The 72,089-nt window shown below is 36.9% G+C and overlaps 2 protein-coding genes and 2 non-coding genes across 4 annotated transcripts in view; 1 reads left to right on the top strand and 3 right to left on the bottom strand.

Moving 5' to 3' along the window:
* Positions 1-25,757: 25,757 nt before the first annotated feature.
* On the bottom strand, positions 25,758-33,096 carry LOC140814721 (GPI-anchored protein LLG1-like). The gene is made up of 3 exons (XM_073173802.1): positions 32,849-33,096; positions 32,508-32,564; positions 25,758-26,215 (listed from the first exon to the last, which is right to left on the bottom strand). The coding sequence occupies exons 1-3, from the start codon at positions 32,928-32,930 to the stop codon at positions 25,860-25,862; spliced, it is 495 nt and encodes a 164-aa protein (XP_073029903.1). The 5' UTR covers positions 32,931-33,096; the 3' UTR covers positions 25,758-25,859.
* Positions 33,097-53,630: 20,534 nt separating this feature from the next.
* Positions 53,631-53,736, bottom strand: LOC140815739 (small nucleolar RNA R71). Its single transcript, XR_012114388.1, has one exon. It is a non-coding gene; the product is annotated as a small nucleolar RNA R71 (small nucleolar RNA).
* Positions 53,737-63,373: 9,637 nt separating this feature from the next.
* Positions 63,374-63,484, bottom strand: LOC140815765 (small nucleolar RNA R71). The gene has a single exon (XR_012114412.1). It is a non-coding gene; the product is annotated as a small nucleolar RNA R71 (small nucleolar RNA).
* A 6,891-nt stretch (positions 63,485-70,375) lies between these two features.
* The window catches only part of LOC140815516 (uncharacterized), a 6,258-nt gene continuing 4,544 nt past the window's right edge, over positions 70,376-72,089 (top strand). Inside the window, exon 1 of the mRNA XM_073174603.1 lies at positions 70,376-70,898. Within this exon, the coding sequence (XP_073030704.1) occupies positions 70,376-70,898 (523 nt within the window). The remainder of the gene's footprint in view (positions 70,899-72,089) is intronic.

Genomic DNA, 72,089 nt, shown 5'->3' with positions numbered 1-72,089 from the left:
GGAGACAACTTTCCACGCTTGCCAAATCTGACAACGCCTCTGAAAGGAGAAATCTTTAAAAACACTCTGTCTCCTTGCTCGAATACCAACGGCCTACGTCTGATATTGGCGTATTTGGCTTGCCTATCCTGTGCCGTCTTCATTCTTTTCTGAATGATCTTCACCTTCTCAGTCATCTCCTGAATCATATCAGGCCCAAGTTCTGGTACCTCAGATATATCATCCCAGTCAATGGAGATTTGCACTTCTTGCCATAAAAAGCTTCAAACGGTGCCATCTCGATGCTCGTTTGATAGCTGTTTTTGTACGAGAATTCACACAAAGGTAGTGAATCTTGCCAACTAGTTCCAAAGTCTAGCACTACAGCTCTCAACATATCCTCTAAGGTCTGGATAGTCTGCTCTGACTGCCCGTCTGTTTGAGGATGATAAACAGTACTCAGGTGCAATGTCGTACCTAGAGCCTGCTGCAAACTGTGCCAGAAGTGTGAAGTGAATCGTGGATCTCGATCTGATACGATAGACTTCGGCACACCATGCAATCTGACTACCTCAAATCTCAGCCATCTGCTCGTGTCTGTACGTCATTTTGTATAGAATAAAACACGCTGATTTGGTTAATCTTTCATTTATGACCCAAATCGCGTCACAGCCCCAGGATGATCGAGGTAACTTCGTCACGAAATCCATAGAAATGTGATCCCATTTCCATTCTGGAATAGACAAACTCTGAAGTAAACCTCCGGGCTTCTTTCTCTCAGCTTTCACCTGTTGGCAATTTAAGCATTTTGACACAAATTCTGCCATGTCTGTCTTCATCTGTTTCCACCAGAATTGTGTCTTCAAATCGTTGTACATTTTTCGGCCTCTAGGATGAATGCTAAACCGACTACAATGCGCTGCTGACAAGATCTGTTATTTCAATTCTGAAACATCTGGCACTACAAGACGGTTATTCACGTATAGTACCTGATCACGTACCTGATATTCGGATATATGCCCTGATCTGACCATATCAATCGATTTCTGCACATTTGGATCAATTCTCTGTGCTTCTTTGATCCTCATAATCAAGTCTGGCTCAACTTGAATCGAAGCAAGTAGCAATGATCTACTACCTGTATCAAATGCTAATCCAGACAAACAGCAATCTTCAACTAAACTCGAAACACCTATCGTCGATAAGGATAAAGCACAAACCTTTCGACTCAAGGCGTCTGCTGCTGCATTTGACTTCCCTGGATAGTATTTGCTTTCGCAATCAAAGTCTTTCAACAAATCGAGCCATCTACGCTGTCTCATGTTCAACTCAGATTGAGAAAACAGGTATTTTAGGCTCTTGTGGTCGGAGTAGATCTCAAATTTCTTGCCATAAAGATAATGTCGCCAAATCTTCAATGCAAATACGATAGCCGCCAATTCAAGATCATGAATTGGGTATCGAGTCTCGTGTGGCTTCAGCTGTCTAGAGGCATATGCGATCACATGACCTCGTTGCATAAGAACACACCCCAACCCTCTGTGAGATGCATCACAATATATAACTAAATCTCCCGTACCTGAAGGAATCATCAAGACAGGTGCACTGGTCAGCCTCTTCTTCAATTCTAAGAATCTAGACTCACAATCTTCAGACCACACAAATGGCGTATTCTTCTGTGTCAACTGGGTAATCGGCTTCGCAATACTGGAGAAATCATTGATGAATCTTCTATAGTACCCTGCTAGACCCATGAAACTGCGTATCTCTGGCACAGAAGTTGGTCTAGGCCAACTGATCACAGCCTCAACTTTACTCGGATCAACAGAAATATCATCTCCAGATATAATGTGACCCAAGAAGACAACCTGTCTCGGCCAAAACTCACACTTGGACAGTTTAGCATATAATCTTTCATTTCTCAGTGTTTGCAACACAATTCTTAAATGATTGGCATGCTCATTCAAATTCTTTGAATATACCAAAATATCATCAATAAAAACAATCACAAACTCATCCAAGTACCTCTGAAAGATGCGGTTCATCAAACTCATAAACACCGCTGGAGCATTCGTTAAACCAAAAGGCATGATAACAAACTCGTATTGTCCATACCTGGTCCGGAATGCTGTCTTTGGTATATCAACATCTTGAACTCTGAGTTGGTGATATCCCGATCGCAAATCAATCTTGGAATAAATAGAAGATCCCTGCAACTGATCAAATAAGTCGTCGATTCTAGGCAAAGGATATTTGTTCTTTATCGTTGCCTTGTTCAGTTGCCTGTAATCTATACACAATCTCATCGATCCATCTTTCTTTCGCACAAATAGCACTGGAGAGTCCCAAGGAGATACACTGGGTCTGATATATCCCTTGGCTAGAAGATCTTCTAACTGTGCTTTCAGTTCTTTCAGCTCTATTGGTGCCATCCTATACGGAGCTCTCGAAATAGGAACGGTACCTGGAATAAGATCTATACTAAAATCTACCTCTCGGGCTGGAGGTAACCCTGGAATCTCGTCAGGAAATACATCTGCGAACTCCCGTACCACTGGAAAATCTGCCAATGTCGGGCTTGATTTCTGTAGATCTATAGAATAAACAAGGAACCCTTCTGCTCTTTTCTGCAACAATCTACTCATAGTCAGATCAGATACTAAGGGAATCCGATATCTGGAACCCTTACCATAGAATTTCCACTCTTCTGTCATTTCAGGTCTGAATCTGACAATCTTGTGAAAACAGTCTACGGTAGCTCTGTACTTAGTCAACATGTCAATCCCGACAATACAGTCAAAATCAGATAGACCAAGTACAACACAATCTAAATCAATCTCATGTCCCTCAAACTGTAGTATACAGTGTCCAACTGAAGTCACAGATATAAGACCACTTCCTAACGGAGAAGAAATAGATACTACAGTAGACATTGACTCGACAGGCAAGGCATGTGTCAATGCAAAATGTTCTGATATAAATGTATGTGATGCACCTGTATCTATCAACACATATGCAGGATAACCGCAAAGAAAACAGTTACCTGCAATCACGTCGTCTGGCGCATCCTGTGCCTGCTCTTCTGTCAATGCAAACACCTGAGCATGTTGTCTGGGAGGTTGGCTCACTGTCTGGCCACCTCTGGCTCTATGCTGGGACTGTGTGGGCGTGGGCTGGAAGGAATGGACAGACGAAGCTTGCCTCTCGGGCTGAGCTACTGAAGCTGATTACCTGCACTCTGAAATCTCTAGGCACCATTTTGGGGACAAACTCTGGCGAAGTGTCCCGGCTGTCTGTAATAGTTACTTCTGCCCATCACTCCCTGGCACTGCTCAGTGGCATGCCTACCACCACACGAACTGCAATAAACACCACTGTACTCTGAGCTCTGACTCTGACCTCTCTGTCGGGATCCACTGGAGCTCGACGAGCTGCTCCCTACTCTCTTGAACTGCTTACCCTTAGCCTTCAAAAACTCTTTCTTGCCACTACTGCTTCCACTATCATATCGAGGAGGAGGTAGTGGAAACTGTACGGCGGGCGGTGGCGGTCTCTGACCCTGAACACTATAGGAAGCTCATCGCTGCCTAATCAAGCCAGCCTCTGCTCCCTTCGCTCGATTCAGCGCCTCAGAAAAAGTGTTAGGTTGCCCCGTGTTCACCAAGGTGAAGATATCCGGATTCAAACCGTTTATGAATTGATCAGCAACTGCCTCATCATTCCCTGCTACATGTGGTGCAAATCGAAGCAAGGACGAGAATTTGGCAACATACTCCTCTATGTTCCACTGGCCCTGTCTCAAGTTGGCGAACTCTGCCCCTTTGTCTTTTCGGTATGATACTGGAAAGAAACTTTGATAAAATTCATCTTTAAAAATTTTCCAAGTAATATCAATACCTCGATGTTCTAGGGCTCGTTTCGCCGTTAGCCACCAGCTCTTGGCCACTTCTTGCAATTGATGTCCGATCAGTTTCACTCTACGTTCATCTGAATAGGCAAGTGATTCAAATAACATTTCTATATCATCCAGCCAGCTTTCGCAATCCGCTGCATTCTCAGTTCCTTTCAAAGTCGGGGGTCGAAACGACTGAAACCACTTCAACAGAGTCTCCTTGGGGTAGCGGTTACGTCCATCTGAGTACCTGACGTACTCCCCTGTCCTGGCACTTGTCCTGCAGCTGGTTGCGGTATCCTTCTAGGCGGCATATCTGGTTATCAAACAGGTTAGGACACAGTCTATACAAGCTGTCTCAGCCCTCCTCTGATCATATACCTCTGATCCAGAATCGGTTCTGATTCAGTCTTGGCAATTATATGATGTAAATAAACTCAGATATAATACAACACATAATAAGGAAAGCAATAAATCATGCTAGCACAGCAAAAGCAAGGAAGATGACTCGATCTACCCCGCTCATTCTATTCTATCTCAGTCTACAGAACCTACTGCTCTGATACCACCTGTTGTGGGGACCCGGGCTCTAACTCAATTCTATCTGGGATTAAATGGATCTGTGAGAAAATGTGGGTCAAAAATTTTCGCTTTTTAACATTAAATCAAATGTTAATACTAAGCATAATCTTTCTTTATTAAATTACAACACACATAATGTACAAACATAATAACCGTGTCTTGTTCCAATGCATCAATCCGAACTAGTGTTTAATACAAAATATCAAAATACAAGTAGTCCAAGTCTAATAAAAGCCACTAGTCATCTTCTGCGCCCGTAGTCACCACGCTATCTCGAACTCATCTCTGTCGTGACCCAGATCCTGCCCCACCTGTTGTTATGCACACATACAGACATAACAAAAGCCGGAAACTCCGGTGAGAACAAATCCCAGTATAAAACATGTATACATGCATTTGCATAATAAAATCATAAAGCACAATCTCATGCATGTAACATAAATGATAGGTTCCATAGTCTATGAAACCAATCTATAAAAACATGCAATGCAAATCAACTCATGTCTTGACTCAACTCGACTCTACTCTAGGGATCCCGGGGTGAATAAGATGTCACTGTCTGTTACCTACCCTCCCAATCGGGGTAACTGTACGTCTTACTCCTAGACTTCGGTCGTGTCTGTATCGATTGTCTACAATCGGAGGAAGTCTGCCCTATGCGTCGATACACTGAACGTCTAGTTTTTTACAAATCTGTCAACGACTCTCCTATCTCAATGCTTGAATATAAATCTATAGACAAAGCATGATCATATCAAGAGATTTGAATATAAATCTATAAACAAATCCAAATCATATCAAAGACATAAACAATAAATCTAGTATGTGATTTTGTTGGGAAACTCCAATCAAATCTGATTCGAGTCGTGTCTTCCCTATAATCACATGAATTATACCTTCTTGTCGTTCGTAGAACTCGAAATCTTGAAGACGAATATGTCAATATCAATCTGAAATGGCAATGTAGAGATGCACCATATCAAATACAATTCAATAATCCATCTTGGTGCAATTTCAACGTTATAACGGCATAGTTCTCGATACCGGTCAATCCAACTCTCACATAAAATCACATCAATTCTCAACAATGCATAGTCACCATCATAAACACATGATAGTACTCAAATGCTGCATATTTAACTCTAAACATGCTGGAAAAATCGTAAAAATTTCATTTGAGATCCAATAATCGATCCATTTACGGTTCTACAATCACTACAATCATATGAGTACATAATCTCTATCATATCAAGTTTCCCCCAACATCTACAATTCGGAACATGCTGAAATTGAATGAAACTTACATCCTCTTGTAGCTTATGATGCAAGGAACAAGAATCTCAACTTAGATTAAACTTTGGATGAGTAATTCTTACACAATCAAATGAAAAAGTTGAGAGGAAATCTTGGAAACCCTTTTGTTCTCTCGTTCTCAGCTGCTGGAAATGATCCAAATGAAGACTCAGCACAATTCTATATATATACCATGCCATGTGTCAACTTGAGAAGCAAAGGTGGATTTCTCGCATGTAGCACCGCGGGTGCGGTAGATTCAGGAGCGCGGGTGCGCTGTGCTCTTGGCACCAATTTCATTTCCTGAAATTCGACGACCGCGGGTGCGGTCTTGGTTGCACCGCGGGTGTGGTCTTGCTTCGAATAAAATTTCCTACCCTACTGGACATCTACCGCGGGTACGGTCTTTGTTGCACCGTGGGTGCGGTCACTACACTGTAAAAATGCCCAATTTTCTGTCCATGCACCGCGGGTGCGGTGGCTCTTGGACCTCACCTTCACAAATTCCTATTTAATGACCGCGGGTGCACTCCTTCTCTAGGCGCGGGTGCAGTCTATCTTGTACTCAAAACTCTGATTTCTCATGCCTTTTCTCCCCTCATTGCATGTCATGCATTCTCATATCTTCCGAGTCTCACGTCAATGAAGACTAATAATTTCGAGCATTACATTATGGTATGGAACTTTAGTTTGGTATGGATGTATTAGAACAAACCATGTATTTACGTTTGTTGTAATTAAATAAAGCGAGTTCTTATGCTTGGTTTATATACATTTGAATTAAAGTTCAAAGCAAAAATTTGACCCACGTTATCTAACAACGATCCGATTAATCCCGTAAGGAACTGAGTTAGAGCCCGGGTCCCCACATGTAAACTGATCAACTGAATTACGGGGAATCAGTTCTGGCTTGTATCAATTCAGTTATGGTGAGAATTGAACTGATATCAGGTGAACTGATCAAATCAGTTTAAAACAAAGTTAAGCAGTTAATACACAAGGTATGTTTATGGATGTTCGGAGACTTCAACTGCTCCTACGTCACCCTTTCTACCACCTCGGGTATAATCCACTAGAAATCTTACAACACCTTGTACAAATTTACTCAACTTAGGACTTACTCTACTGACTAACTAAACTCCTAGACTAGACTGAAAGGTAGAATCTTCCAGCCAACAATTGTTTAACGTATCAGTGTCAAAGACTACATACACAAGTTTATTGTCTTTGTGCAAGACTCACTCAGCTAATCTTTTAAGATTAACTCTCTGTATATGTAAGTGATTGTGTGTGCGTGTGTGTGAGAACTGATATGAATACAACACGAAAGTGTTCTCACACACTGAGGGAAAAAGTGCTTCTAATCTAAGCTGATAATACGTTGAAGTGTTCCCTAATTTTTGACACACTTATATATTCCTTAGTCTTCACTGATCTTCATCTTCTTTTTATAGACGCTAAGCTTGATCGTATAGTGAGACTCAATTATTGTACTTCATCTTCTATTTATAGACGCTAAGCTTTATCGTACAGTGACACTCAATTATTGTATTTGTTGCATTTTGAATTCGTTCCTTGAATTGTGATTGGTCTTTTATTGACTCTGGAACGTTTTGTCTTTAAGCTCTGATGCAACGTTCATTATTGTCCTTTGACTAGACAAATGCTTTTGTACTTTTGTGTATAGCTGGATTCCATTTATGTAAGTTTGTTGACAATTGCAAACTGATTGGTTCCTAACTGATACTCTGAACTGGTCTTGAACCGGTGCGGTGAAATCAGTTGGCTCGTCATCTGAACTGGTTTCACTGATTCAGTTGAGCTCTTCATCAGCTGTCCGGTCTTCTGAAGGTCTTATGCTGAATCACCTATCAACTGAACTGGTCTTTGATGTATTAGTTTAACTGGTTCAGTTTTTCAATCAGTTGGCACTTTCAGCTTACTTCTCGATAGCTTCAGTGTTGGCTCGATAACTGATCAGTTCGAATCCTGATCAGTTACAGTTTCTGCGCACTTATGTAAATTCATTAGAAACAAAATGACAAGTTTTGTTAACATAAAAATCAAGATTGCGAACATGAAATGTTCCAACAACTTGCTTTCAAAGATTTGGGTAACCAGATTCGTATCACTACCTTTTATTTTTATATGTTTATAAATTTATTGAATATCGTGATGATTCTGTTATGCGTGATTTTGTTTCAAATATGAAAATCCAAATTTTAAAATATTGAGAAAATATCACAATTATGCATGGTTTAGCAACATTATTTAATCCTAGTCAAAGTCAAAATGGGATAAATGTGTTTTTTTGAATATTATGCTAAATTTCTTTGGAAGAATATTGACGATCAAAAGATGTCAATCGTGCATTCTCTCCAAGAACTGTTTGATTTATATTCTTGTCAACAAAGTGAACTAAATGCGCAGTCGGAGGAGAGACCGACAGATAAAATTAAATGTGGAGCACTCAACTTGTTTCAAAGTTTCAAACGACAAAAGTTCACAGAAATATCAGTGACAATAACATATTACAATAAGAGCCAAATTTCTAAGCCAATATATTGATAATACAGAGAATTTCGATGTTCTTGATTGATGGAAAATAAATTCTCTTCTTTGTCCAGTGTTAGCGGTAATGCAAGAAATGTTCTACTCGTTCAAAGTTCAAGTGTTTCTTCCAAATCAACATTTTCAGTATGTGGAAGAATTATTGGTGAACAGAGATGTAATAGCCAAGCCTGGTGAACGATACGGTTTAAGATTTCGTATGATTATTGACTATTTGGTTAAGTTTAAGTATAGTGTGATCTTAAGAGTTGTGATTTATGGTTTATAGTATTGTTGTTATTAGATGATGTGTGGTTTTATTGTAGCGTTGTTGCGATTTAATTCATGGTAATTAGCATATTGAGCCAATTGATATGAGGTCAATTGGGGTGGTTAGATAAGATATAGAGGTGCAACTTTCTTGTTGGGAGTGTTTCCGGATTATGAGGAGAAGTGACGTTGCGATTCGATTTTAGTTGAAAAGGTTGGTTGTTGGCTACAGAGGTGACCGCACCCGCGGTCAGTTGGCCACCGCACCCGCGGTCAGAAAGGTACCGCACCCGCGGTCGCTTGTTAAAATATTTGTGGATGTTTTCCAGTAAGCTCAGCGCATCCGCGGTAAGATCTTAGCGCACCTGCGGTCATCACTTTCGGATTTTTGGATGTGGTTCAGTACACACAGCGCACCCGCGGTGTATGAACAGTGTAAGCATGTTTTCGAGATTTAAGTGATATAATACATGAGTTGGTTCACTTTTTCCCCATTTCTTTCCATTCTTCTCGGTTTGTAGCTCTTGGGAGACTAGGGTTTCTACATTTCTTTCATTTCCTTTCCTTGATTCAAGCTTGTTGTTGGACTGTTGTAGTGAAAACAAGGTCATTGTTGGTTCAAGGAGCTAAGGTAAGCTTGTGGTATAGTTTATTCTTGGTTTTTGGTGTTGGGAGAATTATGGGTTTGTTGATGATGTTGGTTTTATGGATTTATTGGTATGGTTGTTTGATTATTGGGTTATTGATGGTGCAATATATGATTTATTGTTGTAGGTTTTCTACCAAGAGATTAGAATCAAACTTCTTGTTGGTTGTAAGTGGAATTCATTTCTTTGTTCTCACATGATAATATATGTATTGTGTTTCAATGGTTTTAACATTATTCCCTTCCATTTGATTTATGCTATGTATTAATACACTTTGTTTTATATTAGAGACATTTTATGTCTCAATTATGTCAAAGGGAATACAAAAGAATAGAGTATTCAAAGTGTTTGATTTAATGCTAAAGATAGAGTTCAAATGATTTATTGGATTGATAGATACATAGTCAGATATTGCATGCAATTAGTTGATCAACGACCATAGGCTTATATCCCAACAGATTATCTATTCATATCGAGGGGATATAGGTACAGAGACAGAGATACTATCTAGATATCAATCCAACAGAGAAAAGAGAAATACCATCGTTATTACTATTCATGCTATGATATTTATGTCTCGGAGTTGATGGTATTTAATGTTTTCAAAGTTATGTTTTTCAGAGTATGATATGTATCCATTGCTATGTAAGATTTCCACTTGCTGAGTTTTATACTCATTTCAGTTATTTCATGTGATGCAGATAAGAGCGATGAGCCGGGACGTTGATTGAGGCAGGAGTCATATGCATAAGAGAAGGAAGGAAGAAGACTATTTTGATAGCATTTTGGACATTATCACAAAAATGATATTTTGTATTTTGTTGCTTCATTTTATCGATCATGTATATACTTTTGATTATATATTGAAATGTATTTAAATCCTTCTTCCCTTCAAGTAAAAATTTTAAATTCTGCTGCTATTTTATTAAAACCGTTCAGAGGGTGTTACATTTAGTCGTATCAGAGCACTGTTCTTCGGACTAATGCATATGACATCGTTTACTTTCATCAGTCTGGTTATGTCTTCTTCTAAGTCTATTTATTTTATTGGTTGATATGTATTATGTGAGCACATTGTATGAGTAATGCCTCCTCAGAGAAAGGCTTCAGAGGGTGAGGATAGTTCTTCATCGAGAGTAGTCGACGAGTTCGGCAAGTTACTGAAAGAGCAAGTTAAGGTCCATAGTGAGCAGATTCAACAGTTGCTCCGTTTGCAAGGTACAGTTCAAGGTAGAGGACAAGTGAGAGGCCAAGTGGCTCAAGCAGTGGGAACTGATGGGATCTTTACTGCTTTCAAGAGAATGGATCCGCCTGAATTTGCAGGAAGCACTGATCCATTGGTGGCTGTAGAGTGGATCAAAGCACTTGAGGCGATATTTGATCATCTCAACTATGAAGACAAGCGCAGAATTAGTTGTGCAGTGTTCATGTTAGTCAAAGCTGCACGCATTTGGTGGAATGCTACCAAGGTAGGTGTTGATGTACCGGCATTGAAATGGCAAGATTTCACTGATCTTTTCTATGACAAGTACTTCCCAGATGCACTTCGAGCTCGGAAGGTGACTGAGTTTTTAGAGCTTCCTCAAGGAGGTATGAATGTCGATGAGTACATTCTGAAGTTTGAGGAGGGCTATCTTTTTGCCCCATATATTGCCTCCAATGACAAAGACAAGGGTGCTCACTTCATTAGAGGTCTTCGAGCAGAGATCAGAAGGGACATTAATATGTCTAAGGCGGTGACGTTTAAAGAGATTGTGGCTAAAGTCTTGTTAGCCGAGCAAGATGAGAAAGACATTGCAAGAGAGAGACAGGCGAGGCAACAGGCTATTGCTCAAAGGGGTCAGGGTTCGAGCCAAAGAGGAAAGGGCAATTTTAAAGGGAAAGGCAAGTTAGAGCCGAGTTCTAAAGCACTGGCAGTTCCATTTGATCCCGAGAAGCCGTTGTGTCCCAAGTGCAACAGGCATCATAGGGGAGAGTGCAGATTTGGTACTCACACTTGTTATCGATGTGGCACTGCAGGCCATATTGCCAAGAACTCTCCGAGAGGCTCGAGTAAAGAGAAGGTGGAGGGTCGCATCTTCACCATGACGAAGTAAGGTATAAACCATGATTTCTTCTCTAATCTCTAGCACTATTTTAATTTCAGGCAGAGTAGCTACGACATTGATTGATACAGGTGCTACTCATTCTTTTATGTCTGAACTATTTTTGAGATCTTTTGGTCTAGTTCCTTCTATTCTTCCCCTCCAGTTTAATGTTGTATTGCCTTCCGGAGATGTGTTGTGCCCGACATCTATTGTGTATGCGTGCTCTGTTCAAATTGATGAGCGATTGGTTTATGCCGATTTGATTGTTATTCCGATGGTTGCGTTTGATATTATACTTGGCATGGATTGGCTATCAACCTATCGTGCAGTGATTGATTATGTTGATAAGACGGTAAAATTTGCAGATGATGGCAATAGGGAAGGTATGCTCGCCAGTGCAGGTACTTCGCTGGTCCTTCCTTTTATTTCGTGTTTTGAGGCTAAGAAGTTGTTTAGAGGTTGTGATGGGTTTTTGGCTTCGATTTTTTATATGGATAGAATGGTTAAGTTGAATATTGATGATATTGATGTGATAAGAGAGTTCCCTAATGTATTTGAGGATGATGTTCCGGGTTTACCGTCGGACAGAGATGTAGAGTTTGTGATTGATCTAGTTCCGGTTATGGTTCCTATTTCTAAGGCTCCGTATAGAATGGCCCCAACAGAGATGAAAGAGTTGAAGACGCAGTTGCAGTATCTTTTAGATAAAGTTTTATTCGGCCGAGTTCTTCACCTTGGGGAGCTCCGGTTCTCTTTGTCAAAAAGAAAGATGGGTCGTTGCGGCTTTGCATTGATTATAGAGAGATCAACAAAGTGACTATCAAGAATAAATATCTGTTGCCGTGAATAGACGATCTTTTTGACCAACTGCAGGGGGCTACAGTGTTTTCGAAGATTGATTTGCAATCTGGCTATTATCAGTTGAAAGTTAGGGAGTCTGATATCCCTAAGACGGCGTTCCGGACCAGGTACGGTCATTACGAATTTCTTGTTATGTCATTCGATCTGACTAATGCTCCTTCAGTATTCATGGGTCTTATGAAGCGGGTGTTCAAGCCGTATTTAGATAGCTTTGTCATTGTTTTCATCGATGACATATTGATCTATTCCAAGACCAGAGAGCTTCATACACAGCACCTCAGAGTTTTTCTTCAGTTGTTGAGAGAGAAGAGGTTGTATGCTAAGTTGAAGAAATGTGATTTCTGGTTGGAGCAGCTTTCTTTCTTAGGCCATGTTGTCTCGAAGGATGGTATAGCTGTTGATCCAATGAAAATCGAGGCGATACAGAAGTGGCCTATTACTACCACTGTATCAGAAGTACGTAGTTTTCTTGGTTTGGCGGGTTATTATCGTCGTTTTATTGCAGACTTTTCCAAGATTGCCCTGCCATTAACCAATCTGACGAGAAAGACTATGAAGTTTGAGTGGTCCAATGATTGCCAAAGTGGATTTCAAGAGTTGAAAGATAAGTTGACGACGGCTCTTGTACTTGCTTTGCCCAGTGGTTCAGAGGACTTTGTTGTTTTTACCGATGCGTCGAAGAAGGGCCTCGGTGCAGTGCTGATGCAACGTGAAAAATTTATAGCTTATGCTTTTCGCCAGTTCAAAGACTACGAGAAAAATTATCCTACGTACGATCTGGAGCTGGCAGCTATGGTTTTCACCCTGAAAATCTGGAGACATTATTTATATGGCGAAAAGTGTGAAATTTTCACGGACCACAAGAGTTTAAAGTATTTGTTTTCTCAGAAAGAACTCAATATGCGACAGGAAGGTGGTTAGAGCTTGTCAAAGACTATGATGTGACTATTAGTTTCCACCCAGGGAAAGCGAATGTTGTAGCAGATGCATTGAGCCGTAAGTCGAGTTATTCTTTGAGTTCGATGATTCAGCAGCCGTTGTTGTTGGACTTGCATCGAGAGGAGATAGCTTTGGTAGTTCCAGGAACCAGTGCTCGTTTTTCAGCGTTGGTCATTCGGGCTACATTGACAGACAAGATCCGTAGAGAGCAGACTAATGATATTCAGTTGATAGAGATGAGAGCCAGAGTAGAGGAGAGAGGTAATTCAGAGTTTGAGACGAATGGAGATGGTTTGGTGACATTCAGAGGCCGTATTTGTATTCCTGCTGGTGATGATATTCTGCGAGACGTTTTGACAGAGGCACATACCGCGCCATACTCGATACATCCAGGTAGCACCAAGATGTATCAGGATCTTCGTAGACTCTATTGGCTGCCAGATATGAAGAAAGATATTTCCATGTTTATTTCTCAGTGCCTAACTTGTCAGAAGGTGAAGATCGAGCACCAGAGACCTGCTGGGACATCGCTATCATTGCCAATTCCTCAATGGAAATGGGAGCATATTACGATGGACTTCGTGACTGGTCTTCCTAGAACGCAGAAAGGTTTTAACTCTATTTGGGTTATTGTTGACCGATTGACCAAGTCAGCGTATTTTCTCCCAGTCAAGACGACGTATTCTATGAGCCAGTATGCCGAAGAGTACATAGCAGAGATTGTTAGACTTCATGGTGTTCCTGTGTCGATTGTGTCTGATCGTGACCCTAGATTTACTTCAGAGTTTTGGAAGAGTTTGCACATAGCTATGGGTACACGGTTAGCATTCAGTACAGCATATCACCCCCAGAGTGACGGTCAATCAGAGAGAGTTATTCAGATTTTAGAGGATATGCTCAGAGCTTGTACTATTGATTATCCTGGTAGTTGGGATTCCAAATTGCTTCTTGTTGAGTTCACGTATAATAATAGCTACCAAGCGACGATTGGCATGGCACCGTATGAAGCAATTTATGACAGAAAGTGTAGATCGCCCTTGTATTGGGACGAGATTGGTGAGAGAAAGATGTTGGGTCCAGAGTTGGTCCAACAGACAGCTAATGTTGTTGATGTTATTCGAGAGAGAATGAAGACAGCGCAGTCGAGACAGAAGAGTTATGCTGATGTGCGTCGTAGGCCGTTGAAGTTTGAGTTTGGCGACCATGTGTTCTTGAAGATTGCACCTCTTAAGGGTGTGATGCGGTTTGGCAAGAAGGGAAAGTTGAGTCCGAGATTTATTGGCCCATTTGAAATCTTGGATAGAATTGGTGATCGAGCTTACAGGTTAGCCCTACCGCCAGATCTTGACAGAGTTCATAATGTTTTTCATGTCTCCATGCTCAGGAAGTATATTGCAAATCCTTCCCATATTCTTCGCCACGAGCCATTGGATTTGACGCCGAATTTGACGTACCAAGAGATTCCAGTTCAGATTCTGGATCGCAAAGTTAAAGTGTTGAGAAACAAAGAGATCGGCATTGTTAAAGTCTTTTGGAGGAATCATTTGATTGAATAAGCCACGTGGGAACCAGAGGATGAGATGAAAGAGAAGTTTCCTGAGTTGTTTGCGCATTGACGTCAATTTCGAGGACGAAATTCCTCCAAGGAGGGGAGATTGTAATAGCCAAGCCTAGTGAACGGTACGGTTTAAGATTTCGTATGATTATTGACTATTAGGTTAAGATTAAGTATAGTGTGATTTTAAGAGTTGTGAATTATGGTTTATAGTATTATTGTTATTAGATGATGTGTGGTTTTATTGTAGCTTTGTTGCGATTGAATTCATGGTAATTAGCATATTGAGCCAATTGATATGAGGCCAATTGGGGTGGTTAGATAAGATATAGAGGTGCAACTTTCATGTTGGGAGTTTTGCCGGATTATGAGGAGAAGTGACGTTGCGATTCGATTTTAGTTGAAAAAGTTGGTTGTTGGCTACAGAGGTGACCGCACCCGTGGTCTGTTGGCCACCGCACCCGCGGTGATTGGGCAGAGGCGGCACCGCACCCGCGGTCGCTTGTTTCGGATTTGTGAATGTTTTCCAGTAAGCTCAGCGCACCCGCGGTAAGATCTTAGCGCACCTGCAGTCGTCACTTTCGGATTTTCGGATGTGGTTCTGTGGGGACCCGGACGCTAATCATCTTCTTAATCGTCTTTGGGATTTAATTATCTGTTCTGATAAACAGGGTCTAAAAATTTTTCTTTTTAAAATATAAACGCGGAAGGTAATGGCATCTAATAATATACATATCTGTATAAAATACATTTCAGTATTAAAATACAATAATCTAGTCTAAGGTTCAACTACTAAATTCAAGTAATAAAACCAAGTCTACTGTAAGTCCGGAATCACCACGCTAACTCGTCTTCTCTCATCGTCATCTCGACCCTGATCCAGCCCCACCTGTTGTCATGCACACATACAAAACAAGACAACAGCCGGATAACTCCGGTGAGAATAAATCCCAGTATAACACATGGTAAACATGCATATATACAAAATAAATCATGCAGCATACTGTTATGAATAAAATCAAAATAATAGGTTTCATAATCTATGACGTCTAATCAAAATATGCATGCACTTCAAATCAAATAAACATGCATATAAACATTCTAAATCATAAAAACATGCTATCATAACTGAAAGCAATAACGATGGGTCCCATGATCTAGGAAGCCACATCCATATAATCATGCAGTCCTAATCAAATCATGTCTAGACTTGACTCGACTAAAACTCTAGGGATCCCGGGGTGAATAAGACGTCACTGGCTGTCACCTACCCTACCACTCGAGGTGCTGTACGTCTTATTCCTAGACTTCGGCCTGATCTGTATCCACATCTACAAAGGGGCGGTGATCTTCCCTAGAGCTGAGATATCGCCGAACGTCTAGAGTCTGCCTGATCTCCAGACTGTCCTATCTTAATGCATGAATAACAATCTATAATCATTGCATAATCATATAAACATAAACAAGAGTATAGTATGTGATTTATTGGGCAACTCAACGCGATCTCAATTGAGTTGTTCTTCCCGAATATCACATGAATTATACCTTTATCTTCCCCGTCTGAGGAAGACGAAGTCTCGAAGTCCAGTCTGTCCATCTTCAATCTGAAATGACAAGAATAAATACATTGTATCAATGTGTAGCTCAAAACACAATCTGTTCTGATCAATACCCAATTCAGTACAAAATCTGATCACATCAGCAATATCACGAGATAACAGAAACCAATACTGAATCTGATCAATCTGTACCAACTGATGTTTAGACGGCATAACACTACAGTCTTGTAACCCCGGCAGTCTTAACATCACAATTACACTACCAGAATTCCTAATAAATCTCAGTACAATCTATAACTTCAGTATCTGTACACTTTAAAATGAATAACAGCATAATTCTGATAGCAATCTCAATCAAATCAACTCTAAAATTCATAACAATTCCATAAACAATCTGTTTCTAAATCTGACTTCGATTCTACAATATCTACGGTAGTAGGAACACCTTATCTGAATCATATTCAATTCTAACACATCATAAATTCAAATCTTGTCTAAACGTAATAAAACTTACGTCCAGTTGTAGCCTGTGTTGATACAAACACAGTACCGAAGTCGGATTTCAATTTAGATAGACGGTTCGCTCGCAAATCAATTTCTAAAACTAAAAACCAAGTTTTCCCCGGAAGCTTTCCTCGTTCCCCCTTGAATATTCTGATGAGGATTCGAGTCCTTACATGCATATATATATACCTTTCATGCACGCAAGACAAGTGGCAAGGTGCATGTCTCGCACGTTTCGCGCATATGCGCACACAAAGTCGCGCATATGCGCCAGTTCCTTCGAACTAGCAATTTCCTTCTCGCACATATGCGCCAATCTTTCCGCGCATATGCACCAACCATTCTGTCCCTTCCGCGCATATGCGCCATCATCTTCGCGCATATGCGCCAATGCTTCTGGCCTTGCCGCGCATGTGCGCCATCTTCTTCGCGCATATGCGCTGCTGCTTCTGCCATCTCCGTGCATGTGCGCCCATACATGCTGCGCATGTGCGCGGGACCCTTCTTGCACACATAATTTTAATTCTTTTCGTGACTCTCCCGGTCCGATTCGTTCCGTCTATAATTATCGCGATTAATTCAATAAATCATTCCGGATTAATCTCAGATTACTGTAATCATATCCCAATCATTTCAGATTACAATAATTAAATTCTCGGGCATTACATTTCTCCCCCTCTTAGAACTGAGTTCGTCCTCGAACTCACCAATCATCAAACCAAATCTATCAGAAGAACTGTAGAACAGAGTTTAACATCCAAACTCATTTCACTAGCCGAATCAATCCCATATTACTGGCTATACAACACCCGTATACGCCAATTGCAATCCATAACAAAGCAATACCACCTGTAGTTGCTATTCCATCTGTTTATTCCACTTAAGGACATATTCCATCTTCGGCTCCAAAAACCAATCGTCATCATCCGACATTGGTTTCCTACATCTATTCCTTCTGCACTATCTTGATAACTAGTGCTAACATCCAGCACTAGAGTTCTATCAATATCTTTCAATATCTGACTACTACACGCTGACTACCTGTCAATCTGTAACAAGTCTGAGAGCAAAAGCTTATGATATGAGATAATTTATCACAAGTGCAAACTTTATCACCATCACATCAATCTAATTATTTCTTTGACATTGATCTCTGTCATATAGTTCTGTTTGTACATTATCTTATACAAACTACTAGATATAGATTGAACAATCTATCAATCACAATCATCTCATATCTCTATCTGAAGAAAATAGCGGAAATTTTATCCCAAAAGTAATAGAAATGTATTCCCATTTCTATTCAGGAATATACTAAGTCGGTAATAATCTTCTAATTCCTAGCTTTCTGACTTCTTTTATTAGCTATTCAGACATATCAGTACCATTTCTACCAACCTTACAACATAAATTGTTGTCCCAACTGATCTCATCTGTCTATACCAACATTATCTGTTCGAATATCATGCATTCTGACCCATCTGAATGAAACTGAATCCCTTACTGTGCATTTCTGACATACCTGAGATTTCAGATTCGAACTATGCTGTACAAAATCACTTAATAACATAAAATAAATAAGAAATACCTACCTGGTATTCGGCTCTGACTATCAATATCCAAATCTATAAACACGTCTGAAACATTCTGATATCACACAATAACCAAACCCATAGAAAACGCAGAATCATATAGATGTTATATTGATCTGATCAACAAAATACAGGTCTGAAAATTCTGATCACCGTTCGGGACTACTATATTTCCCACACACAACTCTGATACAATTGGAACTGCATAGTATCACACACTGAATAATAATTACAATAACATCAAATCAAACTCAGAGTAAAAATATCCTATGCTGATCTAGTGAGTTTAAGAAACTCATAACATAATAGATTCTGGCTGGCTGACCAATCTTCATACTGCGCAGATCAACTGCTATATTTCATCTGCAAATAGAATATACTCCCAAACAATATAAGATGTCTCAAATACTGATTTAGAATCATAACAATACTCAGCAGATGTAAAGCAATACAAGAAAAAGATAATCAGAATAAGATAATCTGTCCAAATCAGATAAGAAAGTTCTGACATATCTGACATTCTGCTAATTCTGACATTCCTGATACCACATAGTCTGAATATAAACCTGTATCAATAACTGCATTCGGATCCATACCTGACCCATTGCTGTATACAATAATCACAGTTCTCGGAATATTTAACCCAGTCTTCAAATATTCAATATAAACAATCAGATGCTGTGGATATATCCCGAAATCATAGATATAACAAGCATAATTCTTCAAAATACCTCTGAACACATAATCTGTCAATCTAGAAACAGAACTAAAATGTCTTCAAGAGAAATACACAATCAACTGGATTCTTTAGCCCATACTTTAATCTGTCAATTCTTTCAATTCTTTCTGATAAAGAACCCATCTGACATCTTATCTAAGAAAACACCAGTTAACTATTATATTACTATCAAATTTTAGGCTCGATTTCAGTGGATCTACTGACTACATAAGGATGACATCTGTTCCTTTCTGTAATAATCGAGTCCTAAACCCTAAAATTTTTAAGGACTTCTGGATCTAAAATCCTCATTTATCAACGAGATCTGATCTTAATCTTACTATTTCTGGAACACATGCTACGATATTTCAGTACTTGTTCAGCATATAAATATCAATCATGTTATCAAAATCAGATAAAACAAGTACATCATAATCGAATCCAGTCTCATCCTTATCTACCTGTAGTATATAATATGTCACAGAAATTTCTGATATCAACATATTCCTCAACAGTCAAGGCATCAATACTACCGTATACCCAGACCCAATAGATACAGCATATCTTCATACTACTCATTCACAGATACTCATAAAGAATGCATTAGTATATATCAATACGTATGCAATATAATCATAAAGAATGGTACCTGTTGTAACTACTGGGTCTGTTTTTCACGCATTGCCACCCGATGGTCCTGCTCCCTGGAATCTTTGGGAACCCTTCTGAGGACACACTCTAGCAAAATGCCCATGCTGTCTACAAATGTTGCATCTACCAAGCACTCCTTGGCATTGCTCTGTGGAGTGTCTCCCTCCACAATTCCTGCAATACACTCCCGTATAATGCAAACTGGATCCACTAGAGCTAGAGGAACCACTTCCAAATCTCTTGAACTGTTGCTTCCGAGCTTTCAGTAACGCTTCCTTTCCACTTGTACTGCCATGATCAAATCGGCGAGGGGATTGTTGTGTCTGAGATTGCTGCATACACAATCTTGCTAATTGTCTAGTCAGACTGGCCTCCGCTCTCTTCGCTTTACTTAAGACATCAGCAAAATAATAAGGTTGCTGTACATTCATCCATGCTACTATCTCTGAATTCAATCCTCTGACGAACTGATTCACTACAGCTTCTTCATTCCCAGCCAACTGAGGAGCAAAATGCATTAGCGTAGAGAATTTGGCAACATAGTCTTCAACATTCATTTGACCTTGTCTCAAATTCTCAAATTCCGCTCTTTTGTCCTCCCTATAAGACACTGAGAAAAATCGTTGATAGAATTCAGTTGTAAAGACTTCCCACGTAATCACCGTACCCCGTAGTTCTAATATACTTTTGATCGTAATCCACCAATTCCTGGCAGCCTCTCGTAACTGATAACTTACCAATTTAACCCTCTGCTGATCTGTACAATCAAGTAACCCTAACAGTATCTCCATATCATCAAACCAGTTCTGACATTCTTCAGATGTCTCAATACCACTCAGAATCGGCGGCTGTAATAACTGAAATTCTGCCAACTTGGTTTCCATCGGAGTCGCTGACATATCTATCTGCGGTTCTGGTATATATGGCTGATCATACGAAGTACTGCCTGTTTCCAAAATCCTTCTGGGAAGTACATCTGATTACCACAAACATTAGTAACCCAATAATACAAATCTGTGCCAATCTTTTCTGATCATGATCATCTTACTGCTGATCATGAATCCGATCTGATTTATATTTAAGAATACATAATATCAATTCAAATCATATAATCATGTAAGCATGTATCTTAAAGCAGTAACATATAGTCTCATGCTAGCATCACAATGTCAATCAACATGAAAATCAATCTCATGCTAGCACAGACATGCAAGGAAAGAAAATTCATCTACCCCCCTCATTCTCTTCTATCTTAATCTAAGTTAGTCTAAAAGATCTATCAGTTCTGACTATCTCAATCTAAAGGATCTATCGCTAAAGGAACTATCAGCTCTGATACCACCTGTTGTGGGGACCCGGACGCTAATCATCTTCTTAATCGTCTTTGGGATTTAATTATCTGTTCTGATAAACAGGGTCTAAAAATTTTTCTTTTTAAAATATAAACGCGGAAGGTAATGGCATCTAATAATATACATATCTGTATAAAATACATTTTAGTATTAAAATACAATAATCTAGTCTAAGGTTCAACTACTAAATTCAAGTAATAAAACCAAGTCTACTGTAAGTCCGGAATCACCACGCTAACTCGTCTTCTCTCATCGTCATCTCGACCCTGATCCAGCCCCACCTGTTGTCATTCACACATACAAAACAAGACAACAGCCGGATAACTCCGGTGAGAATAAATCCCAGTATAACACATGGTAAACATGCATATATACAAAATAAATCATGCAGCATACTGTTATGAATAAAATCAAAATAATAGGTTTCATAATCTATGACATCTAATCAAAATATGCATGCACTTCAAATCAAATAAACATGCATATAAACATTCTAAATCATAAAAACATGCTATCATAACTGAAAGCAATAACGATGGGTCCCATGATCTAGGAAGCCACATCCATATAATCATGCAGTCCTAATCAAATCATGTCTAGACTTGACTCGACTAAAACTCTAGGGATCCCGGGGTGAATAAGACGTCACTGGCTGTCACCTACCCTACCACTCGAGGTGCTGTACGTCTTATTCCTAGACTTCGGCCTGATCTGTATCCACATCTACAAAGGGGCGGTGATCTTCCCCAGAGCTGAGATATCGCCGAACGTCTAGAGTCTGCCTGATCTCCAGACTGTCCTATCTTAATGCATGAATAACAATCTATAATCATTGCATAATCATATAAACATAAACAAGAGTATAGTATGTGATTTATTGGGCAACTCAACGCGATCTAAATTGAGTTGTTCTTCTCGAATATCACATGAATTATACCTTTATCTTCCCCGTCTGAGGAAGACGAAGTCTCGAAGTCCAGTCTGTCCATCTTCAATCTGAAATGACAGGAATAAATACACTGTATCAATGTGTAGCTCAAAACACAATCTGTTCTGATCAATACCCAATTCAGTACAAAATCTGATCACATCAGCAATATCACGAGATAACAGAAACCAATATTGAATCTGATCAATCTGTACCAACTGATGTTTAGACGGCATAACACTACAGTCTTGTAACCCCGGCAGTCTTAACATCACAATTACACTACCAGAATTCCTAATAAATCTCAGTACAATCTATAACTTCAGTATCTGTACACTTTAAAATGAATAATAGCATAATTCTGATAGCAATCTCAATCAAATCAACTCTAAAATTCATAACAATTCCATAAACAATCTGTTTCTAAATCTGACTTCGATTCTACAATATCTACGGTAGTAGGAACACCATATCTGAATCATATTCAATTCTAACACATCATAAATTCAAATCTTGTCTAAACGTAATAAAACTTACGTCCAGTTGTAGCCTGTGTTGATACAAACACAGTACCGAATTCGGATTTCAATTTAGATAGACGGTTCGCTCGCAAATCAATTTCTAAAACTAAAAACCAAGTTTTCCCCGGAAGCTTTCCTCGTTCCCCCTTGAATATTCTGATGAGGATTCGAGTCCTTACATGCATATATATATACCTTTCATGCACGCAAGACAAGTGGCAAGGTGCATGTCTCGCACGTTTCGCGCATATGCGCGCACAAAGTCGCGCATATGCGCCAGTTCCTTCGAACTAGCAATTTCCTTCTCGCACATATGCGCCAATCTTTCCGCGCATATGCACCAACCATTCTGTCCCTTCCGCGCATATGCGCCATCATCTTCGCGCATATGCGCCAATGCTTCTGGCCTTGCCGCGCATGTGCGCCATCTTCTTCGCGCATATGCGCTGCTGCTTCTGCCATCTCCGCGCATGTGCGCCCATACATGCTGCGCATGTGCGCGGGACCCTTCTTGCACACATAATTTTAATTCTTTTCGTGACTCTCCCGGTCCGATTCGTTCCGTCTATAATTATCGCGATTAATTCAATAAATCATTCCGGATTAATCTCAGATTACTGTAATCATATCCCAATCATTTCAGATTACAATAATTAAATTCTCGGGCATTACAGGTTCAGTACACGCAGCGCACCCGCGGTCCAAGGCTTATCGCAACCGCGGTGTATGAACAGTGTAAGTGTGTTTTCGAGATTTAAGTGATATAATACATGAGTTGGTTCACTTTTTCCCCATTTCTTTCCATTCTTCTCGGTTTGCAGCTCTTGGGAGACTAGGGTTTCTACATTTCTTTCATTTCCTTTCCTTGATTCAAGCTTGTTGTTGGACTGTTGTAGTGAAAACAAGGTCATTGTTGGTTCAAGGAGCTAAGGTAAGCTTGTGGTATAGTTTATTCTTGGTTTTTGGTGTTGGGAGAATTATGAGTTTGTTGATGATGTTGGTTTTATGGATTTATTGGTATGGTTGTTTGATTATTGGGTTATTGATGGTGCAATATATGGTTTATTGTTGTAGGTTTTCTACCAAGAGATAAGAATCAAGCTTCTTGTTGGTTGTAAGTGGAATTCATTTCCTTGTGCTCACATGATAATATATGTATTTTGTTTCAATGGTTTTAACATGTTATTCCCTTCCATTTGATTTATGCTATGTATTAATACACTTTGTTGTATATTAAAGACATTTTATGTCTCAATTATGTCAAAAAGAATACAAAATAATAGAGTATTCAAAGTGTTTGATTTAATGCCAAAGAGAGAGTTCAAATGATTTATTGGATTGATAGATACATAGTCAGAGATTGCATACAATTAGTTGATCAACGACCATAGGCTTATATCTCAACAGAGTATCGATTCATATCGAGGGGATATAGGTACAGAGACCGAGATACTATCTAGATATCAATCCAACAGAGAAAAGAGAAATACCATCGTTATTACTATTCATGCTATGATATTTATGTCTCGGAGTTGATGGTATTTAATGTTTTCAAAGTTATGTTTTTCAGAGTATGATATGTATCCATTGCTATGTAAGAGTTCCACTTGCTGAGTTTTATACTCATTTCAGTTATTTCATGTGATGCAGATAAGAGCGACAAGTCGGGACGTTGATTGGGGCCGGAGTCATATGCATAAGAGAAGGAAGGAAGAAGACTATTTTGATAGCATTTTGGACATGATCATAAAAATGATATTTTGTATTTTTTTGCATCATTTTATTGATCATGTATATACTTTTGATTATATATCGAAATGTCTTTTAAATCCTTCTTCCCTTCAAGTAAAAATTTTAAATTCCGCTGCTATTTTATTAAAACCGTTCATAGGGTGTTATAAGAAAACTAATTTAAAGCCAAAAACACTTAGCTTGGTAACATGACTACAAGATTGTTTAACAGTTGAAAAAAGAATAGGACCGCTGGAGCGATCGACGAATTTCAAAGCTCAAGTTCGGACGAAGATCTGGAGTATTCAAAATATATCTTAATAAATCATGATGAATTTTAGATGTTCAATCAATCTTAAGTTATTTTATTTTTATGATTAGTGAGTATTGTTTCAGTTCAAAATACTAAATAAATAATGTCAATTAACTAAAGTAATTTTATATTAAAAAAAAATAATAGTCGGACCTGAAATCAGTTCGAACCGGACCAGAACCGGTGTATAAATCATAGAACCAGTCCAAGGTTCGGATTAGTTCAAAGGTTTTTACCTGGGAATCAGAACCGGTTTTGAACCCGTTCTCGCACCACTCGATCCGGAACAGGACTGGAACCGATAAGCATGCCTATGATAAATGTTTATTTTGGCATTTTTGTTTGAATTTGGATTCGAAGTATTTATTAATCCAAATTCCATCAAGCCCAAAATAATTCATATATTGAGTTTTTACCAATAAGAAAATATAAAAATTTTGATTTGTGTAATGAGTATTTATGTTATATTATCTAAAGCCAGAGTCTCAATTCCGGACAAATTTTCAGTGCCAAATTCTCAATCATGAATTAACAACTCCCAATAAATAATCCAAGAAATAAGTATCTATTACTATTCTTAAATTAGAGATATAAATAATAACCACTTTTGATTTGTCATGTCAGCAAATTCTCTCCCATTAATACCATTATTTTTTAAATAAAACAAATCATGATAGATTAGTGATTTAAAACATATATATAATCAATTAGGAATTTAAACATTAATTTTAAATAAAAATTACTCTGACCTCATTATATTTATACAAATTTAATGATATAGATATTATAAAACTTAATGTCAAATAAAAATTTAATTTACGTACGCATAATGTGTTCGAAGATTTATTAGCAAGAAATTATAGATACCACATGCCAGAATCGGATCCTTGTGTACATGGGACCTGAAGCGATTCTCGAAAAATGGGCCCAAGAAAAGCTGGAAATCGAAGTTAAATTATTCAAAAATTTGAGAAACATTTTAAAATAGTGCCAAAACGTAGCATAATTCAAGAGCTTTCTGAAAATATGGTTGCTTTTAATTTTTGATAATCGATGGCAACGAAAAGGCTAGGTGAAGAGGATAGATAATTTTTTAAAATTGACAAGTGACAACCAATAAGCAAAAAAAAAAAAAAGTTAGTTTTTTATGTTGTCTTTTCAATTTAGTAATGTACCGACTAATTTTTTTAATAAAGAACCATTAATTAATTAATTAATATATATATATATATATATAATTTAAGAAAAAAAAATTGGGCCCTTTGTTTGGCCGGGGTGCCACATACATATATTATGTCTCTAGGAAGAAAACGAAAATTATGAATTCATCGCCAGTTAGCTTAATATAACCATCACCAATCCTGCAATTATCATCATCAACAAAGCGGGCCGAACACCACCACGGAAACCCTCGCTTTTCGGTGGTGGCGGTTGCTCCACGGACTGGCAATCGAGGCCTTGCTCCCCTTCCTTGCACAAAGATGCAAAAAGCCCAGGAGGATATTTTCCATAAAGATTCACATAACTGAAAAAGGTATCGGCACAATTGCTCTTCAAGTCATTCACTTGATCCTTAACTGGGCACAACAACACCTTCAATGGCATGCAGCATCGTTCCGGCGTGTAATTCGGGCCTTTGCACTGACTTGTGATCACTGAGTAGTTCATCTTCTCAAAGTCTACTGAGCAAGCTGCACGTTTTATAAGTAACTTTGTAAAAGTATTTATATTATTTAGATTTTCTAATGTAAAAATATGTTAGATTAGTAATTTCATACCGTAATACATTTTTTTTAAAATTTTATGTTAAAATATGGTTTATTCAATTAAATAAAAGGTTGACTATTTTTAATAAATGTTGGAGAATCAAATTATTGCATGGGAGATGTATTAATTAAAGGAGAGTCCATATATGTTTTCGTAGTAAGAACTAGGAAGATTGTGATGCTCGACTTGAGTTTGTGGAGATAGAGAAGGTAGGATTGAAAATAAAATCGAACCTACCCTTGATTTCAATACCTGATAATTTGAAATACATAGAATCGTCATGATTCTTATGCACAAGATTTCATTCACACAAATTAATGTTGGAATATTGAATGAAATGAGAAGTGGAGTTGTCCCACATTGGAAACCAAACTAAGTCTCACCCTCTTCATTAGCTCTAAGTTTGAACAATGGGATTGGACTCTTAGGGCACGAATTTTTTTTTGAGAGGGGAAGACGTTGATAGACTAGGTCTTGGTAAAACACATTTGCACGCGGTCGGCCGTGAATTGAGATAAAGTGAGGTATTTTGACCGCATTAATCTTTTTGGACACAATTAATTTGGAAAATAATTTTTTATTTCTAAATAAAGTTCGCACACATTCGAAAACTTTGTGTCCCTTACCATATCACCTGCGTTCGGACCAAACAATGCGTTCTTTAGCCTTCGCGTTGGGACATGGAAAGTTGTGTTCGTATCCAAAAGGTTGTGTTCCTTCTCCGCAACTAATGAATATGCTAAAAATAATCCCTCCATCTGCATTGCTCATATTTTTCGCATCTTTGCTGCATTTCCCTTCTCGTTCATTGTATACTTGAAAGTTATGCATATTTCGATTCGCTCTTATCAAGAGTTTGTAGTGTTTAATACTCTCGATTCAAAGTTGTCGTATCACAGAGAAGATTGCCATCCACGTAGAACACTGTTATACGGGCAATTTCGTCTTGCGGATAAAGGATTCATCATTTCTTCGACTTACTGCTTTCTGTTGTTGCACATTATTCTAGTTGCAAAATCCAAACTAATCACAATAAGTCCCCACATGAATGAAATTAATGCATGTATGCAGATTATCTTGAATGTTCTTGTGAATTATCAATGTATCAGGATAGGTAGCTTGTGACTTTGAACCTTCCTTCGTAATATACCATTGGATTTACTGGTTGCTTAGCGACGTGATGTCTTGAACTAGTCAGCCTTTTATGTAAACCTAGTAAACAATATTTGCACAATAATAATTTTAAAATATTATGTTCTCATATTGTGTCTATTTCAGCCCTGGACCATATTCCAAGTTCTCAAACTAATATTTATAACTTAGTTTTTCCATTGAACAATGTCCTGGGATATCCAATTCACAAGGTTGGATTATGGCTATAAATATTTTATTTTGTGGGTTTTAAGCTCTTATTAATTTTTTTATTTGATCTCAATTTATTGTTTTAGTAAACGGATCCGCCAGGTTTTCCTTTGACTTCACATATTCAATAGAAATAACCCCATTTGAGATCAAATGTCTTATGCTATTATGTCTTCGACGAATATGTCAAGACTTACCATTGTATGTACTATTTTGTTCTCTTGCTATTGGTGATTGATTGTCGCAATGAATAATAATCGAAGGCACTGACATATTCCAACAAGGAATGTCTTCTAAGAAATTTCTTAGCCATTCGGGTTCTTCTCCAGATTTATCCAAAGCAATGAACTCGGATTCCATAGTGGATCGAACTATATATGCTTGTCTAGAATATTTCCACGACACGGCTCCTCCACCTATCATGAACACATTCCACTAGTGGACTTGGAGTCATTTGTGTCAGATATCCAATTTACATCACATTATCCTTCCAAACTACTGGATATTATGTATATGACAATCCATAATTCAGTGTGTATTTTAAATATCCAAGCACTCTCGTTAAGGCTTTCCAATGATCCTTACTTCGATTGTTGTTGAACCTACTTAAATTATTTACTGTATATGCAATGTCTGGATATGTACAGCTAGTTAAGTACATTAGGCTGCATATTATCCTTGCATATTCCAGTTGTGAGAAACGTTCTCCATGATTTTGGCCAAATGAACGCCTAAATCTATAGATGTTCTCGCCGGAGGATTGTTTATGGCATTAAACCTTTCAAGAACCTTTTCAATGTAATGAGTTTGTGATAATACAATTCCATCAGATGTTCTAGATATTTTAATCACTAATATAATATTACATAATCTCAAATCTTTCATGTGAAAATGTTTTTTCAACATTTTCTTAGTATTCACGATCAACTCATGATCACTCCCTATAATTAGCATGTCATCTACATAAAGGCATACAATTACATAGGCATTTGCAGTACCTTTAATGTAAACACACTTGTCACATTCATTGATCTTAAAACCATTTGACATCATTGTAGTGTAAACTTTTTCATGTCATTGCTTAGGTGCTTATTCGAGTCCGTATAGTGACTTAACTAGTTTACACACCTTTTTCTCTTGTCCGGGTACAACAAATCTCTCGGGTTGTTCCATATATATTTTATCTTCCAACTATCTATTCAAGAACGTTGTTTTTACATCCATTTGATGAATCTCAAGGTTATGCAAAGCAGCAATGGCCAGGAACACGAATGGATGTAATCCTAGTGACTGGAGAGTATGAGGCAAAGAAATCATATCCTTTTTTCTGTTTAAAACCTTTAGATACCAATCAAAATTTGTATTTATTATAGATCCATCTTTTTTGTATTTTTTTAAGGACCCACTTGCATCCTAAAGATTTGCAAACCGGAGAGAGATCAATAAACTCCCAAGTATTATTATGCATGATGGAATCTATTTCATTTTTTATTGCTTTTTTTCCAGAAAGAGGCTTCTGAATTGGATAAAGCTTCTTGAATAGTTCTTGGTTCATTATTTAACATATACGTTAGAAAATCAGGACCAAATGACTTGTCAACTCTTTCTCTCTTACTATGCCTTGTTTCCTCTTGGCTTTGAATGGAATCAATTTTAGTCTCATGAAGTCTTTTGTTTGAATTTGTTTCCTTCTTTTCCTTACAAGGAAAATTATTTTCAAAGAATACAATATTCCTTGATTCAATGATTGTTCCTTCATTTATATCTGGAATGCTGAATTGTGGACCGAAAATTGATATGAATTACTATTATATGTATATCCAATAAAAAGGCAGTCAACTGTTTTAGGTCCAATTTTAATTTGTTGTGGCTTAGGTACTTCTACTTTAGCCAAACACTCCCACACTTTGAGATATTTGTAAGATGGTATATGACCTTTCCATAGTTCATATGAAGTTTTATCTTTCCCTTTGTGTGGTATCTTATTAAGAATGTGATTTATAGATAAAATAACTTCCCCCCACAGGTTTTGAGGTAAGCCATATTTTATTAACAACATTTTCATCATATTCCTTAATAGTACAATTTTTGTGTTTTGCAACTCCACTGGGTTGAGGTGAGTATGTGACTCGAGTTTGATGAATTATGCCAGAATTTGAGTAGAATTCTTCAAATGGAGAGACATACTCTCCACCTCAATCACTTCAAATCATTTTAACCTTTGAAATGAGTTGATCATTCTTATACTTTTTGAAAGCTTCTAACGCTTCATCTTTGCTTTTCAAAAAATATACATAACAGAACCTAGTGCAGTCATCAATAAACGTTATGAAATATTTTTTTCCCACCTCGAGTTTGCACAAGTTTTAAATCACATACGTCAGTGTTGATTAATTCAAGTGGCGTAGTACTTCTTGTTACAGAATGAAATGAAGCTTTTTCCATTTTTGCTTCAACACAAATCTCACACTTATCTTGTGGATTCTTTTTAACATAGGTAGTATATTTAGATTTGCAAGTGTTTACAAGGTTTTGAAGTTAACATGTCCTAATCTTTCACGCCATAAATTAGAACTTTCAATCAAGTAAACGGAATTAATCACTTTATTCTTTGCCTCTTGGCGGATAACATTCATTACATTCAACTTAAAGAGACCATTGTCTTGGTACCATTTATCTATAAATACGCCACTTTTGGTAACACTAACTTGTCTGATTTAAATACAAGCCTAAAACATGCCTTACTTAATGGGGATCTAGAAACTAAATTCTTCCGAATGTCTGGCACGTGTAATACATTCTTGAGCTTTACTTCTTTGCAAGAAGTCATCTTTAGCACCACTTTCCCGAGTCCTACGACTTCAGAACTGTTAAAGTTTCCCATAAATGGTTTTCTTTCACTGACGGGAGTGTAAGATGAAAATATTTCTTTCTCACCACAGATGTGGCTTGTAGTGCCTGTATCTATCCTCCATTCTCTTTGATTATCCACCAAGTTGGTTTCAAATACAACAACAGATAGATCAAGTTCCGAAATTTCTATTAGTACATGCTTTTCCTCGACGACGTTGGCTTGCCTTTGATTGTGTTTTTCTCTCTCTCTCTTTGGAAGATGACAATCCTTGGCCATGTGGTTCGGTTTTTCACAGTTGTAGCAATTTTCTTTGAATTTCTTGGCGTTTCTTGTCATTGTAGGGGTGATTTCTCTTGTGACTAGTGATTAATTATGATAGATTGGCTTTGGATTCGTCTAATATGATTAATACGATCACCTAACCTCACCACACCGCACCGAGCCAACCAGCTGGCCGCTCGCGTGCTTGTGTTTCATCGAGACCCAACCTATCAGCGTCTTCTCTATTTTAAAAGCTTCTGATGCCCATAGTTCAAACTTAGAACTAATAAGGAGGATGAGACTTGGTTTGACTTCCAATGTGGAACAACTCCATGTCCCATTTCATTCAATATTCAAACAATTAAATTTTGAGCAAATTTAATTGGACATCACTTTAATTAATATATCATTTTCGTTGGGAAATAATAATTGTTCATACGAGAAGATTGTGAAAACGCAGTGCGCTTACCGTTTTACAAAAAATTATAGCTAATACAAGTAATCAGGGACGGAGCCACCCCAAAGGCTGGGGTGGGTTCTAGCCCTGGATAAAAAAAAATATTAGTAAATATAGTATATATATATATATATGTGTGTGTGTGTGTGTGTGTGTGTAATTTCAGCCTACAATAAAATTTTATCCAATCCATAAATAATTATATTTACTAACTTAGCCCACTATAATTATTTTCAATCCATTTAATCATAAGAGAAATTACTGTATCAACAACTGTACTTTTGTAAGTAAGGGCCTCGAGTGAAAAAAGTTGTGAGGGTGAGGATATGAAAGGAATTTTTGGAAAGAGATTGGAAAAATCTTGTGCGGGAGAGGGCCTCGATTGAGTTTGCACGAGGTGAAATGATTGTTTTTTGCTATTTAATTAGTTTATTCCATTTATTATGCAGAAAGATTCAAACTATGGCTTGGTTGATTTTGTATTTATTTTTCAGCTTATGTAGTGATGAAGTCATAGAAGATTAGATTTTTGGTATGTATAGAGCTTGAGATTAACTTTCGTATGATGTATATTTTTGGTGGATTTTTTGTTTTTCCGCCCCAACGCGAGTTTCGAGCAGAAAATTTCACCCGGGGCAATATGACGGGGAAAATCTTCCGCCTTAGTATGCCTGCCTCGCGGCTCCGATGCATTTTTCTTAAAGATTTGATTTGTCTTATTTTAACGCTTCATGTTTTTATGGCAACAATTGAACGATCATTCTCAGCTATGAAATTTCTTAAGACCTCACTCTGGAATAAGATGAAAGAAGAGTTATTGGCAGATTATATGATTATCTACATTGAAAGAAAGTTTAATGCAAGGATAGATACTGATTCAATAATCGATGAGTTTTATTCGATAAACAAGCGCAGAGAAGTAGCTCATATCTAGTTAATGTCACTATTGTTTATCGAGTCATTCAGCCCTATGTCAAAAAATTTTCTGGCTACGTCCCTACATGTAATGGTGACTACAATATTTTAAATTGTACAACAGCTCAAATACCACATTTGAATCACTCTCATATTGCTTCCCAACAACCCCATTTGCCAATAATTACACTCGTTTAATTTAACGAGGATCAAACATATGACTTTAACTCTGATAATAATTATAAGATTACAATTTTTTCAATAACCAAATAACGAGCGAAAATACGATAAAATCTACCATTTATATTTCAATTCGCATGTTTATAATCAAAGGTTGAAAGTTGTGGAGACTAAGAGAAGTCCTTACTCGTTTTCTGTTGAAGAAGGGAGCGACCCATTGAACCATGAGGCTCGACTACTTCATCTGCTCAAAAATACATACCAACAGAATAAGAAAAGAAAAAACGAAACCAAGTGAAATTCCTTTACTTGCAACCATTAAATGGGAACGAGCACAAATCGTTCTATGCGAAAAATAAGACAGATATGTCTCGTGTATATATGCTTAACCTATTACTGTATATACACACACGCACAGATAATTTATCCCAATGCCCTAAATCAAATTCTTGACGGGTTCTTGCATGGAATCGATACATTGAAAATCATAATATATGCATGCTTGCAAGCAAATAATATAAAAATTACTTGAAATGTAGGATGATGAAGCAAAGGCCAAGCCAGCCACAATGAAGAAGATACAGAAACGCAAGGATTCTTTAGAACCCATTCCCTTTTTTTGCTTTCTTTCTTTCTTGTGCAGTTCCACAAATAAATGTAGGAATCCTTATATCTTCCAAAAATAATTTTTTTTTTAAAATTATATTTTAAACAACCCTCGATCTTCAGAGGGTTGGTATTTGTGTTTGTTTTCCTTTTACTTTTTCTTTAGAAAATAATTTTTATGGATATATTTTTGTTTATTTTGTATGTTTGGCCATGGTTAATGAGAGAGACGAAAGAGTAATTTGATTGTGTTCAAAGATTCTGAGAAAATGACGGTGGATCAAAGAATGGTAAAAGTTCAAAAGGAAACAATCTTTGTAAAAAACTCTGCACACAATTGTGGGCTCCCTTTAAAGTAGGGCAGAACGCCATTTACTCTATATGCATTTTTATACATTATTACTTATAAAAGTGGGTGATAAAAATTTATACATTTGAAAGGCCCAAGATTAACTATCTGAATGTTTTGAATGGAGAAACATCCAAATGAATTCTAAATTAAATATACTGGCAAAAAGAAAAAAACAAAAAAAAATGTAAATTAACCATTATTATTTATAAATTAAATATAAATGAATTGAATTGAAAAGGAAATTATATTTAATCAAATTTTTTAAATTTATTTTTTCAAATTATTAATTTCTAAATACATGAAGAAAGATATTAATATTTTTTAACACAAAATTTAATTGTGAATTTAAATATTATTAATCAAAAAATTACTAAATTTGGATCAGAATTACCTAAAAAAGTGTGATGAAATAAGTTGTTCATCCATGGATTCTATTTTATTTAAGTCTCCTCCTAATTATATATTATCAAATATTGCTTATTTATAACAATAATGACATGACAATTTATTTGCATTTGTAGAGTTATTCTCATTCATATATAATGACAATTATATTGACAAAAACGTAATCAAACATTAACTAAAAAATTTTAATAAACAACTAATTTGAACGAACAATATACTATATTTTGAGCTCATTTACATCTATTATTTTTCATTAATAAAATTGGCTTAACCGTCGCTAATTAGCGCCGATTGACTTAACCGTCGCTAATTGGCGACGGTTTGGAATAAAACCGTCGCATAAATTATTAGGGACGGTTTTCAAAAACCGTCGCAAATTCTACCTACCACGACAGGTAAAAACCGCTGTCGTTGAACGGACTTTTAACAACACCCTCAGTTACAACAGTTTTAAATAACCTACGACAACGGATAAAATCCGTTGTCGTTTTGCGTTTTTGTAGTAGTGATGTGTGGTGAAATATAGTTATCTTATATAACATTGTTTTTTTTTTTATTCAAATGTAGATAAAAGTGGTCGATGTGAATTATTGTTGAATCAGATAAATATGTGCAAATTTGAGTTGAAAAAATTTAGATAAAATAATTCGGTGCAGATTTTTTTAACTAATATGATAATTAATTAGTTTATAATTAAATTATTACAAGTTAATGAAATTATGCATTTAGTTTTTTTATTAGGACAGTATACGCATTAAGTTTTTCATTTATGATTATCTACTATTTTTAACGTGAATGTGAGTTAAACGAATTGTTTTTTTTTATTATTTGGATAATATTAAATTTGCATTCACCTCTTCACTTATCATTCCATTTTATGTGTTTACTAATTAATTTACGTTATTTATCTATTTTATATTTGTTACTGTTAAATTTATATTTCAATTTCATTATAATATAATTATTGTTCCTGAAAGAATAATTATATTAATAATTATTCTAATTAACTTTAGTTGTTCAATTGTGAAAATATAAAATCATCTTCTGAAACTTCCCTTCCGTTTTAGCTTTAAAAAATTACTAGATTTTTTTAATAAATATTTTCCTCTAACTTCAAAACAACTCAACATAAAAAATAATATTTAACCTCAAATTTATAAAGATCCATAAATCAACAACCACAAAATCGTACGTCAATTTTGAAATGATCAAAAAACAAAACTTCAAAACTTTAAATAGTAAACTAATGCGGAAAATAAAAGTCCATCGTGAGTGTACTGTCGGACCATATCCACTCAACCGTCAGCGCCTCCCTCAAAATCTTCATCGCCTGCCACCATCCAAACCTAATGAGTCTAATGACTCAGCACGTTCTAACCATACATAACAAATAATACATATACATGCACATGCAGCTTTAAAATAATCTTTTAATAAAATAATCTGGTGTAAAAACTCGTAATCATATATCATATCACAAATCATTAAATCATAAAGCTTTCATCATCGTATATCATTTTTTGGTGAAGTTTGTTCCTTGAAAGTGATTATCATATATCATATAACATATCATCATGGTCGACTAATTAGTCTAGCCATACCAAGTACTGGGGACGAGGCGTCAGCAACTCTTGTCATTGGACCATAGCCAAATATGGAAATACGATTATCGGGATTCCTCTGGGGCCTATTCCCGTAAATGGACCCCCTCTAGGGCCTTTTCTCTAATGATATCCCCAATTATATCTTTTGTGTCACAGTCAATTCAAATCTTTCAAAATATTTTTCCTTTTCTTTTATTTATAAAATATCGTATCCTTCAAATCGTAAAATAGCATTTTTCGGGAAAAATCATACAGCCTTTGCATATATCATAAAAATATCATACTTTAATCATAAACATTTTAAAACATCATTTAGCATGTATTATGATTTTTCGGGACACTTCCAGACCACTCGAACTACCTGGGACATAAAAGGACCGTTTTACCCTTGGATATCGGACTTTTCAATTTTGACTTTTTCTTACTTTTCTTGACTCGAACATATCCTGAACCATCATATAAGCTTAAATTTGACTTCTAACATTTTTCTTAGGCGTAAACCCGAGCCTTTTCATTTAATGCCTTAATAGCTAAACTGTGAAGCGTTTTAAACCCGAATAAATCAAAACATAATATTTTCTTTTCAAATTTTAAACATACGCTTTTAATTATGAATTGCCTCGTTTGGAACTGTCGAGGGCCTAAAATACCCCCGTGAACCATGAACCAACCCCCGTGGACCACGGTTTGAGCCCATAATCTTCCTCTAGCCAAAACCGAACCCTAAAGCTTCCTAGAACCGATCGCCTCACCCAAACCTCGACCCACCACCGAGCCACCCTAGACCAGACCCTGACCATACCTACTGGACCCTACCTGGCCCAGCCTTGACCCAACACACTAGCCCTAGCCGTCCACAACCGAGCCACACACACCATAAGCGAGAAACCCTAGGGCGTGCGGCTGCCACCCTCTTCGAGCCATCGTTCCAGCCACAATCCTACATCCCTAGCCCTTGAACGCGGCCTGCACAGGGTCCTGAACAAGTCTGGTTGAGCCCTGGTGCAGCCATGACCGAACCCTCCCAAGGAAACCCTTGAAAACCCTAGCCTCCTTTGTTAGAGTAGGTGCCCGACAAGCCAACTTGTGGCTCCGGTTTTATTTACTCTGATGTAAAACAATCTTTATTTTAATAATATTTTACGATTTTATTCGATTATGACATTATACTGTATCTGAATACCCATGCAAGCTGTATAGATAAAGTCCTTGAATATACAATAGGTACCATGAGGTCTGTGTCACAACGTAAGATCATGAAACTCATTAGGAAGTGTACCGTATATTCTAAACAAGTTCCTAGTCGAATCAGCCGCCTAAAACAAGGATAAAAATCACTCGAGCTCGAGACTAGAGTCTATGACATTAACGCCATGTTTCATTGGTATGGGCATAGAGATGTCCATTCACACAGATGGGTGATCATGTGATGATGCACTGAACAACCCTCCCTTGGACTGTCCATGAAACGTCTACTACTTAAATACCACTAGGAATTTTTTTTTTGTAAGCTCATTTTTTAAATATATATCTTCATGCATGCAATAGTATCTGAAAAGTTCACATTTTAAAATAAAAGTAATCAACTAACAGATGAAAATACTGCAGTTTAAAAATAGTCAATTCTTCAACCCTCAACATACGTTTTAATAATAAAACAAATATGAAACGTGTGAAATTCCTGATAACCATCAACAAAATAAAAATAATGAGTATGAAAATATCCATCCACTCCTAACTCAAAACATAATGTGCGAAAAATACGGTCCTCGGGTTCGCGTGCGCACATCCAACTCTGCCTACTCAATCTTCACCACCTCCAATCTCCTAATCAATATGCTCAGCTGCATCATTCACACCTAGTGAGTCTAAAGACTCAACACACCTGTAACGCTATAGCAAGTACATAGACATAACATGCAACAGTGAAAAGTACCGTAATAAGAAATACATTTCATGATCATAAAAAGTCGTAAACATAATCATGACCTGTCGAAGCATAAACATGTTCATAACATATCTCATCATACCAACATATACGTGTTCGCTTTCTTAATTTGAATTCCGTTGATTGATTGTGAATTTCTTATCATCGTATTAGGCGATGGATCCGTTTACGTATAACCACGGTACCCAAAGGCGGGGACATCAGCGACAGTATTACCCATCCACTAAGCCTTGGCCTTACATATCATCGTATTATCGTGTCATCATATTAGTCATAACCAACTCCATTCCTTCAAAAAAATGGCATTGTATTCATCACTAATAAAATCATGCATTAAAGTAAATTTTCTTTAAAATCAAGCATGCAACGTATTTTTCATATTTACATAAAAAGTCATATTCAAGATAACATAAACATTTAAAACATGTCAAATCGTGTTTAGGGTTCTGCCAGGACTGCTAACTCGACCCAAGTGCAAAATGACCATTTTTCCCCTGTGAACCCCAATGGACAATTTTACCCCTGGACCTCAAAATTTTGACCCGGAGCCAACCAAACTCCTTAAAACACCCAAAAACATAATAATAAACATTTAATAAAGATAAACTCGTGCTCGTTCCAAAATTTATGCGATTCGTTTTAAAACTTGAATCGGGGTCCCGGTTTTAATCCGAATCAACCTGAAACTCAACCAAACTTCTCCCAACTTAAAATGTGACTTGAACCTACACTAGAAACCCCTAAATCAGTTATAGACCGCTTAGGATCTACAAACCACGCCTGAAAGTTTCTTGAAATTTCCAACGTGCACAAGTCGTAACCCTAGTTGCACCAACACACGTTTTATCGATCCTAGCCTGAAAGCCGACGTGTCCAGCCCACAACCCGACACCCTAGGACTATGACTGAGTCAAGGACCCTCTACTGGACCGCCTAACCAACGCCTGTAGCACCATGCACACGCTCACTCAAGTGTTTCATGAAGACACCCAAACCGCACTCCTTTCGACTTAGCCATTTCGTGCAGCCCTATGACTTCGACCAGCGATGTTCGGGCCATCCTGGGCTGTGAATCAGACCCACCAAGGTCCGAACTACATCTTGGAACAGCCCCTACACCACTGCAACCCGAGCCACTACCCGATTACCCTTCGCGAGCATCACTCGACGCTTGCGCTCAAAACCTTCAACCAACACTTCTTCGATCCCCTCTCAGCCCTAGACTTCCTCGATCTGCACGTAATACAACCCCTACAACGCTAAGTCTAGAAGCCCCTTGAAAAAAAATAGAAACATGAGTGATATGTAGGGACGTATGCATATTTTGTGACAAAACATCGCATAAACGATTCATTTTCACATTGAAACTCTATGTATAAACAATATTTATTTTAATTATATTTGAAATTATTTTTTTGGCACATCTTTATCTGTATACCCATGCTTGTTGCATAGATAAAGTCCTTGAATATACATATAGTAGAAAGAATAAGAGATGCTTATATGATGAGTATCATGAAACTCATATTTGGAAAACTATATATTCTAAACAGTTCCAAGTCAATTCAGCCAACGTTAAGAAGGATAAAGGCCGCTCGAGTTTGAGACTAGTATCTGCGATGTGAGTACCATGTTTCATTAGTTTGGGACATTGTGATGTCCGAGCATGCATATAGGTGCTCCTTGTAGAGTGCACTGAACAACCCTCCATAAAGGACTTTCCAAGTGGTTCTCACTTATCGAGTGGAAACGTCCTAGTTTATGGTTGTACACCATTAGTCCTTATGACCCGGGACAACATTAAGACTCTATGTAACGTAGCGTACTTTTTCTACTAAAAATTTTCGGAAAAATTAAAAATTTTCTTAACTGAATCGTGAACGTCCAAAGTTTGATAAAATAAACTGTACGTCTCAAAATTTCTTACAACAAAAGAACCAAAATTTAAGTTTGACAAAAGCATTTGAACATTTTCATAAAACTCAAAACTTGGGCAGTCATCGGGTCTAGTCTTCTGCTCAGTCCAAGCCTGCTCCTTGGTCCCCACCCCTAGTCTCCTCGAAATCATCCTCATCTGCATCGATCAAGTCTTGTGAGTCTAAAGACTCAACACATATAAACTGGAAATAACGAGTACTACATAATAAAATCGCATGCAGCTTTAAAATAGAACGTACATACTGGAACTTGAACTTGCATATAAAAGCTTGGAATTACATACATAACATAGACGTGCCATAACGTGAAACTTTTCTTAAACATGCTTGCATGCTTGTACATACTTGAACATACTTAAATTTCGTCATTTTGCGTAGAGGCATGTTTCAAAGCAAGTGACCCATAACATAAATCACCTGATCAGACTAAACCACAGTACTGGGCTGATAGGGAATATCCACTGCCACATACATGAGATCCCCGTTCATGCTTTAACGGGTGGATTGGTCCCCATTCATGCTTTAACGCTTCCCAATCCTGATATAAACCCGTTCATGCTTTAACGGGGTGGATTGGTCCCTGGTCATGCTTTACCGCTTTCCAATCCCATACATAAATGTTAGAGTAGGTTCACGTCGAGCCAAGTGTTGGCCGATTGTTCACAATGAAACTCTTGTATAAACAGTCTTTATTTTAATAATATTTGAAATTATTGTTTTGACACTTTTTTATCTGTATACCCATGCATGTTGCATAGATAATATAATCGATCGGGATATATGAGTTGAAGGGACTGTACTGTACGCTAACCATAATTGAATGGTTCTTACAGGCACTATCATTTGATACCTAGGGAATCATGTAAGCGATGCTGCTAGGCGTTTAACCCGATAGGTTGGGTACTATCAGACTTGAGTTCTGACGTTCTTGTTATCAAGGAGTTGATAATTGAGAATGGAGCAATTGGGGGATGCTCATATAAGGACGTTTTTAGTCCGAATCACATGGAGATGTGAACCCACGGCTAGTTGTATCAATGAACCATTGAGGGCCACACAAGTACAAGTTTTCTAGATCCCGTTGAGAAGTAAAATGGTTTAATGTGTTGAACGGCTTATAAAGGAGTTTATAAGCGTAAGGAAAAATAGAAGTAGACTTCTATAAGGAGAATGTAACTTTTAATTTGAGGAAGTGTTCCTAAATTAAAAGTTGGCCAAACAAATAATGTATTTGAAAATTTTGATTTTCATAAACATTGTTATGGACTAAATTAAATTAATTCAAGTGTTGAATTAATTAAACACTAGTGGACCTAGTAGAGTCCAAAATTTAATTAATTCAAGTGTTGGATTAATTAAACAACATTGGGCCTTGTAGAGCCTAATTAGAAATAATTATTAAACTAGTGGGGTTGAGTAAAATCAATTAAGGTTTAATTGGTCTCAAATTTGTTTGAGACAATTTAAATAAAAGTCCATGGGCCTGATAATTGTTACAAGCCCAAGTAGAAAGCATGCACGGCAGGTGAAGGGTTGTAGACAACTTTTTCATAAAACAATGCATGGAATGCTCATGCACTTTATCACTTTTTCAAGCACCAAGAAAATTTACTCCTTCTCTTCTCCCCACCCCTTTGGCCGAAATTTTGAGCATAATTCTCCCCAAATTTTGTTCTTCAATTGTTGAGGAATCCTTACACTTCTCAAAGAAAAATCCTCTTATTTTTCTAGTGCAAAATAAGAGGGGTTCTAGCTTGTTGGTGGCATGCTTAATATTTGAGCAAGGAGTTCTCAAAGGGAAGCTTGAAGATTTTTCTACCTATCAAGAGCCAAGTTGTTGGTTGGAGCCATAACATTAATCCTTATGATTGATAGGTAAAAAGTCTAAACACCCTATGTATGACATTTTGGTGATTTCGTATTTGCTACACATTATAGGATTATGGTGCTCGTTTTTGCCCTTGAAAATCATTTTTGAAACTTCCGTTGCGTATTCGGGCACCTTAATCGATCCTCTTTCAAGTCGTATCAAAAGCTATTAATACTATTTTGTGTAGCATATTAGCATATACATAATATTATATTGAGATCGATCTCTAACCGCATGAGATGAATTTTTGCAACAAAAATCGAGGCCGTCATGGGGAAAAGTTGTACATATTATCTCATAAAATAAATAATTGAAGTCGGACTTAATTATTTATAGTAAATTGTGATTTACAAGAAATTCGGTTAAAAATAAATTAATTAGAAAGTAGACAAAGGAGTTTGTATACTTTGTTAATTTAATTTATAATCGTGGCGGTTAGTGATTGGATCAAGATATATAATATTGGATCAATTATTTTTTGTGATAATTAATTGATGGTGTATGATATGTGATATTATGCATGAAGGATGATCAAAAGCCCAAGCCCAATTTTCTAGGTGTATGCTAGGATATTTTGTGTTGAATGATTGTAATAATTATCAAATTTCAAGTGAGATTGGTTTATGGCACGTTCCCACCCCATGAGATGTATACCTATTTGCCATGGATAATTACTTGTAAATATTAGTATAGTGGAAGATCAAGATTGGAAGATGGTGGCTTTGATGGTTATGAAGATCGAAAACATGTAAATATTGGAAGCTTATGTAATAGTTGCATTTGTATCCCATGCATTTCCCTATGATTGGATCTAGGCCCGTGCTTAGCTCGCACGGGCTATTAATATTAGGGCGATTGATCATCCTTTTTTTGTTTATTGTTTATAATATATGCTTGATATGTTATAAATAATGAGTATGTGTGTTATTATTATGATAATAACAAAGTTGCATGAATCCGGCAAACATACGATCAAACATGGTTAGCTTTTAAATAAAATTAATGATGAGACCTTTCAAAAAAATTAAAAACACTCATTTTGAATAAAATTCAAAATTAATATCAAGCTCGAAAAAGGGAATTATAAAGGTGTTTATAATTTTTATGTCTTCCATCGACAATGGGTGCATGATGAACGCTACCCGTGCTCGGGCTCGGCTCATATTATTGGGGGGACCCTGGACACCGGAAAGCTGTGACATCCATTGACATGGTGATGTGAACTACGTGGAACTCCCATGATTTCGGCTCATATTATTGAGGGAATTCATGGCGACCGTCCATTAAGGTTCAACATAGATGGGTAAGACTTGACACTTAAAGATGAACGACGTCATATTATTGGATCCTAATCAAACTTGAGACAAAAGTTTATGTAGAGGGTTGCATGATGATGCAATTGGAAACTACCTTTTAGGAATTGTGATTGGCTGATATTATTCAGGATCATAATTCGCTAATTGGACCTTGCGTACCTACTGAGGAAAGGAGTTTCCCGTTTTCACTAGAGGGTAGTGAAAGATGTCAAAACAGTGGGAGTAAAAATTTATAAAGTAAAAGTCCATACTTTATATCTTACGAAATATTTTAAAATAGTAATTAATATTTATCTGTTTTACTTTTCAGTACAAAATTGACTATATATTCGATTCGCAATCCAATATATGCAATACTCGAAAAATACATATTAACCAGACCTAATTACCTCACTTGGCTAAGAAACCTGAAAATTGTCTTGAATTCGGAAAGGATATCATGTAAACTTACTGAGTCGCCACTTGTTGAGGCTCCGACTAGCTACACTCCTGAGGAATTGCAGACTTACAAGGATTGGTGTGACCATGACTTGAAAGCCAAGTGTTATATGCAGGCTTATATGAATGATGAGCTGCAGAGGCGTTTTGAGGATGCAAAGAGTGCTGCTGACATTCATTTGCATCTCAAGGAGCTCTTTGGTGAGCAGACTCAACCTCTTAGGCATGCTAACGTTAAGGAGCTGATCTCTTTGCACATGAGAGATGGGGCCTCGGTCCATGAGCATGGCCTAAAGTTGATTGGGCTCATGGATAAGCTCGTTGGCATGGATCTGATGTTGCCTTCGGAGTTGACCACCGACGTGTTGCTCTTGTCATTGCCTAGCTCGTTTTATCCTTTTGTGGTGAACTTCAATATGAACAAGATGGAGCCGACCCTTGATGAGTTGATGAACATGCTTGTGACCTTTGAGTCCACCATGAATAAAGAGAAACCGGTTCTTTATGTGGGTTCTTCATCTTGTGCGAAGACTGGTCCACATGGGAAGGGAAAGAAGCGTTCTTTCCAACGTCCCAAGAAGAACGTGCCCTTGAAGAGGCAAACTCCGAGTCCCGCTGTGGCAGCTACACCAGTTAAAGCTGAAAAGACTGTTGATGGACATGGTTCGGTCTATGATGGGGTTCACGGAGTTGCCGCCATCTTTTTGGGGATATGCGCTTGAGACAGCGCCACTGTTGTTGAACAATGTCCATTCAAAGGCAGTTGATAAGACACCATATGAGATATGTATGGGTAAGCCTCCCAAATATTCTTATCTTAGAATATGGGGTGCCTTTCTTATGTAAAGCAAGTAGTGGGAGATAAATTGGATAATCGATCCATTTTATGTTATTTTGTGGGATATCCTTGGATATTATTTCTATCATCCCCAAGAAACAAAGATATTTGTTTCTATGAATGCAACCTTTTTGAAAAGAAATTTCTATTGGATAGAAAAAGGGAGATGATAGAACTGGAAGAGGTTTGAGAGACACCCACAATTGAAGAACCCACACCCGAAGAGCTAAGGGAGGAGATACAAGCTTCTAGAAGATTCGAGAGAGTCTCGAGACCACCTATGAGGTATAATCTGCTTCTTGAAGAGGGCCATGATGAGCCTAACCATGGATGTGATCCAAGGACCTTCAAGGAAGTGTTATCTGATGCAGATTCATCCAAGTGGCTTGAATCTATGGAATCTGAGATGAATTCCATGAATTCGAACCAAGTGTGGAATCTCGTGGATCCGCCTGAGGGAATTGTTCCCATAGGGTGTAAATAGATTTACAAGAGGAAACTTGGGGCGGATGGGAAGGTATTGACCTTCAAGGAGCGATTGGTAGCAAAAGGATATACTCAAAGACAAGGAGTTGAGGAAACCTTTTCTCCAGTTGCAATGTTCAAGTCCATAAGGATATTTCTAGCCATAGCTGCATGGTATGACTATGAGATATGGCAGATGGATGTTAAGATAGCCTTTCTTAATGGGGATATTAAGGAAGAGATTTACATGTCTAAACCTGAAGGGTTTACATCTATCGGAAGTGAGCATATGGTATGCAAACTTCAAAGATTTATTTATGGTCTAAAGCAGACATCTTGGAGTTGGAACCTTAGATTCGATAGTACAATCAAAGAGTTTGGTTTTACTAAGAATCCTGAGGAACCTTGTGTGTATAAGAATGTCAGTGGGAGTGCTGTGACATTCCTAGTGCTTTAGGTTGATGACATTCTACTCATTGGGAATGATGTAGGAATGTTGCAATCAACAAAATATGGTTAGCGAGTAAGTTCTCCATGAAGGACTTGGGTGAAGCATCTTTTGTATGGGAATACAGATCTATAGAGATAGATTAAGAAGATTGCTTGGTCTCACCCAGTTCACTTACATTGATACCATCGTGAAGAGGTTCTCGATGGATGAGTCCAAGAGAGGACATCTACTAATGTGTCATGGCGTGTCCCTATCCAAGTCTATATCTCCCAAGACTGATGCAGAGATAGCGGCGATGACACGCATTCCATATGCATCTACAATTGGTAGCATCATGTATGGGATGATATCTACTCGTCCTGACGTGGCTTTCGCACAAAGTGTAGTGAGTAGATATCAATCGAACCCTGGTCTTCTACATTGGAAAGCTGTGAAAGACATCCTCAAGTATTTGAGAAGGACCAATAAGTTTTTCTTGTTCTATGGAGGTGGAGAGCTGAAATTGGAAAGCTATACCGACTCTAGCTTCCAAAGAGATATCGATGAATTGAATTCAACCTCTGGAATGATATTCATGCTCAATGGTGCTGCTGTCTCTTGGAAGAGTTCCAAGCAAGACAGTACAGTGGATTCCACCACTGAGACAGAATACATTGCTGCATCAGCTGCAGCAAAGAAGGCTGTTTGGATAAGGAATTTCGTCCAAGAGTTGGGCGTCATTCCTAATGGAGTTGCTCTTGTCCCGGCGTTTTGTGACAACACGGGAGACATTGCTCATGCAAAGGAGCCAAGGTCTCATCAGAAGTCCAAACATGTATTGAGAAAGTACCACATCCTCCGAGAGATTGTGGAAAGAGGAGAAGTGTCGATGGACAAAGTCGGCTCCGCAGATAATGTTGCTGATCCACTAACTAAGCCTTTACCTGGACCATTATTCGAGAAGCATCACGAATCGAAGGGTTTGAATCATATGGGTAGTTGGCTCTAGCGCAAGTGGGAGATTGTTAGAGTTGGTGCACGTCGAGCCAAGTGTTGGCCGAGTGTTCACAATGAAACTCTATGTATAAACAGTCTTTATTTTAATAATATTTGAAATTATTGTTTTGGTACTTCTTTATCTGTATCACCATGCATGTTGCATAGATAAATTACTTGAATATACAAATAGTAGAAAGAATATGAGATGCTCATATGATGAGTATCATGAAACTCATATTTGGAGTACTGTATATTCTAAATAGTTCCTAGTCGCTTCAGCCGTAGCTAAGAAGGATATAAGCCGCTCGAGTTCGAGACTAGTATCTGCGATGTGAGTACCATGTTTCATTTGTAGGGGACATTGTGATGTCCGAATATGCAGATAGGTGCTCCTTGTAGAGTGCACTGAACAACCCTCTATAAAGGACTTTCCAAGTGGTTCTAACTTATCGAGTGGAAATTTCCTAGTTTATGGTTGTACACCATTAGTCTTTATGACCCGGGAAAACATTGAGACTCTATATGCTAGCATTGAACTTTGACTTGTTTACCGACTCTCATGGGGTCATCAAGGTGGCAAGGTTGGGTGTTTTGTCGAAACATATAGGAATCGATGGATTGTAGTCGGAGATTCACCACTTATCTTCGGGTATGGATATCCCATGTGATCTCATGTATATGTAGTTTGAAATCTCTGATCAGAATATGGTGGTAACTATGAAAGGGGTTTCATAGATTACACCATCGCTACAACTACGACATGACACATAGTATCGATTAATTGACAGCTTTCGATATACCAATAGTTGTCGAATCGGTCGGGATATATGAGTTGAAGGGACTCTATTGTACGCTAATCATAATTGAATGGTTTTTGCAGGCACTATCATTTGATGCCTAGGGAATCATGTAAGCGATGCTGCTATGTGTTTAACATGATAGGTTGGGTACTATCAGACTTGAGTTCTCACGTTCTTGTTATCAAAGAGTTGATAATTAAGAATGGAGCAATTGGGGTATGCTCATATAAGAACGTGTTTAGTCCGAATCACATGGAGATGTGAACCCACGGCTAGTTGTATCAATGAACCATTGAGGGCCACACAAGTACTAGCTTTCTAGATCCCGTTGAGAAGTAAAATGATTCAATGTGTTGAACGGCTTATAAAGGAGTTTATAAGCGTAAGGGAAAATAGAAGTAAGACTTCTATAAGGAGAATGTAACTTTTAATTTGAGCAAGTGTTCCTAAATTAAAAGTTGGCCAAAAAATAATATATTTGAAAATTGTGATTTTCATAAACATTATCATGGACTAAATTAAATTAATTCAAGTGTTGAATTAATTAAACACTAGTGGACCTAATAGAGTCCAAATAATTAAATTAATTCAAGTGTTGGATTAATTAAACAACATTGGGCCTTGTAGAGCCCAATTAAAAATAATTATTAAACTAGTGAGCTTGAGTAAAATCAAGTTAGGTTTAATTGATTTCAAATTTGTTTGAGACAATTTAAATAAAAGTCCATGGGCCTGATAATTGTTACAAGCCCAAGTAGAAAGCATGCACGGGAGGTGAAGGGCTGGAGGAAACTTTTTCATAAAACAATGCATGGCATGCTCATGCACTTTATCACTTTTTCAAGCACCAAGAAAATTTCATCCTTCTCTCCTCCCCACCCCTTTGGCCGAAATTTTGAGGCATAATTCTCCCCAATTTTTGTTCTTCAATTGTTGAGGAATTCCTACAATTCTCAAAGAAAAATCCTCTTATTTTTCTAGTGCAAAATAAGAGGGGTTCTAGCTTGTTGGTGGTGGGCTTAATATTTGAGCAAGGAGTGCTCAAACGGAAGCTTGAAGATTTTTCTATCTATCAAGAGCCAAGTTGTTTAGAACTTGGTTGGAGCTATAACATCAATCCTCGTGATTGACAGGTAAAAACTCTAAACACCCTATGTATGACATTTTGGTGTTTTTGTATTTGCTACACATTATAGGATAAGGGTGCTCGGTTTTTTCCCTTGAAAAACATTTTTGAAACTTCTGTTGCACATTCGGGCAGCTTAATCGATCCCCTTTCAATAAATTGGCTCACAAGACATTTAGTATACCTCAAATACTTAAAATATTTTCTTTTTGCACGTCAACAAACTCACTTGGCGTTGAGGGATTCGTTGGATCTCGCTTGGGGCCGCTGCTGCAAATACTAACATGAATTCAAAATACTTAACTTTCATAACTTAGACGTAGGTAATCGTGCTCACCACCAAAGTAAATAAATAGCTTATGACATTCTAAAACACTCGGAACTCGACCTCATTTAATCGTCGTACTAAACCATGGCATGAACACCAAAGCAACCATAACTTTTCCCCAAAAACTGGATTACACGGACCTGGGCTCGTGTAGGTTTGCTAAAAGACATACCAAAAAGAAACAAGGGCACAGACCCCGTGCTAGGGTCCATGAAGGGGTCCGTGTAGGCTCGGAAATCTGACACTTCGAAGGAAACAAAGGCACGGACCCCGTGTGGGGGTCCGTGTACCTGCGCAGACTGAAAACCACAAAAATTTTTGTACATGTGCTGCTTAATGTTCTAGACTTGATTGTACGGACTATGAGCCGACACCACGAGACCCATCCTAGGGTGCTACTACGTTGACACAACATGTACAAACACCACAAAACACGACGCCCATCCTAACACAAAACAAATTTCAGAATCATGAAAATTGACACCAAATCGTTTCCTACGACTTTTAATGGATTCAAGTGCCTATCGACACTAACCAGCATACCAAATACAAACCCAACATCATACTAAACATACCTAAATGCAGCAAGGATCACCCGTAGATTCCGAAGCCTGCAACAATAAAACTTCAAGAATACATCAATATTATAATTTTCAGAAAACGCAGTTTGAGCAGTCCCACGAAAACGATCCTAAATCACTCATTTTTTATTTAAATATTTCGAATTTTATATCAAATCGAAGATATCAAAAAGTTCTACGATTCATATGTTGAAATTTTTCTCAAAATCACGATCGAAAAAATCACAGTTTTTAAAATACAGTGAAAAACGAAATTTCAGATCTAAAAATTATTTCAAAACTTATCTGAACAATTTTCTGCTCAAACAATTAACGTCACATATGAATTTTTACGCATAATAAACAACAAAACGGATAATATGACGAGATCGATGCATAAACGAAAGAATATACGTGCCTTTGAATTAATATTTACCGACAAAGCGATACCGAAGCGGAGATGGTGCGAGACTTGATCCGGGACGAACATGACACTATTTTCTTGCAACGAAATTAATGAAAAGTTGCTGGAAAATTCGAAGGAGAGGGGCGGCTGATAAAAACTTGAAGAACCCTAGTTTTTGCTCTCAAATTTCTGAAAATAAAATGTGTAGTTGTGTGTTGTGTGTTTTGGTGTGAGTAAAAACGTATAAGTGTGTGTAACGTGTGTGAGTGAGTAATTAGGGGAAAAATTGCTTAATTAAATAATTAATCAAGCTATATAAAATGTTAACCAATTAATGATGAAACTTAAAATTAATAATTTATTATATGTTAAAACCTGTATTTTATAATTTTAGTCAAGCTATAAAATTCAAATGGAGGTGACTCAAACATGTTTGGAATCTTTGAGAAATTATCTACAACTTTGCAGAAGACATGGTTGCCTAAAAAGTTCATTAAGATGATCAAATTGTGCAAATATCAAAAGGAGGACAAATTTACTTTTACTATGACCAGCATATAGTAAAAAAATCATAACTATTTCAATATTTAGGCAAATGAGGTGAACCAAGTGGCCAAATTCATCTACAGACATGTAAAGCCCAAAATCAGTATACGTAAAATCCATGCATATATTTAATTTATGAAATTTATTATTTTAATTATTTATGTTTATTTAATGTATGTTAAAATGTTTTCTAGAGTTTTATGTTTCAGGCGATTATTCGAGGCGAGATCGAGGAAAGGAGATAGGGACGATTTTTTTTAGTAAATTTTAATGCAGTATTTTATTTAAGATAAGGATGGAGTATTTTAAATAATTTAATTAATTTTAGTAATTTAAGAGCTTAATTATTTAAATGATTAATTGATTTTAAAATTTTAGAGTTGTAGTATTTGTGCATCTTATTTAAATTTAAAATTTATAATGGGGTTAATATGAGATTTATTTTAAATTAGTATGTTAAATGTTTTTAAATAGATTTTTAGTATATTAAATACATATGTTACAATTGTTTATATATATGTAGGTATATATATATACACATATATATATCAACACACAAGCACACACACTTTGACTCACACACACACTCACACATTTACACACACATATACACGTACACACACACAACACAAAACACAAAACAAAACATGCTATTAAACTTTTTGACTAAAGAGAAGGTTGTGTTTTTAAAACACTCCTCTCTCAATATATTTATTTCATTTTCTTCCTTCTTTTTTTTCATTGAACGAGCACATCTCCTCTAAAAATTTCCAGCATATATTTAGTAAGTTTTCTTTGAAGAAATTGAGCCAAGTTCGTCCCGGATCGTCTCCCGTATCATCTCCGCTTCGGTATCGTCGTTTCGGTATTTTTAAATATCAAAAGGCACGTATATTCTGTTCTTGATGCATCGATCTTGTCATTTTATGCGTTGTGTTGTTATTTATGCAAAAATTATATGTGCGATGCGTAGAAGTTTGAGCAATCACGTCTAGATCAAGTTTGAAACAATTTTGGATCACCAAATTCACGTTTTTTTTGTTCTGTAAAATACTTCTATTTTTTGGTACATATTTTGAGAAAACTTTTAATTACAAAAACGTAGATCTTTTCGATACGTTCGATTTGATATAAAATTCGAGTTATTTGGATTAAAAACGAGTGAGTTATGGTGTTTGTAGTATGACTGCTATTTTTAGATCCGAAAACTCATGTTTCGCTGTTCTTTCGAAAACTGCGATTTTTCGATACATAGTTTGAGAAAACTTTTAACTAAAAAAACGTAGATCTTTTCGATACGTTCGATTTGATATAAAATCCGAGTTATTTGGATTAAAAACGAGTGAGTTATGGTGTTTTTAGTATGACTGCTCAAATCGTATTTCAAGGAAGTTATGAATTTTAATATGTTCTTGAAGTTTTTATGTTGCAGGCTTTGTTGGGGATCGACGGGTGATCGTTGCTGCATATAAGAAATTTAGTAATGATGTTTAGAGTATTTTTGAGGTTTTGATTCATGTCGTTAAGAGCTTGAATTATTAAGATGTCGTAAGAAATAAACTTTATTATAAATGACAATATTTTGGATCGTATGAATTGTAGGGTGATTATAAAAGTTTAGTTCATTGTTATGGTGTCCTAGAATGGTCTCATAGTGATGAATCTTGATGCCTTATGTGTTAATTGGGAGAATAGACATGTCGCAAAATTTTCGTAAAATAATTCGTCGAACAGAGCGGACACGGACCCGGAGGTAGGCACGGTGTCCGTGCCTTCTTATTTCATCACAACAATTTTTAAGCGCACGGACACAGACCATGATACGGACCTAGGGACGGGGTCCGTGTACCTTCAGATTTTAGGTATATTCTTTTATTATTTAAGGTTTGATTTGGGGTTTTATACCATGGTTTAATATGATGTTTTACACGGTTATGTCATGGGAAATTATAGAATGTTCTAAGAATTTATTTAGCTTGGGATTAAGCATGACATTTACGTTTAAGTTGTACAAGTTAAGTTTATGTATTCATATTAGTATGTTGCAGCAACGACCCGATTGACATCCAACGAATCCCTCAATGCAAAGTAAGTATGTATGACGTGCAAAGAAAATATTTGAAGTTTTTGAGGTATGCCAAATGTCTTGTGACCAAAAGTGAATGGGTTTGGAAGTCGATGAACGTGGCCGAAGACCTCTGATAAGTGGTGTTTTTACGTGTTTATTGCATTAGTTTTAGTTGTGTTTACATCGTGCATGCATGCTTTTCATTTACATTTTGTTCATTTTATAGTGATTATTTGCATTTTATCATGTCTCACTTGTGTGTGATGAATCTGCAGGAAAAATGGTCGGAAAACGGAAAATATAGCAAAGTGAATAAACTGAAGAAGTTGGACAGAAACTTGGCGCCCGAGCGGTACATTTCTACCGCCCGGGCGCGAGAAGTGAAAAAAACTGAAAGACATTACAGAAGGTTGGCGCCCGAGCGGTACATTTCTACCGCCCGGGCGCGAGAAGACGAAGTGCCGAGACAGAGATTTGGCGCTCGAGCGGTACTTCTCTACCGCCCGAGTGCGAATGCCGCACCAGCCGAGCAACATTACAGAAACTTGGCGCTCGAGCGGTACTTCTCTACCGCCCGAGCGCCACTTATTTTTGGCAAGATTTGTTCAGCCGATTCTTTCCTTAATTTCTGAACAAGACTGATATGGTATGCGAGGGGGGACGAAGGGGAGACCTATTCAGACATAATTCGGCAGCCGTCAAGGAGCTTTGGAGAGAACTTTTCACTTGGATTGAAGATTCGACGGTTTCCGGGCATCGTTCTTCGCAGATTCGTCACGCCTAGTATTTCTAGTTTATTTTCCTTTGTTTAAACATTGTTGCATTTATTTTTAATTATGAATTCTAGTAGCTAACTTTAATATTTGTTGGGATTAAAGGGGATCCTACCCCGAACTTTTAGTTGATTAATTTATATTTTGAGTTGTGCTTTATTCTTGATTGTACTACGATTTTTATTGTGTCGTTTGAGCGTAGCTAACTTTTACGACAATTTTATATCACGAGTGAGTTCGAGAGAATAACTAGTGATAGGATCGAGTGGTATAATTCACGGATCTACAATTTACATAGATATATGAAATTGGATACGTGCCGATAGTCATAGTCCTTAGGGTCGAAAACTAGGGGATTTCATCCAGCGAAATGCGGTTCATTCTTGATAAATAATTAAAGACATTTAATTACTTCATTGAGTGAATTAGTTTGGCATAGCTTGAGAGAGTGTGTTCAATTGAATAGGAAATCCTGTCGGAAGCGTAGAACACAATCGAACGAATTAATTAATTAATAAGGGGTAGGTGAACCAGAATTCCCAACAAATTCTTTTATCATTTGAAATTTAATCCATTGATTTAGCATTCATATTTCATCATTTAATCTTTGAGCTTGTTTAGTTAAATTTTCTTGAATTTTATTAGTCATAAAACAAACAATCAAATTTCGTCGCTAAAGTTGTAATAACTAAAATAATAATTGTTAAACACAGTCTTCAGTGGAACGATACTCGTACTCACGTACACTATATTATAACTTGACATCGTGCACTTGCGATTTATTTTGAGCATACAAAATCATATTTTTATTGGGGCTTTTACTGTGCAACTTTTGCTCGATCAAGTTTTTGGCGCCGTTGCCGGGGACTGTTAATCTACAATTATATTTTTAGTTATTTTCTTTAGTGTATTTTATTTTTATTGAGCTAACACTCCATATTTTATTCCAGGTATCTTGTCTAGTGCATGCCAGAGTCACTTGACGTGGAGCTTGAGTTCGACCCTGAAATTGAAAGAAGTTTTCGCAGGAGAAGACAACAGCAAAAACTGAAGGAACTGATGGAGAGACACGAGCAAGAGCATGAGGAGGAGCGCCGTGAAGAGAGACATATTGAGATGCCACGCCGCATACCAATGTTAGAGTATGCCCAGCCTTCTTTGGATGGTGCACGCCCTAGCATTGTGAGACCTATTGTGCGGGAAAATCACTTTGAAATCAAGCCAGCTATAATCCAGATGATTCAGAACACACTCCAATTCGGAGGAACTGCTGTGGACGATCCAAACACACACATCGCGGATTTTCTTGAGATTTGCGATACTTTTAAATTTAATGGAGTTTCTGATGATGCTGTTAGACTGCGTTTATTTCCTTTCTCTTTGCGTGATAAGGCTAAAGCTTGGTTGAATTGTTTACCTGTAGGTTCGATCACTACATGGGAGGACATGGCGAAAGCGTTTCTTATCAAATACTTTCCTCCATCGAAGACCATGAAGCTGCGGGCAGACATCACAACATTTGCTCAGTTCGATCAAGAGTCACTATATGAGGCATGGGAGCGTTTCAAAGATCTATTACGAAGATGCCCACATCACGAGTTGCCACTTGGGTTAGTCGTTCAAACCTTCTATTATGGCTTGCTTACTCCTAATCGTACTATGATAGATGTTGCGGCTTGTGGAAATCTATTGAGAAAAACTGCTGAGGAAGGGTATGAGCTACTGGAGGAGATGGCTGCTAGCAGTTATCACCCTCAATCTGACAGGAACAATCAGCGGAAAAGTGCAGGGATTCACCAGGTAACTGATTTATCTGCTATTACTGCACAACTTGATGTTTTAAACAGAAAACTGGATGGCTTGAACATGGGTGGCACGGCTATGCGTTTGCAAGAGGTATTCTGTGAGAAATGTGGGGGTGAGCACTATGTGAAAGACTGTCAAGATGACAATCCATTCTATGTGCCTGAAGGAGCACCTGTGCATCAAGTGGGAGTCCAAAACCGCCCAAGGCATGACCCTTATTCGAACACATACAATCCTGGGTGGAGGCAACATCCTAACTTCTCATGGGGCGGTCAAAACAGTCAAACTAGACCGCAAGGAGGACAACAATATGGCAAACAACCAATGTACAGATCCGATCCTCCTAGAGAAGAAAAGTCCAACTTGGAGCAAATGATGTCTAAGTTTATTTCATCCACTGAAACTAGACTTCAAAATCAAGATGCGTCGATTAAGGGGCTCGAAACTCAGATTGGGCAATTGGCCAAGATGATAGCAAATCGAGAGCCGGGCACCTTGCCAAGCAACACCGAAACTAATCCAAAAGAGCAAGTGAAGGCCATTGAGTTGAAGAGTGGAAAGATTTTGGAGCCTAAAGAGAAAGAGAAAAGCCAAGTATCGGATGAGCATGCTGAGGCGTCAAAAGGTAAGTCATCTAACTCTACACCAGCACCCATGGCACATCCTAAGATTGTTGTCCCCCCGCCTTTCCCTGCAGCATTGAAAAAGGCAAAACTAGATGCACAATTCGGTAAATTTCTTGAGGTGTTTAAAAAACTGCATATCAATATTCCCTTTGCCGATGCTTTAATGCAAATGCCTAGTTATGCCAAATTCTTGAAGGACATCTTAGCTAACAAGCGAAAATTGGAGGATCACCTGACAGTGAACTTGACTGAGAGTTGCTCTGCTTTGGTGCAAAACAAAATCCCACCGAAACTAAAAGACCCAGGGAGTTTTTCTATCCCTTGCATGATTGGTGATGTTGCTTTTCGTAAAGCATTGTGTGATCTTGGTGCAAGTATTAATCTGATGCCCTTATCTGTTTTCAGGAAACTCGGATTAGGAGAGCCTAAGCCGACGAGGATGTTTTTACAACTGGCTGACAGGTCTGTCAAGTACCCCCGCGGAGTGATTGAGGATGTGCTAGTGAAAGTGGACAAATTCATTTTCCCTGCGGACTTCGTGGTGCTTGATATGGAGGAGGATGCGGAGATGCCTCTGATTTTGGGTAGACCGTTCCTTGCAACTGGCAAGGCACTGATTGATGTGCAAGATGGGAAGTTGAAACTGAGAGTGGGCGAGGATGAGATTACTTTCGATATTTTTCATGCACTTAAGCACACACTGCATTCTGATAGTTGTTTTAGAATTGATGCTTTGGACTCTCTTGTGTCTCATTATGTGCAGGATACTTTTAGGGACCCGGTGGAAGCCACTATCACCACTGAATTGGGAGAAGAGGAATTGGATGAAGAGAAAGCTGAAATCGTGGCACACTTGAATGCCAACCTTCCATGGAGAAAGCCGATGAGGATGCGACTGGAGGATCTAGGAGAACGAAGAGATTTGACCCCTCAAAGGTCAAGCATCGAGGAGCCACCCACACTTGAGCTAAAGCCGTTGCCTCCACACCTCAAGTACGTTTACTTAGGTGAGAATACCACATTACCTGTCATTATTTCTGCCGCTTTGACAGATGTGATGGAAGCCAAACTAGTGGAGGTTCTAAAAGCGCACAAGGGCGCATTTGCATGGAAGGTGGCAGATATCAAAGGGATCAATCCCTCAGTCTGCATGCACAAGATATTGATGGAAGACAAGTACTCACCTCTTGTGCAACCTCAGCGAAGATTGAATCCTAAGATGCAAGAGGTAGTGAAAGCTGAGACGATTAAGCTTCTCGATGCAGGTATTATCTATCCTATATCTGATAGTGCATGGGTAAGTCCTGTTCAATGTGTGCCAAAGAAGGGTGGTATTACTGTGATTACAAATGATAAGAATGAACCAATACCCACCAGGACTGTCACGGGATGGCGTGTATGCATTGACTATAGGAAATTGAATGATGCCACCCGAAAAGACCACTTTCCCCTCCCTTTTATTGATCAAATGCTTGAGAGGTTAGCGGGTCATGAGTTTTATTTTTTTCTAGATGGGTATTCTGGGTATAACCAAATCATGATTGCGCCCGAGGACCAAGAGAAAACCAATTTCACTTGTCCTTATGGCACTTTTGCTTTTAGAAGAATGCCCTTTGGTTTGTGTAATGCACCCGCCACCTTTCAACGTTGCATGACCGCTATATTCCATGATATGATAGAAACTTTTCTTGAAATATTTATGGATGACTTCTCTATTTTCGAACCGTCTTTTGATGACTGTTTGCAGAACTTGCAAGTGGTGTTGATGAGATGCGAGGAAACCAACTTGGTGCTCAATTGGGAAAAGTGCCATTTCATGGTACAAGAGGGCATTGTCCTAGGGCACAAGATTTCGGAGCACGGGATAGAGGTGGACAAGGCGAAAGTGGAAGTCATCAAGAAGTTACCACCTCCGGCGTCCATAAAGGGAGTTAGAAGTTTTCTAGGCCACGCCGGTTTTTATCGGCGTTTCATAAAAGATTTTTCAAAAATTGCAAAACCTCTCTCTTCTTTACTTATGAAAGATGTGCCGTTTGATTTCACTTCTGACTGCTTACAGGCATATGAGAATCTGAAGGAGCGCTTGGTGACGGCTCCTGTCTTGGTGGCACCGGATTGGGATCTATCTTTCGAGATAATGTGCGACGCCAGCGACACTGCAGTGGGGGCCGTGCTTGGCCAGCGACAAACAAGGTAATCTCTCCTACCATCACGACTCAAGCATCGTGGGCAAGCTCATCCTTCGGAATTCAAGCGTCATCTTCTCCGATTTCCCCAAAATCTCTCTCATCCACTACTATGGCTCCAAAGAAGAAACAAAGAGGTACTTCCGCTTCTTCCTCTTCTTCGTCTTTTGATAGGCATCGCTTTGTTAGTGAAGAAGCTCGGGCTAGGTATGAGCATGCCAAGATGAATAGAAATCCGATAGTAGAGAGGGGATTCCGAAAAGAAACTGCCGATAGGCACCTAGGACCTCGGATAGAATTGGAACGGCGCGGATGGGAAACTTTTTCCAATCATCCTAAGGCGGCGGTAGTTTCGGTGGTGCGTGAATTTTACGCGAATGCTGTGGAGGGGAGAAATGGGACGGTGTTTGTTCGAGGTGTACACGTCCCGTGTGACTCGGCAACTATCAATGCACTATTGGAAACGGCGGAGGTCGACAACTCTCGTTTTGAGGCTTTAGCTGCTGATCCTAACTATGACTTGATTATTACCGCGCTATGCCATCCGGGTGCGGGTGCGATGTGGAAACCAGTGGGCGGACCGCCGAGCTGTTTCGACGAGAAATTCTTGACCGTTGACGCTGCCATGTGGTACTTATTTGTGGCCCGACAGATGATGCCGGTCTCGCGTAAGAGCGAGGTCCAAAAGGAACGAGCGGTTCTCCTTTTTGCGTTAACTCACGGCTACGACGTGAATGTGGGCACACTTATCTACTCTCAAATCATGTTGTGTGCTCGCAACAGTCACGTCGGTCTGTTCTTCCCGACAATTATCTCCGAGTTGTGTGCCCGGGCGGGAGTTCTATTCCGAGACGACGAGGAGTGGATTCAACCCATGAAGCCGATTACCATCGAAGACGATAAGCGAAAGTATGCCAAGCGACAGATTGACTTCCCCACTGAGGAGGAAAATTTAGGTGGCTCTAGCGCCGCCGCTCCACGCCGCCGTCCACCACCACCCCGCCGGCGAACTCACACCGATATGATGGCCGAGAATATCGCCTTCCAAACGCATCAAGGTCAATTCAACTCGTATGTCACCGACCATATGTCTCACATTGACTCCATGATGCGCTCGCTGCTTGTGCAAGGGGGCGTTGACCCATTGACCGTGCCGCCGTCTCCGCTACCTCCTCCCCCATTCCAGTTCCAGGATGATTATTACCAGCACGAGGGTGCCGCCGGAGTGCAACCGCCGGAACATGACGAGGATGAGCCTTGATCAGGGGAGTTTACTGTTTCCCCTTTCTTTTTATTTGCATATTCTCTTTTGCATTTGCATTCATGGTTCTTTTTGTTCTTAGTTTTTGTTTCGTTTTGTGGAATGAGGGCATTGCACAACTCTAGTATGAGGAGGGGTAGATTATTTTGTTAGGTTGTTTTGCGTGTTTAGTTAATTGGTTTTTAAGTCGTTGCATTTATGTTGTTTAAAGTCGTTATGGTGAGAAGACATGTTTATGAGCCAATGATGATGGTGAATTGATAGTTTACAAAAATATTGATTGGGTCACGTCGTGAATGATACTCGTGATTGTTAAAGCATGAATTATGGTACAAATTTTGAACTTTTTGAGCACATATGTGTGGGGGCTAGAATTTTGTAGGAATAATGGTGAAATTTGAAAGTTTTATGTGGTTAACTTGAAAGGCACCATTTATGAGTTGATTTAGCATGCAAACCCGTGAAAAAAGTCGCTATGTGGGACCTTGAATGAGAAAATTTGATTTGCCTTGAACTTTACATTTACCTCCGTTCCAATGCACTCAGTAAAAGATCATACTCCCAACCGGCTGTAATCCAAAGTTATATTATATTCTTAGCCTGGGGAGTACATGTGTGAAAATTGTGCATTCAAAAAAAAAACAAAAAAAAAAGAATAAAGAAGGAGATGTAAGGTGAGGGGGAGCGGAAAAAAAAGGGAATGAAATTCTATTCCTAGGCTAAAAGTTGGAGATGTAAGGAGATGAGGAAAGTCAGACGATAAGTCTTGACGATTGCACAATGAAAATGATCGGTGTACTCCCAACTTTTAGCCATTTGAGCTTATTTTCCTTCTTTTCGACACCTTTATCTGCACTTAAAAGTTGAATAAAGTTCAATTTATGGCTAGTGATAAATGGACACGGGGATGCATGCTAGTGAGACTTGTATTGAAGTGTTGATTGAGTGACTCGCATGATTTAATGATTGATCTATTTGACGTACGAATGACTAGACCCATCATGACACACACACACACGTTCAAATTAGTGTCAAGATTTATGTGTAGATGAGAATGAGTATTCGTTTGCGATTTGAATTGACTATGATTGGTAGTGGGAAAGTAAACTGAGGCATGAGCATAAACGTGTCAACTCACCATCGACATTTAATGGTGTTGGTTAGTTCTTGTTGGAGTCTTTTATTTATTTTTGTTGTGTTTATTTAGAGTCTCGTGCTTTAACCTTTTTTGCTTGAGGGCAAGCAAAAGGTTAGTATGAGGGGGTTGATAAGTGGTGTTTTTACGTGTTTATTGCATTAGTTTTAGTTGTGTTTACATCGTGCATGCATGCTTTTCATTTACATTTTGTTCATTTTATAGTGATTATTTGCATTTTATCATGTCTCACTTGTGTGTGATGAATCTGCAGGAAAAATGGTCGGAAAACGGAAAATATAGCAAAGTGAATAAACTGAAGAAGTTGGACAAAAACTTGGCGCCCGAGCGGTACATTTCTACCGCCCGGGCGCGAGAAGTGAAAAAAACTGAAAGACATTACAGAAGGTTGGCGCCCGAGCGGTACATTTCTACCGCCCGGGCGCAAGAAGACGAAGTGCCGAGACAGAGATTTGGCGCTCGAGCGGTACTTCTCTACCGCCCGAGTGCCACTTATTTTTGGCAAGATTTGTTCAGCCGATTCTTTCCTTAATTTCTGAACAAGACTGATATGGTATGCGAGGGGGGACGAAGGGGAGACCTATTCAGACATAATTCGGCAGCCGTCAAGGAGCTTTGGAGAGAACTTTTCACTTGGATTGAAGATTCGACGGTTTCCGGGCATCGTTCTTCGCAGATTTCGTCACGCCTAGTATTTCTAGTTTATTTTCCTTTGTTTAAACATTGTTGCATTTATTTTTAATTATGAATTCTAGTAGCTAACTTTAATATTTGTTGGGATTAAAGGGGACCCTACCCCGAACTTTTAGTTGATTAATTTATATTTTGAGTTGTGCTTTATTCTTGATTGTACTACGATTTTTATTGTGTCGTTTGAGCGTAGCTAACTTTTACGACAATTTTATATCACGAGTGAGTTCGAGAGAATAACTAGTGATAGGATCGAGTGGTATAATTCGCGGATCTACAATATACATAGATATATGAAATTGGATACGTGCCGATAGTCATAGTCCTTAGGGTCGAAAACTAGGGGATTTCATCAAGCGAAATGCGGTTCATTCTTGATAAATAATTAAAGACATTTAATTACTTCATTGAGTGAATTAGTTTGGCACAGCTTGAGAGAGTGTGTTCAATTGAATAGGAAATCCTGTCGGAAGCGTAGAACACAATCGAACGAATTAATTAATTAATAAGGGGTAGGTGAACCAGAATTCCCAACAAATTCTTTTATCATTTGAAATTTAATCCATTGATTTAGCATTCATATTTCATCATTTAATCTTTGAGCTTGTTTAGTTAAATTTTCTTGAATTTTATTAGTCATAAAACAAACAATCAAATTTCGTCGCTAAAGTTGTAATAACTAAAATAATAATTGTTAAACACAGTCTTCAGTGGAACGATACTCGTACTCACGTACACTATATTATAACTTGACATCGTGCACTTGCGATTTATTTGAGCATACAAAATCATATTTTTATTGGGGCTTTTACTGTGCAAGTTTTGCTCGATCAACCTCTCCACCCCGTTAAATTATGAACGGGTTTGAAGTTAGGATTGGAAAGCGTCAAATTATGAACGGAGACCAATCCGCCCGTTAAATTATGAACGGGTTAGATCGTGGTTGTGAAGCGTTAAATTATGAACGTGGATCAACTGGCCTGTTAAATTATGAACAGGGATCTCATGTATGTGGTAGTGGATACGTTCCTGTCAGCCCAGTACTGTGGTTTGTCTGATCAGATATTTATTATGTTATGGGTCACTTGCTTTGAAACATCCTCTACACAAAATGATGAAGTTAAGTATGTTGAAGTATGAAAGCATGTTAAAGAAAAGTTTATTTGATGGCACGTCATATTATGTATGCAAATATGTTCAAAGTTTATGTAAAGAGCAAGTTTATGAAAGTTTAAGTTTATTATGTAAAGTTCAAGTTTGAAGTATGTACGATCTATTTTGAAGTTGTATGCGATTATATTATGTAGTACTCGTAATTCCCAGTTTATACGTGTTGAGTCTTTAGACTCACTAGACTTGATCGATGCAGGTGAGTATGTTGATGAGGAGACAGGAGGTGGCGACCAAGGGGCAGACTTGGACTGAGCGGAAGGCTAAACTCGAGGACCACTATGTTTATGTTTTATGAAAACTTTAAAAATATTATGTTTTTATGTTGGTTGTGAGATAATTTGGAATAAGTACTTTGTTGGAAAATTTGAGTATGGGATGTTGATTTTAAATATTATTATGTTGAATGATAAGTAACGACTGTATGAATTTTATGTTTAATAAAATTTTTAATTTTTCCGCAAATTTTGAAAAGTAGTAAAAGTACGGTTCGTTACAAGACAATTCCTCACATGTTTGCCGTTTTGAGCAGAGTCAAATTCGGTGATTAAAGTCGTGGAACAAAGCATTGAAAGAAGGGACATGGAATTGAACTTGGAGGAGACAAAGAATACTATTGCAACTACATGGCATTAATAAAAATTTTGACCATTTCTCTCATTTGGCCTATAAATAGAGGCCTTGTGCTAGCTTGAGAATCATTATATCTCATTGTAAAATATAGTGTGAGTGTGTATCAAAGTTCTAAGTTCCAATATATTTTCTTTCATGTTCTCAACTATGAGTGATATTTTAGTGTTGATCAAAAGTAAGCTTATGGCAAGCTAAATCTATTATGTCAAGGTGAAGAGGATGCATTCTTGGTGAAGTAAGATTGTTTATATTTTGTATATTCTTTCTTTATTTCTTTTCATTTAGCTAACTTATTTTTATTGTAGGTATAAAAATGAATTATTTGTTTTTATCTATTTACATCAAATGCTTGATACCATTAAAGTGGTTATCTTGATTTGTTGTTTAATTTTGATAAAATAAATATTTCATCACTTATTATTATATATATATATATATATATATATATATATATATATATATTTATATAATAATATCATAATATTTCATTTAGACGATAGCGTGGCTCTGCCGGTTGTTCTAAATGAAATATTATGATTTAATACTAACATCTAACAATCTAACATTTACTTTATCGCAAGTAACTTTTATTTATCGCAACTAAATTTTTCTTTTCCGCAACTTAACATTTACTTTATCGCAACTAACTTATTAAATCAATATATTTCATTTAGGCAATAGCGTGGCTCTGCCGGTTGTTCTAAATGAAATATAATGATTTAATTTAACATTTACTTTATGCAATTATTTATTTATATAGTTATAATTATAATCATAGGTACCATATATATAAAATTTCGGTTAATTCGGTATTTTCTATAGTGGGAACTATATTATATTACGTGTGTGTTTAATTTTCTTGGAACCATTATTATGGAGGTTTCTTTTGCTTTACTTTTAGTTAAACAATATTACATAAATCAAGAATAAATCCTCAAGCCTTGGCTAAATTTATAATTTTTAAACTTCAGGCTTGCATTTGGTAATCTATAAATTTATAAATTTAAACTCAAAATAACCTCTCTGTGGATCGATCTCGTACTTATGAAATATATTACTAGCAGACAACCTACACTTGGGTGAATTATTATTTAAGTAGTAGAAAGTTTTTGGCGCCGTTGCCGGGGAGTTATAAATTAAGTTTATATTTGTTAATCATGTTTTATTTATAAGTATTGTGTTGTTTTTTTTTTTGTATGAGTATTTGGAGTCGAAAAAAAGTGGTAGACTTATTCGAGTATCTGAAAATAATTTAAACATGGATGATAATTCAAATAATCAAGATAATAATAATAATAATAATAATAATAATAATAATAATAATAATAATAATAATAATAATCAAGAACATGATCAATTAAGAACACTTAGGCACCATATGAACCCTATTAGAACTAGTGCCCCATCTTGTTTAGTTTTTCCTCCTGATGAATCTAATTTCAACTTCAAACCTCAAATTATTCAACTTTTATCAAATTTTCATGGTTTAGATTCTGAAAATCCATATTTGCATCTAAGAGAATTTGAGGAAGTTTGTAACACTTATAATGATCAAAATTGTAGCATGGATATAGTTCGATTAAAGCTTTTCCCTTTTTCTTTAAAAGATAAAGCTAAAACATGGCTACAAAATTTAAGATCAAGTTCAATAAGATCATGGGAAGAATTGCAACAACAATTTCTCAAAAAGTTTTTCCCTTCCCATAGAACAAACTCTTTTAAAAGACAAATTACAACTTTTTCTCAAAAACATGGAGAAACGTTTTATCAATGTTGGGATAAATATAAAGAATTACTTAATACATGCCCACATCATGGTTTTGAAACATGGAGAATAGTTTCTCACTTTTATGAAGGTCTAATACCTAAAGATAGGCAAATGATAGAATTCATGTGTAATGGAACTTTTGAAGATAAAAACCCAAATGAAGCTATGGAATATTTGGATTCATTAGCAGAAAATGCTCAAAATTGGGATAATATAGGCAAAATAGAACCACCAACAACTAAAAACAATAATTCAACAAATGGGGGTGGTATCTATAATCTTAAAGATGATATAGATATTCAAGCAAAACTTGCATCTTTAGCAAGAAAAATTGAGTCATTAGAAATGAAAAAGAGTGGTCAATTAAAAAGTATTCAAGAAATTGTTTGTCATATATGTGATACACATGATCATGCTACAAAAGATTGTCCAACATTACCTTCATTTAAAGAATGTCTCCATGAACAAGCAAATTATGTTAACAATTATAAAAAACCAATACTAGATCTTTTTTCACCATCATATAATCCTGGATGGAAAAATCATCCTAATTTTAGTTGGAGGAATGATAATAATGCACAACCGTCACAACAATATTTTCAAAATAACCAAAATCATCAAGGTTATATTCCTTACGTTACACCTCCAAGAAAAAACTTTGAAGATGTAATTCATGCATTTATCCAAAAGCAAGAGTCTATCAATATTCAAAACAGTTAATCTATGAGTGATTTGAAAGAAATTCTCGCAAAATTTGCATCTGCACTTAATATTCATGAAAAAGGAAAATTTCCAACCTAATCCTAAAAATCAAAATCAAGAATTTAAAAATGAAAAAATTGATCAAATAAAATCTGTTATTACCCTTAGAAGTGGTAAAATAATTAATGATCCATATAGTAATGAAAACAAGGATCATTTAAAATCAAAGAGTAAGGATGATAATCCTGATACTTTTGAGAATGATGATACCTTAAATTTTAAGAATAATATGGTGAAATATAAATCATCTGAAATAGTAAATAAGTCAAATAAACCTCCATCATTTCCTCATGCATTAACAAATCATAAAAACAAAAAAGTGATTCTGATATCTATGAAGTTTTTAAACAAGTGAAGATAAATATTCCATTATTAGATGCTATTAAACAAGTACCTTCTTATGCAAAATTTTTAAAAGACTTATGTACTGTGAAGAGAAAATTGCATGTGAAGAAAAAAGCATTCTTGGCTGAACAAGTAAGTTCTATTCTTCAAAATAATTCTAGTTTAAAATATAAAGATCCTGGTTGTCCAACAATTTCATGTATTATTGGAGAAAATAAAATTAAAAAAGCTTTGTTGGATTTGGGAGCAAGTGTGAATTTACTTCCTTATTCAGTTTATGAAAAACTTAATTTAGGAGAATTAAAACCCACTTCTGTTACTCTCTTACTGGCGGATAGGTCAATCAAAATACCTAGAGGTATTGTAGAAGATGTGTTGATTCAAGTTGATAAATTCATATATCATGTAAATTTTATTGTTTTGGATACACAACCAATAGAAGTACATAATGAAATTCCAGTAATATTGGGACGACCATTTCTAGCAACTTCAAATGCTTTAATTAATTGTCGAAATGGAATAATGAAATTGTCTTTTGGAAATATGACTCTAGAACTTAATGTGTTCAATTTATGTAAACAACCAAGTATTAATGAAAATGAATATGATAATGAAATTGAAACAATTGTGGAAGAAAATATACAAGAAGAAAACTTAAATCAACAATCTGAAGTTTTTTCAATAGAAAGTTTTGAGTCTAAAAATAATTTTAAAGAAGATGATAATACAAAACTTGAATTAAAAGTTTTACCATTAGAATTGAAATATGTATTTCTTGGTAAAAATAAAACATTTCCTGTTGTAATTTCTTCCACTCTTTTGCCAAAACAAGAAGAAGATTTGATTAAATTACTTAAAAAATATAAAAATGCAATTGGATGGACTTTGAAAGATATAAAAGGTATGAATCCTTTAATTTGTACACATAAAATTCACTTGGAAGAAAATGCTAAAACATATCAACAACCACAAAGAAGGTTAAATCCACATATGAAGGAAGTTGTTAAGAATGAAGTATTAAAACTATTAGACGCTGGAATTATCTATCCAATTTCAGATAGTAAATGGGTAAGTCCAACACAAGTAGTACCTAAAAAGTCAGGCATCACTGTTATAAAAAATGAAAAGGGAGAGTTATTACAAGCTAGGATTCCATCTAGTTGGCGTATGTGTATTGATTATAGAAAATTAAATGATGCAAATAGAAAAGATCATTTCCCACTACCATTTTTAGATCAAATTCTAGAAAAAGTAGCAGGAAATTCTTATTACTGTTTTCTTGATGGGTATTCGGGTTATTATCAAATACCTATATCATTAGAAGATCAAGAAAAAACTACTTTTACTTGTCCTTTCGAAACTTTTGCATTTAAAAGAATGCCATTTGGTTTATGTAATGCTCCGGCTACTTTTCAAAGATGCATGTTAAGTATTTTCAGTGATATGATTGAAGAATATGTAGAAGTTTTTATGGATGATATAACTGTTTTTGGAAACTCATATGAAAATTGTCTTAAAAATCTAGAAGAAGTATTAAAAAGATGTGAAGAAAAAAATCTTGTTTTAAATTAGGAAAAATGTCATTATATGGTTAAATTTGGGATTGTTTTAGGACATGTGATATCTGAAAAAGGAATTGAAGTTGATAAAGCCAAAGTTGATGTTATTGCTAATTTAACATCACCAAAAACGATCAAAGAAGTTCGATCATTCTTGGGTCATGCAGGATTTTATAGAAGGTTTATAAAAAATTTCAGCATAATATCTAAACTAATTTCAAATCGTTTAACAAAAGATACACAATTTGAATGGACTCAGAAATGTGAAAATGCTTTTAAAAAAATTATTAATCTTTTAGTTACATCACCTATTTTACAACCTCCAGATTGGTCTTTACCATTTGAATTAATGTGTAATGCAAGTGATTATGTTATAGGAGCTGTGTTAGGACAAAGAAAAGAAGGAAAACCTTATGCAATCTATTATCTAGTAGAACCTTAAATAGTGCCCAAATAAATTATTCAACTACTGAAAAAGAATTACTTTCAGTAGTATTTGCATTAGATAAGTTTCGATCTTATTTAATTGGTTCTACTACTATTGTTTACACCGATCATTCTGCCATAAAATATTTATCAAATAAACAAGATGCTAAGCCAAGATTAATACGGTGGATTTTATTGTTACAAGAATTTGATATTATAATTAAAGATAAAAAAGGAAAAGAAAATGTTGTAGCCGATCATTTATCTAGAATAATGACTGAATCATCTCATAATGAAATACCAATAAATGAAAATTTTCCAGATGATCAGTTGTTTTATGCTACTATTATGCCCTGGTTTGCTAACATTGTAAATTTTCTTGTGACAAATAAAATGCTTTCTCATTGGAATTCACATGATAAGAATAAATTCTTGATAGAAGTTAAAAAATTTTATTGGGATGATCCTTACTTATTTAAGTATTGTCCTGACCAAATTTTTCGACGATGCATACCCGACAATGAAGTAAGTAATGTTATTAAATTTTGTCATTCTGAAGCATGTGGAGGTCATTTTTCATCCAATAAAACAGCTACAAAAATCTTACAATGTGGATTTTATTGGCCATCTTTATTTAAAGATACGCATTTATTTTGCAAATCTTGTGAAAACTGTCAGAAGATGAGATCAATTTCAAAACGAAACATGATGCCTTTAAATCCAATCATAAATATTGAAATATTTGATAGTTGGGGGATAGATTTTATGGGTCCATTTCCATTATCTTTTGGATATACGTACATTTTAGTCGTTGTTGATTATGTTTCAAAATGGATTGAAGCAATTGCATGTAGAACTAATGATCATAAAGTTGTTATAAAATTTTTAAAAGAAAATATTTTTAGCCGATTTGGAATACCTAGAGCAATAATTAGTGATGGGGGAAGTCATTTTATAAATAAATCATTTTCTTCTTTGTTAAGAAAATATAGCATTACACATAAAGTTTCTACCCCATATCATCCTCAAAGTAATGGTCAAGTTGAACTTGCAAATAGAGAAATAAAACAAATTTTAGAAAAAACAGTTAATCCAAATCGAAAAGATTGGTCTTTAAGATTAACTGATGCATTATGGGCATATAGAACTGCATTTAAAACATCATTAGGGATGTCACCATATAAGTTAGTTTTTGGTAAGCATTGTCATTTACCGGTTGAACTTGAACATAAAGTTTATTGGGCAATTAAAGCATTTAATATTAATTTAGATTATGCATCTAAATTAAGAAAATTGCAAATAAATGAACTTGAAGAATTAAGAAATGATGCATATGAAAATTCAAAGATTTATAAAGATAAAAATAAAGCCTTTCATGATAAAAATATGATGAGAAAGTCATTTGAAATTGGACAAAAAGTTTTACTTTATAATTCTCGTTTGCATTTATTTCCAGGTCAACTAAGATCGAGGTGGTCGGGACCATTTATAGTCAAATTTGTTTATCCTCATGGTGCTGTTGATATTGAAAATCCTAAAAATAATGACGTGTTTAAAGTTAATGGGCAAAGACTTCAGCCTTTTATAAAAAAATGAAATTCTTAATAATGAGTTTATGCCTTTATATGATCCACAATAGTTGTTTGATATTTTCATTTTGTTTTACAGATTCTAGTTCATTTCCCGGTTAAGTGCGGGATAACGGTACTCCGTGACTGTTTAAGTCGGTTTCTTCAGTTTTCCCAAAATAATTGAAATATATAATAATAATAATAATAATAATAATAATAATAATAATAATAATAATAATAATAATAATAATAATAATAATATGGATGCGTCTATTATGAATCTTCGTAAATATTTTGCTTGTTTACCTGACAATGCGTTGAAAAAAATTTATAAAGCTAGATGTGAGCGGCTAAGGTTGATGATGTCATATGGCATACCGAATGATGTCCGTTTGATAATTGAAGCAAAAGTCCGATTGGTTGGGGAAGCAAGCGAATTAATAATAAGACATATGCTAGGATTTGGTAAAAGCACATATGCCAAAAAGCGAAGAGCTAAACGTATAGGTGGATGTCATAAATGTGCAAGGTGGACTTGTAAGGGAAACTGCAAAAATGTTGGAATGACATCAATGAATAGAGAAGATAAAATTTATTCATTAAGAATGATCTGAGTAAAGAGCCTTTGGATAATTTTCTAGAGGTTCTTGATACGCATTCTAGTGGGTATGTGCAAAATGAACTTCTTAAACTATGGTGGCAATTTCAACAGGAGGAATATCAATATGGACGGTGGAATCAGCCTTACAAAGATCCTACTGTAGTAACGCATATCTATTTAGATAAGTAAATATATATATACACAATTTCGTCTTGGGAATCTGACGTTAAAAGACCCTGTTTGCCAATTTATAAGAAAATTGGATGGGAAGCATATCCTCGACTCATAGAAGGCGTTGAAGCCTTTATTGAACGTAAATCAGAGGAAGATGTGAGCCACAATCACAACTACACTGTATATATTTGTTTTAATTTTGTCATTGTTAAGAAATGAAACTAGGGTTTCAAGAATTTTGGTGTATGACAAATCAAAATCAACCGCGGATGGAATTCCACTTAGCCCAACCGCTTTCAACCGGTGATTTTCGACCGTTGATTCTTCAGACTTCGGCAAAAGAGAACCGGTTCATTTAAGAGAATCACTTATTACTAAAAGACATTCTCTGACCGGTTGAATGCATTCAAAACTCCTTGAAGTCAACGATTACACATCAATTCCAAGAATGATATGCATTTATCTCTCTATCCGAGAAAGGAAGCTCAAAGATAGACTTCGTATTCTGATACTAAGAGAACAGTTGCCTTAAAAGGTAATCCTAAAGGAAAGAGCTTCAGATTTATGATGAGCAAAAGGAAGATTTAATGCGCACATTTATTGCTCATAAATATGAAAGCGACTCATCTGATTCAGAAGCTCAGGTTTACGTTAACTGTCCTTTCCGACCGTTAAGTCATTCGGCTAAATCAACTGAGAGGGATGCAAGCTAAAAGATAAGAGCAAGAAATACAAGCTTATACAGAAATCCGAAAGATCATTAAGCTTGCCTTCAAATATCTCAGAGCGCAATATAGTCAATAGTCATCTTCGCTCTCTCTGCTCGCCGTTCAACAAGAAACATATTTGATCATTGAAGGATCTTTCCGTGCTACTCAAACAAACTACGGTTTCATATCAGTAACCTGGTGGTTACTTGATTAAAATTTGTGGTGTCTGGAGAACTAAGGGTTCTTAATATCCAGAAGTGTAAAGTGATCACTAAGAGTTCCAATGCAGGCAGTGTGATAAGTCCTGGTTGGATCGGACTGTTACAAACATTTTGTAAAGTCAAAGTCTTTTAGTGGAATCCTTCCTAACAAAGGAAGAAGGGGTGACGTAGGAGTATTCAATCTCCGAACATCCATAAAATCCTTTGTCATCTATCTCTAGCATGCTTTAATATTTCTCAGTCATTTATCGTTATTGAGGGTGTCACTGATTTTATTGTCATTGAAATACTCTGAACTGTTTTCCGCACAATCAGTAGTTCAAGTTTTCAACCGTTTGAGAAAATATTTTTCAACCGCCTAAAAAACGGTTAATAGAGAAAATTCGAAAAACAAATAAGATTTTGAAAGAGGTCATTCACCCCCCCCCCCCCCCCCTCTAAACTCTTTCCCGATCCTAACAAGTGGTATCAGAGCGGGGTTTTCTCTAAACACTGACATTATTCAAATAATCATGGCATCTTTCAACAAAATTCCTATGTTCTCCAAGGAAGACTATGATGATTGGAAAATTCGCATGCAGGCACATCTAGCAGCGCAGGATGACGATATGTGGTTTGTCAATACCGATGGACCAATGAAGATCATGAAAGTAAACATAGCTGTGGAGACAACTGGAGGTGCTCCTCAAATGATAGAGAAACATAGATCTGAATGGACAGCTGAGGATAAAAAGAAAGCAAACCTGGAAAACGTTGCAAAAGATATTCTCTATAAGACTCTGGATAAGAACATGTTCGCCAAAATCAAGACCTGTACCACTGCAAAGGAGATATGGGAAAAACTTACTCAACTATGTGAAGGCAATGATCAGACGAAAGAAAACAAACTGACCGTGGCTATTCAAAAATTCGATAATGCAAAGATGAAGCCAGGAGAAACCCTTGCAGAATTTGATGAACGGTTTAGCAACATTATCATCGAGCTCATCTCACTTGGAAAAGAGTACTCCAACAGAGAAAACGCGTTGAAGGTTATGCGGGCCCTTCCCAGAGAATGGGATGTGAAGACCATAGCTGTAACTCCCCGAAAATTTGAAGGTCTACGCAAACCACATGCATGCAATTATTAAATTCTCTTGTATTTTAATTATATGTTTTAATTGTATTAATTAATTATGTTGTGCATATTGACATATTTAAATATATTTTTCTGCATGGTTGCATTAAAATGTATTTTTTAAAAAAGGTTATTTGAGTTGCGATCGAGGAACGGAGACCGAGGGCTGAAAATTAGAAAATGTTTTTATTAAATAATTGTTTTTAATTATTTAAAATATGATTGTGGGTTTTCTTATTTCTTTTGAAAATAAAGGGTTTCGAGGTGATTTTATACGCCGGGACGTAAACTTTATCGGTGTTGGTTTTTCAACAAAAATACGAACTTCTTGACAACCCGGCTATTTAATTTACAAACTTATTTTTTTACCAAAACTATTTTTATATGTTAATTAAATACTAATTAAACACTAATGGGCCTAACTATATTTTTAATGGGCCTAATCCTAATTAGTAAGCAATTAACTATAAAATATACTTAAAACCCTCCCCAAACCCCACAATTCTTCACGCATACTTTCTGAAATCTGCTCACCAAAGTCACGAACACACACGCACAAATTAGAAGAAGAAACGATGGAAGCTTCAAGGAGATTTCAAGCCACGGTTCTTGCTCTGTTCTTCGCAATCGTCAACGGTTTTTCGTGCGTTTAAAATGCAAAGGCACGCCATATTCTCTTTTTACTCATTATCACACCATATTATGAAATTTTTATGAATTTGCATGAAAAAAAGTCACAAAATCTTTATTTTTGTAACCCATGAATATGCATGTTCTAAACTTGTGTTATTTGGTTCCAAAAATATGTTTCTATGTGTTAAGGGGCTGCCATGAATTAGGGTATGCCAAAACATGATAAAATATGACCAAACATGACAATTTTTAAAAGAAACCACATGCTGGAACCGAAGGGAAAAAGTTAGATCAAGAGCCGTGAGTTTGGGTGCAATTCTCATGCTTGAGATTAAGGGGAGGGCTCGGTAGCTTGCATGGTTCCTTGGGGCTTGGCCAGGACTGGCAGGAGCTCGAAGAGGGTCAGGGGAGAGGGTCTAGTGGAGTCCTAGCACGGATAGGACTCGAGGAAACGCTAGGGAAGAATCCACGGTAGTAGGGACTCCTCCCCATGCGCGAACAGGTGGGTCTCGGGCTGGGGGGGCTCTCAGCTTGGTATG

This window comes from Primulina eburnea, chromosome 15 (assembly GCF_022965805.1).
Source record: "Primulina eburnea isolate SZY01 chromosome 15, ASM2296580v1, whole genome shotgun sequence".
NCBI classification, from domain to species: Eukaryota; Viridiplantae; Streptophyta; class Magnoliopsida; order Lamiales; family Gesneriaceae; genus Primulina; species Primulina eburnea.
The sequence above is the reverse complement of the archived record's forward strand: the minus strand, read 5'-3'. Positions and strand labels throughout refer to the sequence as shown.

Bases quoted from the DNA above. Each gene is read 5' to 3' on its own strand.
- LOC140814721 (XM_073173802.1), bottom strand. From the start codon at position 32,930: ATGGGTTCTAAAGAATCCTTGCGTTTCTGTATCTTCTTCATTGTGGCT. The intron at 32,565-32,848 runs GTAATTTTTATA...ATTTTTGAGCAG, and splicing joins TTCATCATCCTACATTTCAA to ATGAAGTAGTCGAGCCTCAT. The intron at 26,216-32,507 runs GTAAGGACTTCT...TAAAACGTGCAG, and splicing joins CCTTCTTCAACAGAAAACGA to CTTGCTCAGTAGACTTTGAG.